Below are 72089 nucleotides of genomic sequence, written 5' to 3' on the forward strand. Positions count from 1 at the left end.
TCACCTGGTGGATCTATACACATGAGAAAGACAATAGAAGAAGCTCAAGAGCTTATTGATACAGTTGCCAGAAATCAGCATCTGTACCTAAGCAGTGAACCTTCCATTAACGAAGAGGCTAAAACAATAACTGTTGAACTCAGTCTTGCAGAACAAGCTACTGAATTCAATCAGCAATTAAATTTTCTAACAAAACAGCTAGCCGAATTCTAGGAAATATTGCAAGAAACAAGAATGGCTAATATGAATATGGAAGTGCAGTTAAAGCAAATAGAACAGCAGTTATCAAAACAAATAACAGAAGAATTCCAAGCAGTTCAATTAAGAAGTGGAAAAACATTAAATACCCCACTTCAAGGCAGCAGGAAGCCAACAAATGAATAGACTGCTACCCAAAATCCCTCTGAGGACAGTCAGAGCCAAGAGAGGAATAATTCTGGCCCTCAAACGCCAGATAATGGGTGGAAAGCTGGCGTTAAACGCCCAACCCATGCTCAGTCCTAGCGTCCAATGCCAGAAACCAGCAAGGAACTGGCGTTGAACGCCCAAAGGAAGCCCAGTTCTGGCGTTCAGACGCCAGAAACAGATAAGAAGTTGGCATCTAACGCCACTCCAGCTTCCACCCCTGGTATTCAAACACCAGTGGGGGATCAGACACATACAAGTGTTAATAGCAACTCCTCTGAAAAGGCTTCTCAACCCACGGCTGTAGGCAATAAACCTGCAGCAACTAAGGTTTATGAATACAAAGCCAAAATGCCTTATCCTCAAAAACTCCGTCAAGCAGAACAGGATAAGCAATTTGCTCGCTTTGCAGACTATCTCAGGACTCTTGAAATAAAGATTCCGTTTGCAGAAGCACTTGAGCAAATACCCTCTTATGCTAAGTTCATGAAAGAGATCTTAAGTCATAAGAAAGATTGGAGGGAAACTGAAAAAGTTTACCTCACTGAAGAATGCAGTGCAGTCATTCTGAAAAGCTTACCTGAGAAGCTTAAAAATCCCGGAAGCTTTATGATACCATGCACATTAGAAGGTACTTGTACCAAGTAAGCTTTATGTGATCTTGGGGCAAGTATCAACCTAATACCTGCATCTACTATCAAAAAACTTGGGTTGACTGATGAAGTCAAACCAACCCGGATATGTCTCCAACTTGCTAATGGTTCCATTAAACACCCATCAGGCGTGATTGAAGACATGATTGTCAAGGTTGGGCCATTTGCCTTTTCCATTGACCTTGTGGTGCTGGAAATGGAGGAGCACAAGAGTGCAACTCTTATTCTAGGAAGACCTTTCCGAGCAACTGGACGAACCCTCATTGACGTCCAAAAAGGGGAAGTTATGCTGAGAGTCAATGAGGACAAGTTTAAGTTGAATGTTGTCAAAGTTATGCAACATCTAGACACCCAAAATGGCTGCATGAGCATTGATATCATTGACTCTCTGGTAAAAGAGGTCAATATGACTGAGAGTCTCGAATCAGAGCTAGAGGATATCTTTAAAGATGCTCAGCCTGATCTGGAGGAACCAGAGAGAATAATAGAACCTCTGAAAATCCCTCAGGAAGAGGAGAAACCTCCCAAACCCGAGCTCAAATCATTACCACCATCCCTAAAATATACATTTATGGGAGAAGGTGATACCTTTCCTGTAATCATAAGCTCTATCTTAGAGCCACAGGAAGAGGAAGCACTAATTCAAGTGCTAAGGACACACAAGACAGCTCTTGGGTGGTCCATCAGTGATCTTAAGGGCATTAGCCCAGCTAGATGCATGCACAAGATCCTATTGGAGGGTGACGCTAAGCCAGTGGTTCAACCACAAAGGCGGCTGAATCCAGCCATGAAAGAGGTGGTGCAGAAGGAGGTCACTAAATTACTAGAGACTGGAATTATTTATCCTATTTCTGATAGCCTCTAGGTAAGCCCAGTCCAAGTCGTCCCTAAGAAGGGTGGCATGACAGTGGTTCATAATGAAAAAAATGAACTAGTTCCTATAAGAACAGTGACAGGGTGGCGTATGTGTATTGATTACAGAAGGCTCAATAAAGCTACCAGAAAGGATCATTTTCCTTTACCATTCATAGACCAAATGCTAGAAAGACTAGCAGGTCATGAATACTACTGCTTCCTGGATAGATATTCAGGTTTTAATCAAATTGCAGTAGATCCCCAGGATCAAGAGAAAACAGCATTCACATGTCCATCTGGTGTATTTGCATACAGAAGGATGCCATTTGGTCTGTGTAATGCACCTGTAACCTTTCAGAGGTGCATGCTCTCCATTTTCTCTTATATGGTGGAAAATTTTCTGGAAGTCTTCATGGATGACTTTTCAGTATTTGGAGACTCATTCAGCTCCTGTCTTGACCATCTAGCACTTGTTCTAAAGAGGTGCCAAGAGACTAACCTGGTTTTAAACTGGGAGACATGTCACATTATGGTGACTGAAGGAATTATCCTTGGGCATTTGAACAAGGGAATAGAGGTGGATCAAGCTAAGGTAGAGGTAATTGAAAAATTAACACCACCTGCCAATGTTAAGGCAATCAGAAGCTTTCTGGGGCATGCATGATTCTATAGGAGGTTTATAAAAGATTTTTTCAAAAACTGCCAAACCTCTGAGTAATCTGCTAGCTGCTGACACGCCATTTATCTTTGATAAAGAGTGTTTGCAGGCGTTTGAGACCCTAAAAGCTAAGCTGGTCACATCACCAGTCATCTCTGCACCAGACTGGACATTACCATTTGAACTGATGTGTGATGCCAGAGACCATGCCATTGGTGCAGTGTTGGGACAAAGGCATGACAAGCTTTTGCACGTCATTTACTATGTCAGTCATGTTTTAAATGACGCACAGAAGAACTACACATCCACAGAAAAAGAGTTACTTGCAGTGGTTTACGCGATTGTCAAGTTTATATCTTATTTAGTATAATCAAAAGCGATTGTGTACACTGACCATGCTGCTCTTAAATATCTACTCACAAAGCAGGATTCAAAACCCAGACTCATTAGATGGGTGTTGCTTCTGCAGGAGTTTGATATAGAAATAAGAGACAGAAAAGGGACAGAGAACTAAGTAGCAGATCATCTGTCCCGAATAGAACCAGTAGAAGGGGAATCTGATAAACCCCATTTGTAGGGTTTATCTTGTGCTTGATTTAGGGGATTTTATAACCTTTTACCCACATTTATCCATTGAAATAGCATGGTTTTATAACTTCTCCTTTAATTGTGCTTAAGAGTGAAAACATGCTTTTTAGGACTTAAAATAGCTAAATCTAATTCTCCTTGATTCCATTGGATGCCTTGATATGTTTGCTAAGTGATTTCAGATTTAGGAGGCAAGGATTGGACCAAGGGAATGAAGGAAAAGCATGTAAAAATGGAGAACTCATGAAGAAATGTAGGAATCGCAAAAGCTGTCAAGCCTACCTCTTTGCACTTAATCGATCATAACCTGAGCTACAGAGGTCCAAATGATGCGGTTCTAGTTAGGTTGGAAAGCTAACATCCGGGGCTTCGAAATGATATAAGATTTGCCATAGTTGCTACACGTATGGTGATGCGCACGTGCACTATACGCGCACGCATCGTTGCTGCCATATGATCCACTTAAAGCAATACGTGGCCAGCGATTTTAGAAGCCTTGTGGACCCAATCCAACTCATTTCTGATGCTATTTAAGCCAAGGATTGAAGAGGGATGAACAAGTTAGTTACCATTAGTCATAGTTTAGTTTTAGAAGTAGTTTCTAGAGAGAGAAGCTCTCACTTCTCTCTAGGATTAGGGTTAGGATTATGTTTAGTTCTTAGATCTAGATTTTAATTCATCTTCTTCTACTTCTATCTTCTCAATTTCTTGTTGTTACATTCATTCTTCTTTCATTCTTTTGTTGTAATTTCCTTTATGTTGTTCTTGTGTTTTGTTGTAGATCTACTTTTGTTTCTTCTACTCTCTTTCAATTCAATCAAGGTAATTCACAATAAATGTGTTTCTTTTGATTGTTGTTGTTAATTCCTTTCAATAATTGTTGTTAGATTTCATTCTTGTTGTCAATTTAATATGATTTTCTTTTGTGCCTTCCAAGTGTTTGAGAAAATGCTTGGTTGGATTCTAGAGTAGAGTTTTATGTTCTTGGCTTGGAAAGGTAACTTAGGAACTCTTGCGTTACTAATGTCCAAGTAATTGATGATTGAGATCCATTGACTCTAGTTCTCACTAATTGAATTAGTGGAGAGTTAGGACTTATGGACTAGGATTGATATAGCTCATTTGACTTTCCTTTACTACTAGTTAGAGGATGGTTTAATGAGATTAATCCTTGCCAATTCTCATATTGTGGTTAGTGATTAGGATAGAGATCCTTGACCACCAACCCTTGCCAAGACCTTTTTAGGCCTAAGTTTACTTTCTTGCCATTTATCTTTCATGTTTCTTATTAAAACCCCAAAAATAACTCACAACCAATAACAAAACACTTCATTACAATTCCTACGGAGAATGACCCGAGGTTTGAATACTTCGGTTATTAATTTTAGGGGTTTGTTACTTGTGACAAACAATCTTTTGTATGAAAGGATTATTGTTGGTTTAGAAACTATACTTGCAACGAGAATTCATTTATGAAATTCTAAACCGTCAAAAAGCCAATCATCAAAATGGCGCCGTTGCCAGGGAATTGCAATGGTGTTGTGTTATTGGTTATTGTATATATGTGAATATTGTGAATATGTTTGCTTTTTACTTCTTTGTTAGTTTTTAGTTTGTTCTTTTTATTTGTTACTATTTTTTGTTTTTGCCCTCTCTTATTATCATGAATTCTCACTTTGGCTATGAGTGTGATTACAACTATGTTGTAGGTGATGAGAACTATAATGATAATGTGTATCAAGGATGGGATAACCAAAGGTGGGAGGAGCCATATGCTTATGATCAATCCTCGTGGCAACAGCCCCCACCAATGCACTATGAAGAAGAGCCATTCTATGATGCATATCAATCCAATGGCTATGGTGAATCTCCTTGTGACTTTCAAGAACCACCACCATATGCCTATGATCCATATCCTCAACATAACTCTCAACCATACTCACAAGCCCCTTCTTACCAACCACCTTCATATGACCCTAATCCATATCCATCCTACCAACAACCATATGAGCCATATGAACCACATATAGAGCCACCACAATTCCAACATCAACATTTTCAAGAGCCACCTCCTCCATATTATTACCAAGATGAACCACCCCCAATATATGAAAATTTTCAACCACAAGATGAATTCTACCTTCCACCACAACCTCACATGGAAGAATATTCATGTCCATCGATCCAAGACCCATATGATCCCTATCATGATATCCAAGCGGAACAAGAGTCAAAGGATCGTCTCAAGGAAGCATTGGATCAATTTCAAGCAACCATGGAGTGTGTTGTGCAACAAGTGGAAAGAGTGGAGAATATTGAACCACCACAACTCTACCAAGAAGAACCATCTTCCTACTATGAACCCTTCCCCAAAATGATGAATCCTTCCATCCATCCCAACCTCCAATGGATGACATCCTTGGTGTTCTTGTTCAAGGGCAAGAAGAGATAAAAAGGGATGTGCAAAATTTCATGGCCGCCTTGGATACGGTAACAAATTAATTAGCCTCCCAATGCTCGAACACTCAAGGAACTCCCATGGCTACATGTGGAGAATCAAATGAAGAACATAGCATGAAGGAGAGATTAGAAACTTCGGTGGGAAATGAAGGAAGTTGCTTTGTATTGGAATAATTGGAGGAAGCTTTAATTGTTGAAGACAAGGAAGAAGTGGTAGAAGACTTGGGAGATGCGGAGCCTCCATGGGAACATAGATTTGAAGAAAACCCCTCCAAGATGATTGAAATTGATGCTAGGGAGGAAAGTGCACACCTTCCAAGGCATATTCCATATGAAGACTTGGATGGGATAGAGAAAGAATTGAGTTCCCTTGGTGATGAAGATCAAGCATCAAGTCTTAGTGGTGAAGAATCCTTTGAGCATGAAGAACCTTCTCCGGTTGGATTTGAAAGCGTTGAGGAGGTAAATTTTTCTCACCCTCCCTATTATGATTTGAGTAAAGGAAAAGGTTTAGATAAAATTGTTGAACAAAAGATTGAGATTAAGAGATCATGTGAAGAGGTGGAAGTCCCTAGAAATAGAAGAACGAGGGTTGGTTATGCTTTGTCAAGATCTTTGGAAGCATCTTTGCCTAGGTTGCCATCTACATCTTCATTTGAGTGGGTGAAATTCATTTCTATTAGCTTTATTATCCGACTTGAATATCGTTTGCTTGAAACGGATGGCCAACTTAGGGAAGTTTGTGGGATGAAGCATAAGCGAAAAAGGTTTTGTGGTGGGCATTGCAAATCAAGGCTCATTATGGTTGACGCATCAAACATGAGATATAAAGGTTGGAGTAGTGCTCAATTAGATGGGCCTAGGAGGATTGTTGGCCACTATATAGAGAATTCACCTTACTCACCACCCGGTTGGACTAATAATGATGATCAACCTCAAGACGGGTGTGAAAACAAAGTGTGGGATCCCGGATTACAAGAAGAGGACCAACTTTGGGAGCCCCAAGCTTGTGAAGAACTCCATCAACACTTGGCTCAATCCATAAGAAATCTTGGGGCACAATGGAGAACCAAGCATTGGTGGGAGTTCCAAGATGAGTACAAGCACAAGCCACCTTGATGAGGAGCTCCCCAAAAGTCCAACTTAAGGACAATAAACAAAAGTGTTAGGTGGGAGACACCCCACCATGGTAAAATCCTTTCATTTTCGCTTTTGTACATATTGGTAGAACTAGTTTAATTTCATGTTTAGATTAGTTGGTTGAGTTTAATTAGTATTTTATCATGTTAAATAAGGTTTTAAGGTGTTTTGGTAGCTGTTTGGAGGTTTAGAATGCCTGGATTGGTGCAAAAACAGAGAAAAATTTTGAAAAATAGAGCAGCATCCACGCGTATGCGCACTGCGTGCAGACGCGTGCATCTAGCGTTTTGGACCATCCACGCGCGCGCGCCATGCGTGCGTACGCGTGGATTAAGAAGTTCCACATTCCATACATTTTCCAGAGAGTTATGCCTACGCCATGCCAACGTTGTGCCTTTGGCACAACCCCACTCGTGCGCACGCGCACATGACGCGTACGCGCCACTCTCAAAATAAACCATCCGCGCGCGCGCAGCATGCGCGCGTACGCGCGGATTTCCTTCCTTCACCACATTTCTTTTCTTCTCCTCCTTCCATTTCTTTCCTTCTCCTTTCTTCTTCCCTTTCTCTACCCCTCATCCAACACTTCCAAATACCATTGATAACCATTTATTTTAGTTAGTTAATTAGTTAGTTAGTTAGTTTGTTAGATAGCTTTAGTTTAGTTTTTATTTTATTTTCTCCATTTTCATTATAAGTGTTGGCTTATTGATCTTGTTTACTACACATTGTTGCCTCTTATTGCGTAAATACTATTTTAGCATGAATGTTTTTAGATAATCTTTGTTGGATTCTATGTTTGAGGTTATATTTTGCTACTTGGTTTTGAGTTTTTTTATGCTTACCTTTTGAAAAATACCAAGTGATGAGAATTGCCTTCGAGCTTGTAACTCTTCTTGAATCACATGATTTGGCCACCATGTAATTTGAATCTTTTTCCTCGATTAGGCAACCTCTTGATGGATGATGTTATGCATTTACCTTAATGCATTATATTTTATGATCATATGCACCCATATGTGTTTGACTTGAATGCTTTCATGCTTCTTTAATGCTTGTTTTACCTTACAGGTTCACTTAAAGCATCTCAAGCACACTAGGATAAGTGATGTACATGCTTCTTTTGTGACATGACTTTTATGCTAATGTGTGTTCTAAACCACGCAATTTAGAATTCACACACCTACTTGTCATTAATGTCACACTAATTCACTCACTCATTTCTAGTGATTTACCTCATTCCAACAATGTATGCTTCCTTGCTTTTATATCTTCTCCTCTTATGGTGTTATATTTTTGTTTTTTATGATGAATGCACCACAAGCAAACATGGAAGCAAGACTAAGAACACGCAGCAATCCGGAGAGTCGCCGTACCCCCTTGCTCATCTTTGAGTGCACCGAGGACGGTGCAAACTTTTAAGTGTGGGGAGGTCGTCCGACCGGTCGGCAATTTTAGGTGACAAGTTTCTAATTCCAACACTTTTGCATTTCATTCTAAGATTTTAGGATTTTTACTTGCATTTTCTTAGTTTTGCATATATATACAAAATAAGCTTAGTCAAAATAATGAAATTTTTCAAGGATTTCTATCTATAGGGCACCAATTGATTTGAGTGAAAACTTTTCATAGAACTTGCTTGAATTATATATATTGTGAAACATGGTTTTTGAGCTAAGAACACAAGCAAGTGAGTTTTGAGCCTAATGGTGTGGTTACATCTTATAACCACTTATTTTCCTTCTTGTGTGCATTATTCTCTTTCTATGAATGTAATCTTTGATTTGTTTGATCCTTTATATCCATTATTTTGTGTATTTATGCATTTATATGATTGAGGCCATCATTTCATTTAGCTCACTTACCTAAAAAGCCATACCTTTTATCTTCCATTGTTAGCCAAATTTGAGCCTACGATTAACCCACTTGTTCTTAATTTTAGCACATTACAAGCCTAAAGCGGAAAACAATAAATGTCCTTAATTTGGATCTTTGATTAGCTTAGGCAAGTATGTGTGAGTATCATTCAAGTGTGGGAATCTTGGGACATTGGGTGAATAAAAGGGTAGTTTTGTATTTTTATTGAAAATATTGGGAATTGGGTACATGCTCATGTATTGATCAAATGTATAGACCTTATGCATTGATGTTCTTGTATATAGAAAGAAAAAAATGAGAAAAACAAAAGAAAAAAAGAAAAGAAAAAGAAAAATAATATGGAAAAGAAAAAGAAAAAATAGAAAAAGAAAGAAAAAGAAGAAAAAGAAAGAAATAAAAAGGGGACAAAATGCCCCAAAGCAAAGTGTAGCTCAATAAAATCAATGCATGAGTGTTGTGAAACAGAAAGGGATACATGAGTATGTGAAAGAGTGCAAAATGGGTAGTTAGGTTAGAGCTTAATTATATAGGATGTCATAGGTTAGGTGGGAAGTCTAAGCTTATCAAAGATTCAAACTTCAAACTCACTTGACCAAATATGCGTCCTACCTTGACCCTTACCCCATTACAACCTAAAGAAGAGACCTCATGATAATTGTATGCATGCATAAAGTAATTGTTGATTTTTAGAAGAAGAACAAATCTTGGAAAGCATGATTAGGGGAGAATTGAGAGAATCAACCCTAAACACTTGAGTGAATAGAGCGCAAACACATCCGGTGAGGGTTTGATGCTCAATTACATGTTTCCACCTATGAGTATCACGTTTCATGCAAGTTTGTAAAAATATTTAATAACTCAATTCAATTGTGGATTAGGTTTGTCAGCCCTTAGCTCTTGTGCATATATGCTTCTTGGGAATTGATTTATTTTGACCAAGCAATTGCATTCATTTAGATAGTTGCATATAAGTAGATTGCACTTAGTTAGTTCCATTGAATAAATGCCATGCCCTTTACTTCATTCTTGGTTTAAGCATGAGGACATGCTTGGTTTAAGTGTGGGGAGGTTGATAAACCCCATTTGTAGAGTTTATCTTGTGCTTGATTTAGGGGATTTTATAACCTTTTACCCACATTTATCCATTGAAATAGTATGGTTTTATAACTTCTCCTTTAATTGTGCTTAAGAGTGAAAACATGCTTTTTAGGACTTAAAATAGCTAAATCTAATTCTCCTTGATTCCATTAGATGCCTTGATATGTTTGCTAAGTGATTTCAGATTTAGGAGGCAAGAATTGGACCAAGGGAATGAAGGAAAAGCATGTAAAAATGGAGAACTCATGAAGAAATGTAGGAATCGCAAAAGCTGTCAAGCCGACCTCTTTGCACTTAATCGACCATAACTTGAGCTACAGAGGTCCAAATAATGCGGTTTCAGTTGGGTTGGAAAGCTAACATCCGGGGCTTCGAAACAATATAATATTTGCCATAGTTTCTACACGTATGGTGACACGCACGCGCACTGTACACGCACGCGTCGTTGCTGCCATATGATCCACTTAAAGCAATATGTGGCCAGCGATTTTAGAAGCCTTGTGGGCCCAATCCAACTCATTTCTGATGCTATTTAAGCCAAGGATTGAAGAGGGATGAATAAGTTAGTTACCATTAGTCATAGTTTAGTTTTTAGTTAGTTTCTAGAGAGAGAAGCTCTCTCTTCTCTCTAGAATTAGGATTAGGTTAGTTCTTAGATCTAGATGTATTTCTTCTTCTTCTCTCTTCCAATTTTCATTCCTCTCCTCTATTGTAGTTGTAGAATTCTTCTTCTAATGTACTTCCTTTGTTTGTAGTTTGTGAATTCTCTTTTGTAGATCTACATTTCTCCTTCAATGCAATTGGTAAGTTCTTTGTTGTTTTATGATTGATTTGGTTTTATATTGTGGACCTCTTGCCTTTGTAGTTAGATCTCTCCTTAATTCTTGCAAATTCATGTGTTTACTTGTATTGCACTCTATGTGTTTGATGAAATGTCTCTTATAGCTATTAGTTAGATTTTGTTCCTCTTGGCCAAGGTAGAGTAATTAGTGACACTTGAGTTATCTAATTCCTTTGTTGATTGGTAATTGGAAAGATTGCTAATTGGTTTGGAGTGCACTAAAGCTAGTCTTTCCTTGGGAGTTGGCTAGGACTTGTGGCTCAAGTCAATTCATCCACTTGACTTTCCTTTATTTAGTAAGGGTTAACTAAGTGGTAGCAATGAACAATTCTCATCACAATTGAGGAGGATAACTAGGATAGGACTTCTAATTTTCATACCTTGCCAAGAGCCTTTTTATAGTTGTTAGTTTATTTTCATTGCCATTTACTTTTCATGCTTCTTATCCAAAACCCCAAAACACATTTCTAACCAATAACAAGACACTTTATTGTAATTCCTAGGGAGAACGACCCGAGGTTTGAATACTTTGGTTTATAATTTTAGGGGTTTGTTTTAGTGACAAACAACTTTTTGTATGAGAAGATTATTGTTTGGTTTAGAAACTATACTTGCAACGAGAATTCATTTGTGAAATTCTAAACCATCAAAAATCCAATCATCAGAATCCCTCCCTCTTACTGAGATCTCTGAAAACTTTCTGGATAATCACCTCTTTGCCATCCAGGAAGTGTCATGGTTTGCAGATATTACAAACTACAAGGCAGTGAGATTCATACCTAAAGAGTACAGTAGGCAGCAAACAAAGAAATTAATCATGGATGCAAAGTACTATCTTTGGGATGAACTATATCTCTTCAAGAGATGTGCAGATGGAGTAATCCGTAGATGTGTGCCTAAAGAAGAAGCACAGAAGATCCTCTGGCACTGCCATGGATCACAGTATGGAGGACATTTTGGAAGTGAGCGAACAGCCACAAGAGTCCTCCAATGTGGCTTCTACTAGCCTACTCTTTATAAAGACTCCCGAGTGTTTGTACTTATTTGTGACAGTTGCCAAAGATCTGGCAATCTGCCTCACAGTTATGCCATGCCTCAACAAGGAATCTTGGAGATTGAGTTGTTTAATGTATGGGGTATTGACTTCATGGGATCTTTCCCACCATCATACTCAAACACTTATATTCTGGTAGCAGTGGATTATGTATCCAAATGGGTGGAAGCTATTGCAACACCTACTAACGATACTAAGACATTGTTGAAATTCCTCCAGAAACACATCTTCAGCAGATTTGGTATCCCTAGAGTACTAATCGGTGATGGGGGCACTCATTTATGCAATAAACAGCTTTACTCTACTTTGGTTCGATATGGAGTTAGCCACAGGGTAGATACACCATATCATCCACAGACAAATGGGCAAGCTGAAGTCTCTAATAGAGAACTTAAAAGAATCCTGGAACGGATTGTGATTAACCGTATAAAGGATTGGGCAAGAAGCTTGGATGATGCTCTGTGGGCATACAGAACAGCATTCAAGACACCTATAGGAACTTCTCCATACCAGCTGGTGTATGGAAAAGCCTGTCACTTGCCAGTGGAACTGGAACATAAGGCCTATTGGGCAACCAGATTCATAAACCTTGATGCCAAGTTAGCTGGAGAAAAACGATTGCTCCAGTTAAATGAGCTAGAGGAATTCAGACTCAATGCTTTCGAAAATGCAAAAATTTACAAAGAGAAAGCAAAAAGATGGCATGATAAGAAACTGTCATCCAGAGTCTTTGAGCCGGGGCAGAAAGTTCTGCTATTTAATTCTAGGCACAGATTATTCCCCGGGAAATTGAAATCCCAGTGGAGAGGTCCATATATGATTACAAGTGTGTCACCATATGGATATGTGGAGCTTCAGGATAATGATTCTAACAAAAAGTTCATTGTTAATGGACAGAGAGTCAAACATTATCTTGAAAGCAATTTTGAGCAAGAATGCTCAAAACTGAGACTTGATTAAAGCTCAATAATAGTCCAGCTAAAGACAATAAAGAAGAACTTGCTGGGAGGCAACCCAGCATTTTACAAAGCTTATTTGTTAATTAATTGATTTTTACAGGTTTATGTCAATTATCTTCAAGGTAAAATAGCGATTGCTTGAATTCACAGAGTTACAGAAGGATTCGTAGGATAAAACAGCAAAAAGGAAGCTCACTGGTGCGAAAAAGCCAGTAAGAGCTGTCTTGGGCGTTGAACGCCCAAAAGAAGCATCTACTGGGCGTTCAATGCCAGTAAGGATAGCCATCTGGGCGTTAAACGCCAGAAAGAAGCATCTTCTGGGCGTTGAACGCCAGAAAGAAGCACCTTCTGGGCATTTAACGCCAGATTTACAGTGTCCTGGGCGTTCAGAAAAATGCCCAGTGACAAAGGAGTTCCTGGCGTTCAACACCAGCTAGAAGCAACAGCTGGGCGTTGAACACCCAGGAGAAGCTGCAAATGGGCGTTAAACGCCCAAAACATGCAGCGTTTGGGCGTTTAACGCCAGGATTATGGGGAGGAGGTAAATTCATTTTTACTTCACAATTTTTTTCAATTTTCATATTTCAATTCATGATTTCTTGCATAAACATGTTACAAACTCTCATTCTTCAATTCCAAAAATTTTAATCCTAATTTCTAAAATCCCTTTTTCAAAAATATCAAATGTATCTTAATTCATAAACACAAATCCTTTTTCAAATCCCATCCAACTTCTTTTCAATTTTTTTTCAAAACTCAATTATCTTTTCAAATTAATCCCAAATCTTTTTTCTAAAATTCAGATTTATCTTTTTCAAATATCTTCTATATCTTTTCAATTTTCAATTATATCTTTTTTTCTATCATATTTATCTTTTACAAATCATATCTTCTATCTTATCTTTCTTCAAAATTTTCGAAAACCCACCCCCTCCCTTTAAATCCACATTCGGCCTCTCTCCTCTCCTCAACAATTCGAAAACAAGCTCTCCTTCTATCCCTCTCCTTTCTTTTCTTTTTCTTAAGGACAAGCAAACCTCTAAGTTTGGTGTGTTTATCCGTGATCACTAAACCATACCCACTAAGATCATGGCTCCTAAAGGAAAACAACCTACTCCAAGAGGCAAGAAAGAGAGTATTCCAAAACCATTTTGGAATCAAGGGAGGTTCTTAACCAAAGAATATTCAGACCATTACTACAAAATAATGGGTCAAAGGTCAGTGATCCCGGAAGTCAAATTCGATCTGAAAGAAGATGAATATCCGGATACCCAAGAGCAAATTCGAAACAGGAGCTGGGAAATCCTAGCTAATCCTGAGACAAAGGTGGGAAGAAACATGGTTCAGGAATTCTACGCTAATCTGTGGCAAACAGACAGGCAGAGAATATATGGAACTGCTATCTATGACTATCGAACCTTGGTCAGAGGAAAGATTGTTCACATCCACCCTGATAAAATCAGGGAGATCTTTAAGCTACCTCAGTTGAAAGATGACCCAGGCTCCTTTAATAGGAGAATGATGAGAACAAATAAAGGCCTGGACAAGATTCTAGAGGACATATGCCTCCCTGGAGCCAGGTGGACCACCAGCACCAAGGGCGTCCCAAATCAACTCAAGAGAGAAGATCTCAAACCAGTCGCCAGAGGCTGGCTGGACTTCATTGGGCATTCTATACTACCCACTAGCAACCGCTCTGAGGTTATCGTTAAAAGAGCAGTGATGATCCACTGCACTATGTTAGGAAGAGAAGTGGAAGTTCATCAGTTGATTTCATGTGAACTTTACATAATTGCAAACAAGAACTCCAAAGATGCCAAATTGGCTTATCCTAGCTTAATATCTATGCTATGTAAAGATGCTGGAGTAGAGATGGGAATAACTGAGTATATCTCAGTTGAGCGACCAATCACCAAAACATCAATGGAAAAACAACAAGTGCAGGATGACCCCATCAAGAGGAGAGCACAGGAATTCCTCCCAGAATTTCCTCAATTTGAATACTGGGAGCATCTTGAAGCATTGGTTACCAAGTTGCAAGAAGCTATGGACCAAATAAAGGAAGAACAAAATAATCAAAATAGCATGCTTTGCAAACTGCTTGGGGAACAAGAAGAGCAAAGGCTTGACTTGAAGGAACTGAAGCGTCAGAAATTATCTCTCGAAGGATCAAGCACCCTACAGACTAGAGGAACATCCACTTCCCAAAATAAAGGTTGTTGAGTCCTAATCTTAGCTTTACTCTGTGATAGTTATCTTATAGATTTACCTTAGAAGTTATATAGGAGTAGTAGTAATTAGTATATCTATTTTGATTTTATTTCCAATTAAGCTATAATTTATTTTTCTCATCATCATCAAACATGAATAAAATAGTAGATTTTTAGAATAAAGAGGTAATTTAATTTTGAGTTCTTATTAAGGAAAATTCTAATTATTTATATGTGGTGGCAATACTTTTTGTTTTCTGAATGAATGCCTGAACAGTGCATATTTTTTGATATTGAAATTCATGAATGTTAAAAGTATTGGCTCTTGAAAGAATGATGAACAAGAGAAATATTATTGACGATCTGAAAAAACATAAAATTGATTCTTGAACCAAGAAAAAGTAGTGAAAAAAAAAGAGAGGAATCATTGGATAAAGAAAAATAAAAAGTCTACAACCCTTAAAACCAAAAGGCAAGGGTGAAAAGGATCCAAGGCTTTGAGCATCAATGGATAGGAGGGCCCAAGGAAATAAATCCAGGCCTAAGCGGCTAAATCAAGCTATCCCTAACCATGTGCTTGTGGCATGCAGGTCCAAGTGAAAAGCTTGAGACTGAGTGGTTAAAGTCGTGATCCAAAGGAAAGGAGTGTGCTTAAGAACTCTGGAAACCTCTAATTGGGGACTCTAGCAAAGCTAAGTCACAATCTGAAAAGGTTCACCCAGTTATGTGTCTGTGGCAGTTATGTATCCGGTGGTAATACTGGAAAACAAAGTGCTTAGGGCCACGGCCAAGACTCATAAAGTAACTGTGTTCAAGAATCAACATACTAAACTAGGAGAATCAATAATACTATCTGAATTCTAAGTTCCTATGGATGCTAATCATTCTGGATTTCAAAGGATAAAGTGAGATGCCAAAACTATTCAGAGGCAAAAAGCTACTAGTCCCACTCATCTAATTAGAATCTGAGCTTCACTTGAAACTCTGAGATATTATTGCTTCTTAATTTCTTTTTTATCCTATTTTATTTATCTAGTTGCTTGAGGACAAGCAACAGTTTAAGTTTGGTGTTGTGATGAGCGGATATTTTATACGCTTTTTGGGGGTGATTTCATGTAGATTTTAGTATGTTTTAGTTAGTTTTTAGTATAATTTTATTAGTTTTTAGGCAAAATTTGTATTTCTGGACTTTAGTATGAGTTTGTGTGTTTTTCTGTAATTTCAGGTATTTTCTAGCTGAAATTGAGGGAGCTAAGCAAAAATCTGATTTAGGCTGAAAAAGGACTGCTATGTTGTTGGATTCTGACCTCCCTGCACTCGGAATGGATTTTTTAGAGCTACAGGAGTCCAATTGGTGCGCTCTCAATTGGGTTAAAAAGTAGACATTCAGGGCTATCCAGCAATATATAATAGTTTATACTTTGCTCGAAGATAAACGTGTAAACTGGCGTTCAACGCCAGTTCCATGTTGCAGTTTGGCGTTCAGCGCGAAAAACAGATTGCAAGATGGAGTTCAACGCCAGAAACAGGTTACAACCTGGTGTTTGATGAGCGGATAATTTATACGCTTTTTGGCATTGTTTTTAGGTAATTTTTAGTAAGATCATGCTACTTTTAGGGATGTTTTCATTAGTTTTTATGCTAAATTCACATTTTTGGACTTTACTATGAGTTTGTGTGTTTTTCTGTGATTTCAGGTAATTTCTGGCTGAAATTGAGGGACTTGAGCAAAATTCTGAAAAAGACTGGCAAAAGGACTGCTGATGCTGTTGGAATCTGACCTCCCTGCACTCAAAATAGATTTTCTGGAGCTACAGAACTTCAAATGGCGCGCTCTCAACGGCGTTGGAAAGTACACATCCAGAGCTTTCTAGCAATATATAATAGTCCATACTTTATTCGGGAATTGATGATGTAAAATGGCGCTCAACGCCAAGTACATGCTGCTGTCTAGAGTTAAACGCCAGAAACACGTCACGACCCGGAGTTGAACGCCCAAAACATGTTACAACTTGGCGTTCAACTCCAAGAAAAGCCTCAGCTCGTGGATAGATCAAGCTCAGCCCAAGCATACACCAAGTGGGCCCCGGAAGTGGATTTATGCATCAATTACTTACTCATGTAAACCCTAGTAGCTAGTCTAGTATAAATAGGATAAGTTACTATTGTATTAGACATCTTTTGACCATTCGGTCTTTTGATCACCTTCATGGGGGCTGGCCATTCGGCCATGCCTGAACCTTTCACTTATGTATTTTCAACGGTGGAGTTTCTGCACACCATAGATTAAGGGTGTGGAGCTCTGCTATACCTCAAGTTTCAATACAATTACTATTATTTTCTATTCAAATCTCTTTTATTCTTATTCCAAGATATGCGTTGCACTTCAACTTGATGAATGTGATGATCCGTGACACTCATCATCATTCTCACCTATGAACGCGCATGACTGACAACCACTTCCGTTCTACTTTAGGCCGGGCGCATATCTCTTAGATTCCCCAACAGAATCTTCGTGGTATAAGCTAGATAGATGGCGGCATTCATGGGAATCCAAAAAGTCTAACCTTGTCTGTGGTATTCCGAGTAGGATTCTGGGAATCTGGAAAGTCTAACCTTGTCTGTGGTATTCCGAGTAAGATTCCGGTATTGAATGACTGTGACGAGCTTCAAACTCCTGAAGGCTGGGCGTTAGTGATAGACGCAAAAGAATCAATGGATTCTATTCCAACCTGATTGAGAACCGACAGATGATTAGCCGTGCTGTGACAGAGCATTTGGACCATTTTCACTGAGAGGATGGGATGTAGCCATTGTCAAGGGTGATGCCTCCAGACGATTAGCCATGCAGTGACAGCGCATAGGATCATTTTCCCGAGAGGATGAAAAGTAGCCATTGATGACGGTGATGCCCTACATACAGCTTGCCATGGAAAGGAGTAAGAAGAATTGGATGAAAGCAATAGGAAAACAGAGATTCGAGAGGATTCTAGCATCTCCACATGCCTATCTGAAATCCCCACCATTAATTTACATAAGTATTTCTATCCTATTTTATTTTCTTTTTATTACAAATTTTCGAAATCCATAAACATTTAATCTGCCTAACTGAGATTTACAAGGTGACCATAGCTTGCTTCATACCAACAATCTCTGTGGGATCGACCCTTACTCACGTAAGGTATTACTTGGATGACCTAGTACACTTGCTGGTTAAGTTGAACGGAGTTGTGAGCTTCTCTAACAGTGCCTGTAACTCTTTTGGTCCAACAACAACACTAAGCTGCTGGTGGGTGCCATTACCAGGGATTATTAAGATCCCAATTCATCATACCATGATCTCTTTGGGGTATTTTTGATTTCATACAAATACAAAGAGACCAATTTTGAAGATCACAATTTCGTCCACCAAGTTTTTGGCGCCGTTGCCGGGGATTGTTCGAGTATGGACAACTGACGGTTCTTCTTGTTACTCAGATTAGGTAATTTTCTTTTCAAAAACTTTTTCAAAATTTTTCTTTTCTTTTTCGTTTTTTTTCAAACTTTATTTTCAAAAAATATAATAAAAATACAAAAAATCATAAAATCATAAAAATCAAAAATATTTTGTGTTTCTTGTTTGAATCTTGAGTCAATTTTTAAGTTTGGTGTCTGTTGCATGCTTTAAAAAATTTTCTTGCATTTTTCGAAAATTCCATGCATTCATAGTGTTCTTCCTGATCTTCAAGTTGTTCTTGATAAGTCCTCTTATTTGATCTTGATGTTTTCTTGTTTTGTGTTGTTTGTTGTTTTTCATGTGCATTTTTTGTTAAAGTCCATGCATTAAAGATTTCTAAGTTTGGTGTCTTGCATGTTTTCTTTGCATCAAAAATTTTTTCAAAAATTATGTTCTTGATGTTCATCATAATCTTCAAAGTGTTCTTGGTGTTCATCTTAACATTCATAGTGTTCTTACATGCATCTTGTGTTTTGATCCAAAATTTTCATGTTTTGGGTCATGTTTGTGTTCTTCTCTCTCATAATTAAAAATTCAAAAAAATCAAAAATAGATCTTTTCCTTTTTTCTCTCCAAATTTTTGAAATTTTGGGTTGACTTGGTCAAAAATTTTTAAAATTAGTTATTTCTTACAAGTCAAGTCAAAATTTCAATTTTAAAAATCTTATCTTTTTAAATTCTTTTTCAGACTATTTTCAAAATCTTTTTCAACAATCATATCTTTTCCAATTTTTCCTCTTTTTCGAAAATTTCAAAATATTTTTCAAAATATTTTCAGAATTTTTTTCTTATCTTTATATCATATTTTCAAAAATTCACTAACAATTAATGTGATTGATTCAAAAATTTGAAGTTTGTTACTTTCTTGTTAAGAAAGGTTCAATCTTTAAGTTCTAGAATCTTATCTTCTAGTTTCTTGTTAGTAATTAATTTTAAATTTAAAAATTAAATCTTTTTCAAAATTTTATCTTTTTCAAAAATTTGATTTTAAAATATCTTATCCAACTTCTTATCTTCTTATCTTTTCAAATTTGATTTTAATATCTTTTTCAACTAACTCTTTGACTTTGTGTTTGTTTCTTATCTTTTTCAAAACCACCTAACTACTTTTACCTCTCTAATTTTCGAAAATATCTCATCTCTTTTTCAAAAATTCTTTTTTTGTTTTAAATTTTAATTTTAATCTTATCTTATCTCTAATTTTCGAAAATTACTAACCCCTTTTTAAAATTATTTTCGAATTTTCTATCTCTTCTCTCTTATTTTATTTAATTATTTATTTACTAACACTTCTCTTCACCTCTCTTCATCTAAATATCCGAACCCACTCTTCTTCACTCTTCCCCCCTTTCTTTTTCTACTAACATAAAGGAATCTCTATACTGTGACATAGAGGATTCCTCTTTCTTTTCTTGTTTTCTTCTATTTCATATGAGCAGGAACAAGGAAAAAGGCACTCTTGTTGAAATTGATCCTGAACCTGAAAGGACTTTGAAGAGGAAACTAAGAGAAGCTAAAATTACAACAATCCAGAAGTAACCTTTCAGAAAATTTCGAACAAGAGAAGGAGATGGCAGCCGAACCCAATAATGATAATGCAAGAAGGATGCTTGGTGACTTTACCAAGCCCACGTCCAAATTTGATGGAAGAAGCATCTCCATTCCTGCCATTGGAGCCAATAATTTTGAGCTTAAGCCTCAATTAGTTGCCTTAATGCAACAAAACTGCAAGTTCTATGGACTTCCATCTGAAGATCCTTATCAGTTTTTAACTGAGTTCTTGCAGATTTGTGAGACTGTAAAGACGAATGGAGTAGATCCCGAAGTCTACAGACTCATGCTTTTCCCTTTTGCAGTAAGAGACAGAGCTAGAATATGGTTGGATTCACAACCTAAGGATAGCCTGGACTCATGGGATAAGCTGGTCACGGCTTTCTTGGATAAATTCTTTCCTCCTCAAAAGCTGAGCAAGCTTAGAGTGGATGTTCAAACCTTCAAACAAAAAGATGGTGAATCCCTCTATGAAGCTTGGGAAAGATACAAGCAGTTGACCAAAAGGTGTCCATCTGACATGTTTTCAGAATGGATCATATTAGATATATTCTATTATGGTCTATCTGAATTTTCAAAAATGTCATTGGACCATTCTGCAGGTGGATCCATTCACCTAAAGAAAACACCTGCAGAAGCTCAAGAACTAATTGACATGGTTGCAAATAACCAATTCATGTACACTTCTGAGAGGAATTGCGTGAATAATGGGACGCCTCAGAGGAAGGGAGTTCTTGAAATTGATGCTCTGAATGCCATATTGGCTCAGAACAAAATGTTGACTCAGCAAGTCAACATGATCTCTCAAAGTCTGAATGGATGGCAAAATGCATCCAATAGTACTAAAGAGGCAGCTTCCGAAGAAGCTTATGATCCTGAGAACCCTGCAATAGCAGAGGTAAATTACATGGGTGAACCTTATGGAAACACCTATAATTCATCATGGAGAAATCATCCAAATTTCTCATGGAAGGATCAACAAAAGCCTCAACAAGGCTTTAACAATGGTGGACGCAATAGGCTGAGCAATAGCAAGCCTTTTCCATCATCTTCTCAGCAACAGACAGAGAATTCTGAACAAAACACTTCTAATTTAGCCAATTTAGTCTCTGATCTGTCAAAGGCCACTTTCAGTTTCATGAGTGAAACAAGATCCTCCATCAGAAATCTGGAGGCACAAGTGGGCCAGCTGAGTAAGAAAGTCATTGAAACTCCTCCCAGTATTCTCCCAAGCAATACAGAAGAGAATCCAAAAGGAGAGTGCAAGGCCATTGATTTAATCAATATGGCTGAATGCACAAGGGAGGAGGAGGACGAAAATCCTAGTGAGGAGGACCTCCTAGGACGTCTCTCAAGCAAGAGGGAGTTTCCTATTAAGGATCCAAAGGAATCTAAGGCTCAAATAGAGACCATAGAGATTCCATTAAATCTCCTTCTGCCATTCATGAGCTCTGAACACTATTCTTCCTCTGAAGAGGATGAAGATGTGACTGGAGAGCAAGTTACTCAATATTTAGGAGCTATCATGAAGCTGAATGCCAAGTTGTTTGGTAATGAGACTTGGGAAAGTGAACCTCTCTTGCTCATTAGTGAACTAGATACCTGGATTCAGCAAATTTTACCTCAAAAGAAACAAGATCCTGGCAAATTCTTAATACCTTGTACCATAGGCACATTGACCTTTGAAAAAGCTCTATGTGATCTGGGGTTAGGGATAAATCTTATACCACTCTCTGTAATGGAGAAGCTGGGGATCATTGAGGTACAACCTGCCTTGTTCTCATTACAATTGGCAGACAAGTCATTGAGACAAGCTTATGGAATAGTAGAGGACGTGTTAGTAAAGGTTGAAGGCCTTTACATCCCTGCTGATTTCATAATCTTAGACACTAGGAAGGAAGAGGATGAGTGTATCATCCTTGGAAGACCTTTTCTAGCCACAGCAGGAGATGTGATAGATGTCAACAGAGGTGAATTAGTCCTTCAATTGAATGGGGACTACCTTGTGTTTAAGGCACATGGCCATCCCTCTGTGATAAAGGAGAGTAAGCATGAAGAGCTTCTCTCAGTTCAGAGTCAAGAAGAGCCCCCACAGTCAAACTATAAGTTTGGTGTTGGGAGGCCACAACCAACCACTAAGTTTGGTGTTGGGACTATACAACATTGACATGATCACCTTTGTGGCTCCATGAGAGCACAATGTCAAGCTATTGACATTAAAGAAGCGCTTGTTGGGAGGCAACCCAATTTTATTTATCTAATTTTTATTTTATTTTATTTTATTGTTATTTTGTGTTTTATTAGGTACATGATCATGAGGAGTCACGAAAAAATCATAAAAATTAAAAACAGAATCAAAAACAGCAAAAAAAATTTGCACCCTGGAGGAAGGACAGACTGGCGTTCAACGCCAGTAAAGAGCATCTGGCTGGCGTTCAACGCCAGAACAGAGCATGAATCTGGTGCTGAATGCCAGAAACAAGCAACATTCTGGCGTTTGAACGCCAGGAATGTGCCTTGAGAAAAGCTGGCGCTGAACGCCAGTAACAAGCATGGAACTGGCGTTCAACGCCAGAAACATGCTACATACGGGCGTTGAACACCTAGAACATGCTTTACATGGGCGTTGAACGCCCAGAACGTGCATCACCTCGGCGTTTAAACGCCAGAATGGTATGCAAAGGCATTTTTGCTTGCCTATTTGGTGCAGGGATGTAATTCCTTGGCACCTCAGGATCTGTGGACCCCACAGGATCCCCACCTAACATATTCCCACCTTACCTCCTAATCCTATTTCACTCTTCCCCATGTCACACTTCCCATCAACTTCAATCTCTCTTCCCAATTACCCACTTCACCACTCACATCCATCCACTCTTCCCCAAAAACCCCACCTACCTTCAAAATTCAAAAACACGTTCCCACCCAAACCCACCCTAAATGGCCGAACCTACCTCTCCCATTTTCCTATATAAACCCCTCCATTCCACTTCCTTTTCACACAACACAACCCCATCTTCTATACATTGGCCGAAACCCACACTCCACCTTCTCCTCAATATTTTCTTCTTCTTCTTCTTCTATTCTTTCTTCTCTTGCTCGAGGGCGAGCAATATTTTAAGTTTGGTGTGGTAAAAGCATAAGCTTTTTTTGTTTTTCCATTACCATCAATGGCACCTAAGGCCGGAGAATCCTCTAGAAAAGGAAAAGGGAAGACAAAAGCTTTCACCTGCGAGTCATGGGAGATGGAAAGATTCATCTCCAAAAGCCATCAAGACCACTTCTATGATGTTGTGGCAAAGAAGAAGGTGATCTCTGAGGTCCCTTTCAAGCTCAAGAAAAATGAGTATCCGGAGATCCGACATGAGATCCGAAGAAGAGGTTGGGAAGTCTTAACCAACCCCATGCAACAAGTCGGAATCTTAATGGTTCAAGAGTTCTATGCCAATGCATGGATCACTAGAAACCATGATCAAAGTATGAACCCAAATCTAAAGAATTATCTCACAATGGTTTGGGGGAAATACTTCGATTTTAGTCCAGAAAATGTGAGGTTGGCGTTTCACTTGCCCATGATGCAAGGAGATGAACGCCCCTACACTAGAAGGGTCAACTTTAATCAAAGGTTGGACCAAGTCCTAATGAACATATGTGTGGAAGGAGCTCAATGGAAAAGAGACTCCAAAGGCAAGCCAGTTCAACTAAGAAGACTGGACCTCAAGCCTGTGGCTAGAGGATGGCAGTTCATTTAACGCTCCATCATTCCCACTAGCAACCGATCTGAAGTTACTGTGGATCAGGCCATCATGATTCATAGCATCATGATTGGAGAGGAAGTAGAAGTTCATGAAGTCATCTCCAATGAATTCTACAAAATAGCCGAAAAGCCCTCTACCATGGCAAGGCTAGCTTTTCCTCACCTTATTTGCCATCTATGTTACTCAGCTGGAGTTATCATAGAAGGAGACATCCCCATTGAAGAGGATAAGCCCATCACCAAGAAGAGGATGGAGCAAGCAAGAGAGACCCTCCACGGATCTCAAGAGATGCATGAGGAAGCTCATCATCAAGAAATCCCTGAGATGCCTCAAGGGATGCACTTTCCTCCCAACAACTATTGGGAACAACTCAACACTTCCTTAGAAGATTTGAGCCACAATGTGGAACAATTAAGGGTGGAACATCATGAGCACTCCATCATTCTCCATGAAATAAGAGAAGATCAAAGAGCAATGAGAGAGGAGCAACAAAGGCAAGGAAGGGACATAGAAGAGCTTAAGGACATTGTTGGTCCTTCAAGAAGAACACGCCACTAAGGTGGATTCATTCCTAGTTCTTATTTCTTTCTGCTTTTCGGTTTTAATGTTGTGTTTATCTATGTTTTGTTTCTCTACTTCATGATCATTAGTAGTTAGTAACTATGTCTTAAAGCTATGAATAAATTCCATTAATCCTTCACCTTTCTTAAAAGAAAATGTTTTTAATTCAAAAGAACAAGAAGTACATAAATTTCGAATTTATCCTTAAATTTAATTTAATTATATTGATGTGGTGACAATACTTTTTATTTTCTGAATGAATGCTTAAACAGTGCATATTTTTGATCTTGTTGTTTATGAATGTTAAAATTGTTGGCTCTTGAAAGAATGATGAACAAAGAGAAATGTTATTGATGATCTGAAAAATCATAAAATTGATTCTTGAAGCAAGAAAAAGCAGTGAAAAAGCAAAAAGCTTGCGAAAAAATGGCGAAAAAAAATAGAAAGAAAAAGAAAAAGCAAGCAGAAAAAGCCAATAGCCCTTAAAACCAAAAGGCAAGGGTAAAAAGGATCCAAGGCTTTGAGCATCAATGGATAGGAGGGCCCAAGGAAATGAAATCCAGGCCTAAGCGGCTAAATCAAGCTGTCCCTAACCATGTGCTTGTGGCATGCAGGTCCAAGTGAAAAGCTTGAGACTAAGTGGTTAAAGTCATGATCCAAAGCAAAAAGAGTGTGCTTAAGAGCTCTGGACACCTCTAACTGGGGACTCTAGCAAAGCTGAGTCACAATCTGAAAAGGTTCACCCAGTCCTGTGTCTGTGGCATTTATGTATCCGGTGGTAATACTGGAAAACAAAGTGCTTAGGGCCACGGCCAAGACTCATAAGAAGCTGTGTTCAAGAATCAACATACTTAACTAGGAGAATCAATAACACTATCCGAAATTCTAAGTTCCTAGAGAAGCCAATCATTCTAAACTTCAAAGGAAAAAGTGAGATGCCAAAACTGTTCAGAAGCAAAAAGCTACAAGTCCCGCTCATCTAATTAGAATTAATATTCATTGATATTTTGGAATTTATAGTATATTCTCTTCTTTTTATCCTAATTGATTTTCAGTTGCTTGGGGACAAGCAACAATTTAAGTTTGGTGTTGTGATGAGCGGATAATTTATACGCTTTTTGGCATTGTTTTTAGGTAATTTTTAGTAAGTTCAAGCTACTTTTAGGGATGTTTTCATTATTTTTTATGCTAAATTCACATTTCTGGACTTTACTATGAGTTTGTGTGTTTTTCTGTGATTTCAAGTAATTTCTGGCTGAAATTGAGGGACTTGAGCAAAATTCTGAAAAAGGCTGGCAAAAGGACTGTTGATGCTGTTGGAATCTGACCTCCTTGCACTCAAAATGGATTTTCTAGAGCTACAAAACTCCAAATGGCGCGCTCTTAATGGCGTTGGAAAGTAGACATCCAGAGCTTTCCAGAAATATATAATAGTCTATACTTTATTCGGAAATTGATGACGTAAAATGGCGCTCAACGCCAAGTACATGCTGCTGTCTGGAGTTAAACGCCAGAAACACGTCACGACCCGGAGTTGAACGCCCAAAACACATTACAACTTGGTGTTCAACTCCAAGAAAAGCCTCAGCTCGTGGATAGATCAAGCTCAGCCCAAGCATACACCAAGTGGGCCCCGGAAGTGGATTTATGCATCAATTACTTACTCATGTAAACCCTAGTAGCTAGTCTAGTATAAATAGGATAAGTTACTATTGTATTAGACATCTTTTGACCATTCAGTCTTTTGATCACCTTCATGAGGGCTGGCCATTCGGCCATGCCTGAACCTTTCACTTATGTATTTTCAACGGTGGAGTTTCTGCACACCATAGATTAAGGGTGTGGAGCTCTGCTGTACCTCAAGTTTCAATACAATTACTATTATTTTCTATTCAAATCTCTTTTATTCTTATTCCAAGATATACGTTGCACTTCAACTTGATGAATGTGATGATCCGTGACACTCATCATCATTCTCACCTATGAACGCGCGTGACTGACAACCACTTCCGTTCTACTTTAGGCCGGGCGCATATCTCTTAGATTCCCCAACAGAATCTTCGTGGTATAAGCTAGATAGATGGCGACATTCATGGGAATCCGAAAAGTCTAACCTTGTCTGTGGTATTCCGAGTAGGATTCTGGGAATCTGGAAAGTCTAACCTTGTCTGTGGTATTCCGAGTAAGATTCCGGTATTGAATGACTGTGACGAGCTTCAAACTCCTGAAGGCTGGGCGTTAGTGACAGACGCAAAAGAATCAATGGATTCTATTCCAACCTGATTGAGAATCGACAGATGATTAGCCGTGCTGTGACAGAGCATTTGGACCATTTTCACTGAGAGGATGGGATGTAGCCATTGTCAAGGGTGATGCCTCCAGACGATTAGCCATGCAGTGACAGCGCATAGGACCATTTTCCCGAGAGGATGAAAAGTAGCCATTGATGACGGTGATGCCCTACATACAGCTTGCCATGGAAAGGAGTAAGAAGAATTGGATGAAAGCAATAGGAAAACAGAGATTCGAGAGGATTCTAGCATCTCCACATGCCTATCTGAAATCCCCACCATTAATTTACATAAGTATTTCTATCCTATTTTATTTTCTTTTTATTACAAATTTTCGAAATCCATAAACATTTAATCTGCCTAACTGAGATTTACAAGGTGACCATAACTTGCTTCATACCAACAATCTCTGTGGGATCGTCCCTTACTCACGTAAGGTATTACTTGGATGACCCAGTACACTTGCTGGTTAAGTTGAACGGAGTTGTGAGCTTCTCTAACAGTGCCTGTAACTCTTTTGGTCCAACAACAACACTAAGCTGTTGGTGGGTGCCATTACCAGGGATTATTAAGATCCCAATTCATCATACCATGATCTCTTTGGGGTATTTTTGATTTCATACAAATACAAAGAGACCAATTTTGAGGATCACAATTTCGTCCACCAGTGTTTAACTCCAGAAACAGCCCAGGCACGTGAGAAGCTTAAGTCTCAGCCCCAGCAAATACCAAGTGGGCCCCAGAAGTGGATTTCCGCATTATCCATCCTAGTTTACTCATTTTCTGTAAACATAAGTTACTAGTTTAATATTTAAACAACTTTTAGAGATTTATTTTGTATCTCATGACATTTTTTTAGATCTGAACTTTGTACTTTGTGACGGCATGAGTCTCTAAACTCCATTGTTGGGGGTGAGGAGCTCTGCAGCGTCTCGATGAATTAATGCAATTATTTCTGTTTTCCATTCAAACACGCTGTTCCTTTCTAAGATGTTCATTCGTGCTTCACTATGAAGAAGGTGATGATCTGTGATACTCATCACCTTCCTCAATCCATGAACGTGTGCTTGACAACCACCTCCGTTCTACATTAGATTGAATGAGTATCTCTTATATTCCTTAATCAGAATCTTCGTGGTATAAGCTAGAACATTTTGGCAGCTACTCTTGAGGATCTGGAAAGTCTAAACCTTGTCTGTGGTATTTCGAGTAGGATTCAAGGATTGAATGGCTGTGACGAGCTTCAAACTCGCGATTGTTGGGCGTGATGACAAACGCAAAAGAATCAATGGATTCTATTCCGACATGATCGAGAACCAACAGATGATTAGTCGTGCTGTGACAGAGCATTTGGACCATTTTCACTGAGAGGATGGGAAGTAGCCATTGACAACGGTGACGCCCTACATACAGCTTGCCGTGGAAGGAGCCTTGCGTGTGTGAAGAGGAGGACAAGGGAAAAGCTGAAATTCAGAGGACAAAGCATGTCCAAAACTCCAACATATTCTCTACTACTGCGTAACAATTACTCCTTTTACACCCTTTTATTTATCTTTTACAATCGTGGCTAAAGAATCCTATTGGTATCCTGACTAACATTAATAAGATAACCATAGCTTGCTTCAAGCCAACAATCTCCGTGGGATTCGACTCTTACTCACGTAAGGTATTACTTGGACGACCCAGTGCACTTGCTGATTAGTTGTGTGAAGTTGTGAGAAATAGTCCATTAATATTGGCATACACAATTTCGTGCACCAATCACCTAAGTAGGCTTGTGGTTCCTCTGGAATAATATTACTCTCTGTTAGCATATTCCACATCCTCTTCCTATTCTTAAAAACAGGATTACTATACAAAAAATTACAACTCCAACTATTGCCTTTATTATCACTAATTTGAGTTTTAATATAATTATCACACCACGAGTAAACATTAATTTTTACATTATCTTTCCAAAAAATACATAGACCATCAGGTAAGTCTCGAAGTTCTACACAAATATTTGTCAAAATGTAACCTTCTCCTAATCTTTTTTATCTTAATATCCTTAGCTCTGGTTTCCATCAAGAAGATAATGGACGACTTTTTCTGTTTACATAAATTTAAAAGTTCAGAAATTATCGAGGATGCCGTCACTCCACGACAATTTCAGCTAAGTATGATCATGGCTGAGGTTGGGGCATGTATAGGCCTGCCTCCTCAGTCATGATACAGTTACCTGATTTTCATGCTGTTGTCATCATAACCAAGTTCTCTTCCTTGTCTTCCATTGCTCCATTGCCTCCCACCTTCTTGGAATTCTTTTCCTGGTCCTTTCATTCACTTCCTGAATATCTTCTATTACAGTTAACCTCAAAGCATTAGCTTTCACAGAGTCTTCACCATCTTCCGTCCTTGATCACTTAAAGTCTTGAGCTTTCTCTTCCAATCTGTCTTCATTCCATTCAGTATTAGATATCATAAGAATTTTCTTATCTTTCCTCTTCCTTTTCAGACTTTTTTTTAAAAGAAAAGAGCTCAACACACTAAGGTGGAACATACAGAATCAAACCAAACTAGAAGACAGACCACTCTCGAAAGATCCTACCCCAAAGAACCAACATCCCCACGTTATCTTCCTTTTTAGAGTTAACTCAGTTTCAACTTTACGTACATATTGGAGTCCCCATCTTGTTTCTCCACCCCTTTTTCATTATTTAATTTTCCTACTTCTTTTTTCTTTCTACTAAAAGTTAGTTGTTTGTTTTTCTCTCTATATTCCTATTTTTCTCCTCCTCGATTCTGATTGTCTCCAACGTTGTCATGTTGTTCATTCTCTTTGAATAATATGCTCCTTCTTGATGTATTGTTCCTATATGCTGTTGAATGGGCTTCTGGGTTTCTCCACCATATTCAGAAGGGCATCCATTGTTTTTTTCTTTCTTTTTCTCTTTCGGCTCATGGATTCTTGGTTGCCTGGCTTGTTCTAACACCCGAGCCCCTATAAAGGAAGTCCCAAAAGCTTAGTCATAATACAATAACGGCACTATACCGGGCATAAGCCCATGACTAAGCAAAGTGCCGAATTAAAAAAAAGAAGACATTTCTTTGTTTTCATTAGTCTCCAAGAAATATTGCTTCAAGTCCGAAAAAAAAAATGTTTTAAACAAATACAAATTACAATAATGCTTATAAATATATGTAACAATTTTATCATGATTTAAAAATGCTACTGTTGAAAGAAATTCCTGAGTGAAGCGCGGGGAAGTAAAAGCGCGCGCTGGGAGATGTTGCTTAGTAACAGTCGCTGCATTCTTCTCAACTTGTACACTTTTTCTCCTGCGACTTTCTTCAAACACCTTACGCCCAACAACAAACCCACCACTCTCTGCCACCGCAAAACCACCGTCAAATCCCTCGCCACTCTTTCCCACTTCCGAACCCTATCCTCCCGCCAGAGACACCAGATCCATCTCTACGTTCACGCTATTCTCCAATGGAACAAGGTATACATAATACATACTTTCCAATTCTTTCAACTCTTCAACTACATTAACACTTAATTTCCGCGTTTTCAATTGCAGCGCATGAATCTCACCGCAGTCAAAGACGCCGATGAAGTCATGGAGAGGCACGTCGAGGACTCGCTCGCGATCCTCCCTCCTCTTAGGGATTGCTACCGCACGCGCTGCGGCGGCGCGCCGTCACATGAGAAGCTTAGCCTCGTGGACGTTGGAACAGGTGCTGGTCTTCCCGGAGTTGTTTTGGCCATAGCTTGTCCAGGTGAAATTTCGCTGCTTTTTTTTCCTTGTGTAATTAGATTCAATTCCTTTTTTGCGAGTTGTGATATTCTCTCAGTTTTTGCAATTGAAATGGAGTAGAATGGGAAGTTACGCTGATGGAGTCCATGAACAAGAGATGCGTATTCTTGGAGCATGTTGTTGGAATCATCGGTTCATCAAATATCCAGATAGTAAGAGGAAGAGCAGAGGTAACACACACGCTTCCATATTCTTGTATTATGAAACTGTAAATGTATATTTGTTGATCCTTTTTGAAATTTTAATTTCAGTTTCTTATGTAGTTAAGGTATTGGAATTTGAAACGCAATCTCCCTTACCATTTTTAATGCATGTGGTGTTATTTTGAATCCACTTGCTATTTGTTCTAGTGTGTGGCATGATAACATTCTTAATTTATGAATGTAGAAAGGAAAAAGAGAAATAAGAGAATAACAAGGTTTTTCCTGAATAACTGGGATGCTTTTCTTAAGCTGAACACTGCAAAAGAATCTCCACCATGCTTCATTTTGGTTTCTATTTTGCCTTTATACTCTTGAAAATCTGTCTTCTATTGTGCATAGGACAGAGTTTGGGGCAGAATCATTGCTTCAGAGAGAAATTCGACATAGCAGTGGCTAGGGCAGTTGCAGAAATGAGAGTGTTAGGTAGTCAATGGATGTCCTGATATAATTCTGTGCTACTTCATCACTTGGTGATTTCTTATTCCTGTATGGTTCATTGCTCTTATTACATTCCCAGCTGAGTATTGTCTTCCACTGGTTCGTGTTGGTGGATTGTTTATTGCTGCCAAGGGTCATGACCCTGAGGTATGTAACAAAATGAGAAATTTAGTTTGAAGCTTTTAATCAATACCTTCTGCCGATTAATGATTGGTTGCTTTCCTACAAGAAATATCAGAAAAATGTGGAGTTGATTTTATTTATTATCTTGCTTTTTTGTACCACCAGAGTTGTGCTTATTTGTTTATTAAGTCATATATTGTATTTTACTGGTGTTGATCATATTCTTATTGTGAGCAACAACTTTGCTCTTGCTCAGCAGATTGCTATTAATTACCTTGAAGTAGAACTAGTGCGCTTTGTTTTCCAAGTATAAAACACGTATTTTGTCCAGGCATCCTCTAGTTCAAGCTCTGATCAGAAAATGGCCTAAGAGTGTATTATCTGTATGCTAATTCCCTCCTTGTTCAGTTGTTACTCTTACATTTTATCTCCAACAATTGGTTTCCTGGGAAATACATCGAGTGTGATCTGTTAAAATTTCCAGATAAATTGCTATTTTCTTCTGATCCCTTACAAGGAAAAAGTGAATGTTGATTTCTTTCCCTGTGAATGAAAAGTTATTACTGCTATTTTTATTCCTTCTTTTTAATTATATATGCTCTTATTTTCTCGCTTTAAATATGATTCATTGCCATTCCAGGATTTTTAAGCTAACATCCAATTATGTGTTAGCATATGCACTTCATTAAAAAAATCCCTTAAGTTCGCAATTATAATAGTCTAACTTTTTCTAGATATTTGGCAATGTGTGGTTACATGATTGTGTAAAAATTAAAAAAGTTTAATTTAAATCCATATTTTCTTTTTATGTGTTTTGGGTTACTTGTACATCCCAAATCATGATGCATTATGTGTGGCATTTCTGTCTGTAGTTCATGGATATTTGAAAATTTTAACAATGCATTGCCATCCTATGTGATGAATCTGGATAGGATGAAGTTAAGAAAGCTGAAAGTGCCATCCAGAAGATGGGTGCTTCTCTATTGCAAGTGTGCTCAGGTACACAGCTTAAAACCTTTAAAACTTGCCCTTGCCATATAGACTTTTGCAATTAATTTCACTGGTATAAAATTTCAAAATTTTGATAATTTTCTGAGATGAGACTTGCATTTGTAAACCTGTGAATATAGGTTTCTAGTTTCTCTGTGAAATGGAAAGATTGATTGCTTGCCTTCTTTGATGGTGTTACCATCATATAAATTGATTCTTGTTTTGTAATTTTATTCTTGGTTGGACTCCGTGCTTGACATTCGCGGGTACTTTTCTCTGTTTTTTGGGGCATGTGCAACACTCCATGCGCATTGATGTGGAAAAATGTGGAAAAACAGTAGGTACTAGGGAGTTTAAAGTCTATGCCAGTCAGTGACTGGGTTATTAAAATAGTGATGCTCCAATGACTTGTGGAGGCTCTCAGTAAACTGTAAAACTTGGGCATGAATGTTCCATCCTACAAAGTTGGGTAACATGTTCTGTGTAGCATGGTGCATTTGTGTAGTGATAGCATCGAACTTTAAGATTTGTATTGAACTGATCACTGATGCTGAAAGACAGAAGAGTTAATCAAATAATGACAGGTAGAATGGAGAAATAACTTTTTTGCTTAGTTAATATAAGTTTGGTATTCAATTTCGGTACAAGTTCAAAATTTCGATATATCTTTAAGGAAAGTTACTCATCATCCTTAGCCTTACACTAATTTAACAAATCCTTACTTGTTAAATAAACCTTATATGCACAATTCATATGCCGCACCCTTAATTTTCACAAATTATTTATTTTCTTAGAGCATCAGCCATTGTTCCCTCCCGGCCCAACGCTTCTTATAGAGTCCTATGCTGCATAGTAAAAGACTTACCTATCTGGTTGACTCTTGATCACATATGGATGCCTAGTGGTTATCCCTGAGATTTTCTGAAACAGAATCTTTGCTATTTATTTCTATGATAGTTTTGTCAATGGATAAACGGACTAGCTTGTTGTGGAAGTAACTTTACATTAATTTTGTCATGTCTAGTTGATTCTCGAAGTCCATATGGTCAACGGACTGTTGTCATATGCTCAAAGGATCGTTCCACTCCGATGAAATATCCCCGTGATCCAGGTACACCTGCTAAAGAACCATTGTAATTGATGTGGTTGTTCAATCTTCATTTCTTTTCTTCCTTTTTTCTTTAATTAATTTCGCCTGCCTGGCTGCCCAATAGAACATGGAATTCTACCTTGGCTGAGAATGACACATTCTTTTGCTACCATAGAAGAGATTCTTTTATATATACATTTCAGCAATCAAATTTGATTCAGCGAGTGGTCAGGTTTTCACCCCACTAGTTTCTTTTTTTTTCTTTCCTAAATATGTTGCTGTTTTGACCGCTTTTTATGTATAATTTATGTAAAAAAAGTTTGCCAGCCAATTTCTTTTCCCACCAACATTCAGTTAATTTTGGCCGATTATATGTTGAAAAAAGGTTAGTTCTCTTGTTAGATGGATTTTGCATCTATTTATGTTAGTGTATTTGGATATAAAATTTATTGCACGTAGCTAAGTCGAGTTGACTCGTGAACTGATAACTCGAGCCTAGCTCATTACGATTTGATAAGCTGAATTTGTGATAAATTTAAGCATTCTTGTATTTCGAAACAACTTTATTTTCACGAGCTGAGTTATTAATTTATGGGATTATTAATTTGTCCAATCTAAAAAACAAGAACCGAATCGGTCAATAACCAGTAAGGTAACTAGTTCCCTGCTTCAATAGTTTAACCAGCATTCAATTGGAGTTTAACCGATTTATTTAAATATTAATTAAAGGTTAATATATAATTTTAAATATTTAAATTCAATAATTTTTAATTTTATAAAATTTAAAATTTTAAAATTTCGCATAATATTTTACCACAAAAAATATTAACCAAATTTTCAACCAATCAGTAATCTTCAGAAAATAAGCAATAAGTCAACAATATATCAGCAAGCAACAACATCATCATTTTAGAAAATGAACCATTTAGAATAAATAAATATCAACAAAACTAGTATTATTAACTCAGCAACTCACAATTAAACTCACTCACAATTAAACCCAATTCTAATTTAGAAAATCAGCAACAAGCCAATAACATATAACATCATCATTTCAAAAAATCATTCTAGAATTATAAATCAACCATCAACAAAAATTTTATTCTAGTTTCATAAAAATTAATAAGGCAAAAAAAAAATCAGCAATAATCAGAATCTATTCTATCCAACAACAAAATTAACCAATAGAATTAATCAAATTTTCACACAACAACCAAAATCTATTTTGTCTAGCGATTAGAATCCAGAATAAAAATTATAGCAACTCAAAATTATTATAATTAACAAAATAAAAAAATAATTGAAGAAAGAGAATAACCACGACGGCAGAAGAGAGACATTCACAGATAGAGAGGGGTTCGAAGCCAGAAATAGTCTTGACGATGAGGGTAGAGATGGCGACGCCATTAGTAGCTTTGAGCAGATCTAGCGACGGAGAAACCAAGCTGACGACAAAGGAGGAACGGCGAGACAGAAACGAGGATCAAGCTTCCACATGACAATGATAGAGCTTCTTAGGACGGCGATGGAGCTTCCACACGCGACATAACTTCCTACGACGGCGACAGAACTTTCACACGCAACGCCTATTCTTAGCAGAGAAGAGTTCGGTGATAACAATGAAAGGGGACAATGGCTGTGGGACTAAAATTCTTTACTTCTTTAGTTCTTTCAATTTCCAATTTTCAGAGAGAAAAGAGGAATGGAATTGGTGTAGGACTGCGTTAGGATTAATTCGATTAGGTCTTTTTTTCAAGGGTAAAACGGCTCCATTTTGAGGAATATACCGAATCGAAAACCCTTAAATAAACCGGTTGATTCTAATAGTTTATTAGTTAACTACTAGTTCGATCGATTTTTTATCAGACAATTTATGAGGTCAATCGAACTGATCAGATAATTAGTTTTTTATTAATCCAATTAAACCGATTAGTTTGGTTCGATTTTCAGGACTATGCTAAAAAGATCTTGTTAGAAGAAACCTTTGAAAATTTTTTGAAAAAATAAGTGCTTAATTTCTCCAAATGCAGTAGTGATCAATATCGGCCGGGATTGCAAGTAACTACGTATTACTGAGTTATGAGTTATTATTCTCATAAAAACAAACAAATATGATATATATGCATGCAATAATTATGCACCAATAAAAAAATTACCGGAAAAAGTAACTTTTTATATTATACGGGAAAGTGCCACCGCTTATACAATGTGACTTTCTCCATGTAATATATCTTTTGAATTAAAGATAATGAAAAGTAGAATAAATTAACCGATAGAAACAAACTTAAAATTCACTTTTTGATTTTATCCTCATTCAAAATCTCTTAATAATCTTGTCTTTTCTGTCTATTGACCGGTTAATTAGTTATGAAAGAGCCAAAATATCCTGTCCCCTTCTATTTGATAAACACGCCATACATGAAGAAAAAGACACAAGCTACAGAAGTAGCAGAAGCTAAGCAAAGGCACGAAGCATTGAAGCAGCAGCGATAGTGATGGCTCTGACGGAAAAGCACGATGATGGCTCAGGGTTAGGGACTCACAATGTTGGCTAATGTATCTTGGCTCGATCCGCATATTTTCTTCAAAAATATATAATTGGATGTCTATATACAATTTTTTACATCACCACTAAATAAAATTAAGTCATAAAATAAATTGATTAAATATAAAAAAGATGATCAAATAAATTTTCCTGATGAAAGGATGGAAGGCTCAGCAGATTCCTTTAATTTGTATCTATGGTGTTTATCGAGAGATAGACGGAAAGATGAAAAGAAAAAAAAAGGGAGGATTGGCAAATTAAGAAAAGTGAGGCACAAATTGCTGTTGAATTTATATTTTTTATCTGGGGACACAGAAAGAAAAGAAAATATATATAAATGCACATATTATTTTTTGAGTTTATAATGGTATATTGTATGGTGGTATATTGTAAAGTTTTGAATAAAATAAAAAAGAAATTGTAAAGCACATCCTATATAGAACTAAATTCAGGGAAGAGGAACAAAAACCTTCCAAACCTTAATGTCACAGTCCAAACTGCCACTATAGACAACCATCGATGCTTGGGAAGGATCATCATGGTTATGATCAACCATGGCGGTTAGGCTCTTAATTGGTCCTCTATGCCCTTCCAAAACCGCCACACAAGTATACTCTCTCCCGCCAAAACCCCTCCAAACACGAATCGTTTTGTCCTCTGAACCACTCACAACAAAATCCATCACCACCACTAAGCAAAGTATAGACTTACCATGCCCCCTAAGCGCACCCACCACCACCATTTTTCCATCACCACCTTCTCCTTCTTTGTCTTCTTCCTTCTTCGCCCATAACAGTATTGATCTATCACATGCCCCGGAATATAGTAACGAACCGTCGCCGTTAAGCGCCAAAGCGTTGATCCCAGACTTGTGTTTCTCCAACGTGTCCACAAGGTAGTGTTTGTTTTTGCTTTTGCTTTTCTCTCCCACTACTCCTTGGCCGCCGCCTTTCTTCTTCCAAACCTTGATTCTTTTGTCCGCCGATCCTGTGTAGACGCGTCCATCGTTGGAAACTGCAACTGCGTTGATGGCATCATCGTGTGCATTTATCACTGATTCCAAACACGCAAAGTCTCTGGTTCGCCAAATCTTGATCGTCCTGTCCCACGAGGCAGAGTATAACAAGGCTCCGTCATGGGATAGGGCAAGACAAGACACTGCATCCACGTGGTGAACCCACGTGGACTTTTTGTGCCTCCGGATTCTAACGTGGTTTTTGGGGAGTAATATCTTGGAGACGCGGTCGCTGAGCGTTGGAAGCGTGGCCAAACGCGTGTACTTCTGCTCATGGTCGTGGTGGTTGTTGATATTGTTGGTGATCTTCCAAACCCTAATTTTGTTATCTTGGTGAGCACTAAAGAGCTTGTCTGAGTGAACAACTAGAGACTTGACTGCACCTTTCCCAGCAAGGACTATATTATTAGTGGTAGTTAATAATGATTGTTTGGACCATGACCTAATTTCTCTGTCGGAGGAGCCACTGTAGAGGAATTTAGCGGAGAGGGTTAAGGAGGATGTGTAGTAGTTGTGTCCTTTTAGGGTTGCGATGCAGTTGTATGAGGCGGTTGAATAATTAGAACAAGAATAATGATAGTTCTTGTTAAGAGAGGGTACTGAAGCCAAGCTGGGTTGTGAGGATAAAGAGGTTTGGTTATGGTGGTTGGAGTAATCAGATGAAGAACCTGTGCTGCTGAACCTGTGGAGCTCCATCATGATTCACATGGCTTAATAAGTGGAGTGATGATGTTATAATATTATATATACAAATCAAATTAAATGGGTCAGTCATGGAGAAAAAGAAAAGAAAGGGGAAAATAATGGTTTAGCTGTATATGCAGTGAGATTGCTTTGTGGGGTCTTGATGTTTTTCATGGATAAGCAAGTTGTTGGTTCGGTTATTAAAGCAAACCAACCAACATACAATAAGAAAGCTCGCTAATATAAGGGAAAAGTATGATGAGCAAGAAAATATAATAAGATTAAAGACAAACCACATATATGGTTTTGATTTTAGATTATGATAATTGATATGACATACACAAACTAAGGGTGACAGTGTATGTGTCTATATCAAAATATCTAATATCTAATACAAATAATGGTGTTGTTAATTACTTCTCGCCTTCATATGTATTTACTCGATCAGATTATTCTCATCAATACAACTGCTCGTACGACATAAAAAACATGTGAGGCTGTGTCGGCCTCGGAGGCTTATTAAATCTTCACTTCCGTTTGATTGGATGCTATCATTCTAACTCGTTTTAATTACTTATTCGTTCAATACACCTATTTTTTTTGTGTTCAAACGTATGTTAATAAAAAATAATTTTTTTAATATTATTGATCACACTTAAATATTATCATATATTAATATATTTAATTTTATTCTTAGTATGTATTTTTTAAATGAGTTTAGAAATTATTAATTAATTACTATAATAAAAGATATTTTAAATATTTTAAATAACTAAAATTTTTTTAAAATAATTAAAAATTAATTTATATTTCAATATCAATAAAATATCAAAATATCATTATAATTTATCTAAAAATTACTTTATATTTTATAATATATCGTGTATCTGTGTCTTATAAAAATTTTAAATTTGTGTGTCCGTATATCCCGTATTGTATCGTGTTCTGTATCTATATTCATGCATTATAAGTTTGTAGCTTATTGCCTACAAATTTGCGTTATTCAACTATGAGAATATAATATAAAAGGAATAGAACAATTTATTATTTTTGGTTATTAGTTAATTATTAATATTAAAAAATATGAATTAAAATATATTATTAAATTATTAAACTAAAAAATATTAAATTAATAGTTAAAAATAATAAAAATAAATAAATTCTAATTATATTTTGATATTTCTCTATAATATATATGTCTATGCTAAATAGTAGAGAAAAAGAGAAAAATATCTGCATGATGAAAGTTAAACTTTGTTCTGAACAGTAAATTATTATAGAATGGAGCAGGCTAACATAGACCAGGAAAAGTTTCAAGTAATTCCGGTATTCCAATGGTTTGTCGTGTGTATTATATGTATAGTTTATGAGTCCAGTATAACGAATTTTATAATTATTTTAAGTTTTTGGTAACTAATAAATTTCTTTAGAATATTAATTAAATCATCATTAATAAACAAAATTTAAATATTTTCACTAATAAATACGGTATAAATATTTTAAAAATTTTAATTATTTAATTTTTTTTAAATTTAACTACTGTACTTATTTGCCATATCTTAATTTTAAAGTATCTTTTACTATGATGAAACACGAGAAAAGATTGATTTGAAGTTATTAAGGACTCTCTATATTGGGGTGGGTAGTGCGTAACTATCCTAATTAAAGCGAGGGTCACTCCCCTAATTGTCTTTTCTATTCACCATTAGTAAAGGTGTATGGCAGGGATCACGTTCCTTGTCCAAAGCAAAAAATATCATATTAACAAGTTTCATCCATGCAATATGCCATATATATAACAACAGTGCATGCTCTATGTGTTCATCTTTTGGGTGAAGACCGACATTAGAAGAGACTAGAGAGGAACAAAGAGGAAGCAAAATCAAAATCTGTAACACATAACAGGGTTCACAGCTTCACATACATAGGTCTAGTTATTTAAACTCCCATCTTAAATTCAATAATATTTTGACATAAGAAAAGAGGGAAAAAATGGTAGGATAATCCTAATTTTTTTCAACTCACATAATGTTCGTTGACTTAGTTAGGGTATATAACATCAAATTAAATTCTCGAGTATTATTTGATTTCTATCTTAGGGTGATAAAAAAGATATAAATAATAGATATATAATTGAAACACGTTCTTAAAATTCATTCTTTTTTAAGGTACACATATTAACGTAAACGGTTTTGCTTTTAAAAAGTGTCTTTTATATATTCTAATTTTAAAAATAAATTTTTTAAAATTATTTTCAATAGCTAGATAATTTTAACTTGTCTTTGTCCTTTTCCATATATGTTTTCATTCCTAGTAGCAGCATCTTTTTGTTTCAGAATAATTATCAAACTTTGGGTTCAAAATCAAATTCTACGAGCTAGTTTTGTTTCTACTTTAACCTACTCTCTCCTAGACTCCTACCCTATGGAAAGGCACGTTATTAGAGTTTCCACACATTATAACCCAGATACAACTTTTAGTAATAAATTAATACTCACTCAACAACATAAAAACCTTTTTAGACCTTATTCTCTTCAGATCAAGGTATATATACATACAAGGGTCCATCTACTGTACAGATGTACTTTTGTACAGATTTATAGATTTTTGTCTTTTATTGATTTAAAAGCGTGTCACTAAAAGTGTTATTTAGAGAGAAAGTATTACCCTTAATCGTTAACTTGGCTCTGATACCAATTTGTAATTTCATAATCAAAAGTATTGAGTATTTCTACTATTACTAATTCTAATTTCATTTTTATAGTTTTTTTAATCTTGTTTTAGTTTATAATATTCTTTTTTGCATTGATTATTGTATATAAAATCTTTTATCTGTTTGTCTTTTTCTTTAATATAATTTTTCAAATCCTCCAAGACTTCTTTTATTTCTACACTTTCTGTTGTTTCTAAATATCTTTTTAATTTTTCAACTTCATTCTCCATTTTTCCTTTCAACAGTTTTAATTCTTTTAAGTCATAATATGGTGTTCCAGGCATTTATAAATTTTTTAAGTTTAGCTCCAACTTGTTTATATTTGTTTTTATTTCTATCATTTTTATTATAAGGTCATTAATTTCGAACTGAAGATTATTTAATTCCCTTTTATACTCCTTTATTTTACTTTTTAATTTTTTCGCCCTTTTTCTTTTTATTTTATTTTCTGGTCTTTCAATCTTTGTATACTTCATTATTTATCTTAGAATTTCTGCAAATTCTATCATCGATTCATCACTATTTTCTAGAGATTCTATTAATTTTTCTAACTCTTCAACTTCTCCTTTCAATTTGTCATAGATTATTTTTAGAGCTTCAAATGCTCTTTGATTTATTTCAGAAAACTGTAAATAATTCAACCGATTTTCTCTTGCAAAGAGCTCTTGTTTCTTGTCTTGATAGGTTACATATATTTTTTCTTTATTTATTGTCATAACTTAGTGTTTAGGGTTTCATTTAATTTTTCGACCTTTTTTGTTAATTCTTTTATTTCAGAATTTTCTTCTTTAATCTTTAACTTAGATAAACTTAAAGGGCTATTAATTTTGGATTCTCTTATTTGAAAATTCGATGAAACTAATTTTCCTGATGGTTCTTTTAGTAAAAGAACTGGGTTTTCAATAGCTTTATATTTTGGTATTTCTGTTTTTACAATTTTCTGAAATAATTCATCGAAATAAATTCTTTCTCTATTTTTAAATATTATACTATGATGGCTATTTGTTAAGGCATAATTTATTGCATATGTAATTGAAAATGGTTCATCGTCTTGTTCCATTAGATTCTTTCTGTGAAATTTATAAGCCAAACTTATAGATCTTCCAAGATTTTCAGTTGATAAAGGTATAGCATATCCAAGATGGGCATTGAATTTAACATTTACGTTTGCCAAGTTTCCATGAACAATTCCAATTATTTGATCTATTGGGTCATCAGTAATTCTTTTGTCACAGATTGCTAAGCTTATTGGTGAATTAATTCCTTTCATATATGTAGATTTGATTAAGACTTGTATAGTACTAATATGAATCCATCCAATTTTAGATCTTTTTTGTTGATCCTTAATTTTCTCAATCTGTTTACTTAACTCTTCATCATTTATCAAAGCTATTTCAAGTTCTCCATTAGCAGATTTTATCTTTATAGGGGCTTCAAGTTGAATTTTTTCATAGTATATTATATTTTTTCTATTAAAAACTTCTTTTAAAAGATTTTGTTTATTAAAATTTTCATTTGATTTGAGATTTAATTCTGTTTTTAGAACAGCCTGTTTTTCATTATCTAATAAGGCAGATAATCTATAATAATCAGATTCTTCCGCTAATTCTAAACTTTCTAAATAATTCATAACTATGAGATTAAGATAAAGGCGTACCTTTCTGGAGAAAAACTTCCTTTATTTAGAATATTTTACATAAGATGTTTTTATCTCCAGAGGGGAGATTGTAGATACTAACTCCAGAGGGGAGTTTAGATTTGGTTTTTCCTAAGGGAATTCTTCTTCAAACTATAGAATCGCCTAGGCCGCTTCCTCCTTGCTCTCCTAGCATATGAGTACTCTTAGGCTTCTGCTTTCTATTGTTTGATGCCTTCTACAATTGTCTAAGCAACCTATTTATAATGGTTGGGTCTGATGGACAATTCCCATCCTTACCCTTCTTATGACGTCATTGCTTACGTCATTGTTTATTATCTTGCACCAGCTACATTGTTGGTGCTCTATGACCTAAGCGCTTACGTCACTATGCAATAATGTTGAGAGATGCTTCAGATGTGCTGTCCTCCTCTTTCATCATGTGACCTTCAGATGCGTTGTCTTCTTCCTTTATCATGTGGGTTGATTCCGTTTTATTATTGCTTTCTTCAGATAACTCTGAGACACATAGCTGGCACTTGTGGTCTTCTCTGTCTTTTATCAAATAGCAGAGATTCCTCTTTATCCCTTCGGGGAGCTTTTCTAAGAGTCCAGATAAGTTGTAGAATGCTGATTCAAATTCCACTAAGAGTCTCATCTCTCTTTCTTCAATTTCATTCTTTTTACTGGACACAAGCAAAGTATTTCTGCTTTTATAATTGATTCTTGTGTGAGATTCCCTTGTTATCTTTTGAGTTCTTTCGAAGACTCTTGCTAGTGTACTGGCTAGTCTTCCTTCATGACTGTAGATTGTTAAATCTTGAACTTGATCAATTGGTTGAAAATTTCCTGGGAAGACGGACATGAAGATTACTTGATGTGCTGGAACCAAGCATTCTTCTTCTTCATTAAAAATAGGTTGACTATTCGTAAATTTTAGGGATATATCCCTTGGATTTACGTTGTCAATCATATTTTTAAATCTCTTTACTGCATCAATAAATCCTGCAGGAAACTCACTAATAATTTTCAAATCATTAAAAATTAAAATTGTATCAATTAATCCATACTGGAAAAACTGATAGGTGTCAGATGGGGAAGCCTCTGGAAATATAACCAGCTTTGTTAGCTGTTCTTTGGCAATAGGATAATATCCCAAGATTGCCCTTTTTTCTTCAGTCCAATTTAGGACTATGTTAAGGGTTTCTCTGAGATTTGATCTACAGACCCTTTTCTTTTTCTTGATTTCGGCCCTTGTAGGAATGTTTCTTATTATTCCTATTCTCTGAGTTTGAATTGGAGCTTTATCTGCTCTTTTTAGGGTTTGCTCTGGATGAAGAGCTTCATATTCCTTGAAAGATTCCTTTGCTTCTTCCAGTGTTAAAAATCCTCCTTTATGAATTATCCTTAATTGATGTGTAAATGGCGCTGCTTTTTTCCAGGCATCATATACTCCTTTCATGGGGCCATTATAAATTACATAATATTTTTTATCTTGGGTGGATTTTTTGATAATTTCAGCAATTGTTTTATTTTCTGGAATTTTTTCTTCACCTGATTTGTCCACCACGCTTAGCTGGCTGAACTCTGATGGTTTTGGTTGTTGTGTTGATTTCATTGCTTCGATGGCCTTTTTGAGGGATTGGATCTGTATCCTTATTTGCTGACAATGCTTGCATTTTTCAAGTTCTTGTTCGTATTTCTGAATTTCTTGATCTAATGCGTTGTAGACGAACTCCATTCTCTTGTTAATGTATCTGCAATAACATTTTTGTCACCCTTAATATATTCAATTTTTATTGGATATTGTAACAAAAATAATTGCCATCTTACCAATCGTCCATGATTATAATCAACTTTTAAATTATATCGTATGAAACCTGTTAGATAACTTGAATCTGTCCTTAATGTAAATTCTCTGGGTAGTAACTCAATTTTCCATTTCTTAAGAGATTTAATTGCTGCTAGAGTTTCCTTTTCATGAGTGGTATATCTCCGTTCTGTTGGAGTAAAAGTCCCTGAAATATACCTGCAAAGTAATTCCTGTGGGGAATATTTAGAATCTAGTGATTCTTTTTCTGGTTCCAAACTTTTTATAGCTTTCTTAGCTTTTAGACATCCTGACCAGGTTATGTCTGAAGCATCTGTTTCTACTATTAAGTAGTCATTTTCTTCTGGAATATAAAGTTCTGGAAGTTTTTCACATAATTGTTTAATCTTTTGAATTTGCATACTGTCTTTTTCATCCCATTTCCATTCTTTTTTAGTACTTATTTTTGGAAATAAGCTTTTAGTGTATTCTGTTATATTCTTTAAAAATCCTTGATCAGAAATATAATTTATACATCCTAAAAATCTTTGTAATTGTTTTCTATCTTCTATTTTATTAGGAAATAAATTTACCTTTTCTAGGACATTTGGCTGAAGTTTTAGCTTTCCTTGAGTGGATAGAATTAATCCAAGAAACTCTATTTCTTGTTTTGCTATTCTTGCTTTCTTTTTGCTAAGAACTAGTCCTTTTTCTTTACATCTTTCTAAAACTATTAATAATTTTTGAAGATGATCTTCTTTATCCTGTTTTGTAAAAATTAGTATATCATCAATGTACACTAAAACAAATTCATTTAACTCTTTTAGATTTTCTTCCATAAATCTTTGATAAATACCTGGAGCTTGTTTTAATCCGAATGGTAATACATTCCATTCATAGAGTAACACACTTGTTGATTCTTTTGTTGGGCAAGTAAAAGCAGTTAATTTCTTTGTTTCTTCGTCTAACCGAAGTTGCCAATATCCTGATTTTGCATCAAGAGATGAAAACCAAGTCGCTCCTTTTATTTTTTCTAAAATAGAATCTTTTCTTGGAAGTTTATGAGCATCACCAATAGTTGCTTCATTCATCTTCTTATAGTTAATAACCATTCTTCGTTTTCCCCTTTTAATTTCATTATTGTTTTCGACATAAAAGGCTGGAGCTGCATGAGGACTTTTACTTAATCTTATAATTCCTTTTTCCAAAAGATCTCTACATTCTAAAGAGAACTCTTCTCTATCTCTTGCATAATAAGGAATTTTATTTGGAACATTTATCTCTTTTATAGGATCTTTTAATTTAATGCTTATTAATTCGTTATTTGTATTTTTAATATCTAAAGGATTTTCAGCACAAATTTCATCCAAAAGTTCCTCTATCTTTATTTCAAGATTATTTTTTGGAATGTTTATCTGAAAGTATAAATTTAAATAACATGTTTCTAATATAGAAAATATTTTAAATTTTAAGATCTTATCTATAGTGGTAGTTGGTATTTTTATACGTTTTGATTTTTGATTTATTGAAGAATCATGTGGAGCTTTTAAAACTATATATGTTAATTCTTGAATGAATGGATGATATAGTTTTAAAAAGTTATTTCCTATGATAAAATCCATTCCAGAATCTAACATATATATAGATGGAACAATGAACCTATAATTTTGAATAAAAATTTCAGTCATCTCTGTTTTTTGGTCGATTTTATGTATTGATTTGTCAGCTATTCTAACTCTTAATGGTTTCTTTAATTTTTTCCAATCAAGTTTTATGTTTGAACTAGCAAAGCATTGTGTTGCTCCAGAATCTATAAAAGCATTTATAAATTTTTCTGTTATTTTTATAGTAATAAATGTGGCATTATTACTCAATCTCTGAGTCTGTTTCTGAGACATATTCAAAAATATAGTCTAGGTTATCATCAGATTCCTCTAAAGGTTCCATAAAACAAGACTTAGCAATTTCTATTTGTTTAGTAAGATCTTTTTTATCCTTCTTTTTCGGACATTCATTTGCATAATGTCCTTCTTCTTGGCAATACCAGCACTTACAGTTTTCTTTTTTATTTGGGCAATAGTCACTTTTTTGCCTTTTGTTTTTATTGTTATTTCTTGTTCTAAAATACCTTTTTTTTTCTCCAGTTTGGATAGTATTTTCTTTTTCTAAATTGATATTTTCTCTTTCTCTGAAAATTTTTATTAAGCCCATATTTTTGGGGTATCTCTTCATTATCCTGACAGCAGATTCTAATTATATTTATAAATCTTTTTTGAGTTGCTTCTTGCATACAACGCTCTTTTATTTCCTCTCTTATTGCAGCGGTTGCTCCACCAAAATTATTTTCAATTGTTCCTCTATTTATTTCTCTTATAAATCTTCCCATTATAAATTCATTAGCAGGATATGGAAGTTTTGTTATATACATACTAAGATAATGATTTTTATCTTCTTCTTTTAATTTGTAATAATGTATTCTATATTCACATATATAAGATTCCACATTACATAGATCATATATCTGGATGTTAGCTAAATGGTTTTTTGCTTCTTGATATTCTTTATTATAGACTTCTTGTTTATGATCTATAATATTTTTACCAAAAAATTCTTTATATAGAATCATCATTATATATAATATCTTATCATAAGCTGTTATTTTTGTTGCTAAATCTTCTATTATTTGGTTTTCTATTGATGTCATATAATCTCTTATAGTTCCTTTAGTATGAAATCCTATGTAATTCCAAATATCTCTTCCAGACAATTCACTAAGCTTTGGATTAATAAAAGCTTCTAATAAAAAGGAATTCAACCAATTTTCGAAAATTTCTTTTTCATTCTTTTTACAGTCTAAATCAAGCATTCTTTCTCCTTCCATTTCCTGGATTTTAGGAACGTACTTTGATGGTATTTTTGTATATTTTGAATCTTTATTTATAAACACTTTTTTAAAAGCATAATTATCAAAACCTGTTTCCCATTTATATTGAGATTGGTTATCTTTAGATGTTCCAGCTTCATTTTTTACTTGTATTGGAATTGCTGGTTCTTCGTCACTTGAATAATCTAGGATGTGTTCTTCATTTTCTATATTTTCAGAATTTACTAATTCTTCTTCTATTTGAAATCCTTGTTCCATAATATTATTTTCTTGAGCCATTTTTAATTGTTTAAAAGCATTGTAACTTCTTCTAATTTTTCTTCAATATTCATAATTTTAGTGGTGGTTTTACTTTTAGATCTGTTATGTTGATTATATTTTGAAATTTTATGGATACTAATATTTCTTCAAGCATATCTACTATAGAATTTAATTGTGGGTTAAAAGTATGATAAAGATGTGGGGAATCATTTCCATGGTAACATTTCTTAGCAATTCCGTGTGAAAAATAAGTTTTTTCAGGTTTTTGAAGTCCTTCAATAAAACTTATAGTAAAATAAAGATTTTGAGAAAAATCATTTTGTATTGATTTTAAGAATTCGGTGTCATTACAGTTAACATTAGTTAAAATCATTAATTTTTGGTCTATTAATTTTGATAACTTGATTATTTCTTCTCTTAAATCTTCTAATTTATTTTTTTCCATTAGGTGACGCTTTTTTTTTTGAGTTACGGTTTAAAGTGTGGCTTTAGAAAGTGTGGTGTAGACAAATCTTTAAATCTGTACCACTTTTGCTCTATATACTAAAATTCTCCTACATACAAATACAAAAGGTAACTACTCAGATAAAGACGCTTATTTCATTTGTTGTTAAAGATGTTTTTATGTTGTGTTTTAATTGATTTTTGTATATTTATTCGGTGTTCTTCATCACATATTATTAAATTACTCAAAAAATTTTCTTTCCAAAAATAATAAAAAACATTTAATTTGAACTAAACCAAAAAAATAATAGATTAACTATTAATTTTTTTAAATTATTTATATAAAAAAATATATCACATTCATCAATATATATATATATATATATATATATATATATATATATATATATATATATATATATATATATATATATATATAACACTCAAACCTCTTAAAATTTTTACCAATAAAAAAATAATTAATTTATATTCGTACAATATATAAAAAAATCATTATATTATAGATTAAAATTCACTAATTTAAATTTTCTTTTCATTTTAATATAAGCATTAGAAATAAATAAAATTTTTATAACTACATGTAAAACAAAATATATATAATATTAATTAGTTCTTAAAAAATTTTAAAAAAATAGTTTCTTTCATTTTAGTAAAATAACTATTTATTAAAGTAGACAAATTAATTATTTTCTTCTCTTATATATTTTTTTAAGATATAAAAATAATTAATTAGGATATTGGTTAAGATAATTAAAGTCACTATTTCATTAGATTTTTAATTTAAAGAGAAATCCTAGTTAATTTTGGTATAGAAATTTCGAATTTGAAAACATTGATAAAAATTATGTTGAATTTTTATTTATTTTATTCTCATTGAAATTAATCACTACATAAGTTAAAGTTCTGTTTTGAAGTTATATTCGAGCTTTAATCTGATTTTTAAAGTTTCAATTTACTTAGTTTGATTTTTTAACTTAGGTATCCGTGACTCATATTACGGTTTTAAGTGTTTAGTTGAAAAAAAAATTAAGGTAAAAAAATTTCAATTATCACATCAAATAGTCGCTAAAACATATAATATAGCAGTTGTTAGTCCATCTTAGTATATCATTAACGATTTTGTGAGAATGTGACAAAAATGAGATCAGAAACCAATGTGAGTCATAACTATTAAGTTGGGAGACTAAATTGAGTAAATCAAAATTTTTGAAATTAGATTGAAATACAAACATAATTTCAGAGATCAATAAGTATTATCTCTTTGTTGACAATTAAGTTGTTTTAATGCTAATTAAGATCTAATAATGGTTTATAATAAAAAAGCATTCTTTTGCAACAATGAACCTATAGTAGTAGTTAGGCGTGTTCATAGATTAGATCATATCCATAAATCCACAGTATTTATCTGTATTTGATCTGTAATTTGTGGATATGATCTGATATGTAAGATGATCGGATTTGATCGAATTGGATCCACACTCTAATCAGATAGAAGTAAACATGTTTAAAAAAGTAAAAAAAAAATTATTGACTTTTTTATAAAAATAAAATTTTCTAATATTTTTTATTTTATGGATATATTTGATATCTGATCCAAACATAAAAAGTGCGAACATCGAATTTGATCTAATGAGTTTAGTGTGGATTGGGTCGAAATTTCAGCCATATCCGATCTGTGAACATCCCTAACAATAATAAATAAAAAATTATAATGATTATATTTTTAACTAAGAGGAAGTGCTAAAAAAAATCTGATCTGTGAACATCCCTAACAATAATAACTAAAAAATTATAATGATTATATTTTTAACTAAGAGAAAGTGCCGAAAAAAAATACTAAATACAAGAACATTTAATCAAATATTAAAAAATTTTTTACTTTAAAACAGTTATGCTTTTTTTGCTCATATATATATATATATATTGTAATAATAATAATATGATAATTATTTTATATATCACACAAATATAAATATTTTTTCTGTGAGTCAAAGAAAGGTTTTGTAAGTTCTTAACGTTGTTATCAATTTTTGTAGTGTTAGCCTTCATATTACCAATTTGATTCATATATAATTTTTTCTGTGAGTCAAAGAAAGGTTTTGTAAGTCCTTAACGTTGTTATCAATTTTTGTAGTGTTAGCCTTCATATTACCAATTTGATTTATATATGATTTCGATGATAAATTATTTGGTGACGTGTGCTTTTTTTTACTGTGACATACTTGTTTTATTATTATTATTATTATTATTATTATTATTATTATTATTATTATTATTATTATTATTATTATTATTATTTTGTACATTAAAAAATAAGAGGCCCAATTATTGCCATAACATAAGAGAAGTATGGAAGTTTATCATTCTCCTCTAATAGAGGAAACAAAATTATTTTCAATAATTTATTTAACGTTTAGTAGAATAAAAATAAATTTTATTAAAATAAATTTTAGTACGAGTTTAATATTTTTATTCATCATAAAATATTTATAGAATTACTCGTAGATAAATTTTAGAAAAAATAAAAAAAGCATGATTTTTAATTTTATTTTTAGTTTTACAATAAATTTTAATTTTATCTTTTAATAATATTAATTTTTTACCGTATATAATTATTCAATTATTTTTTAATCATATATAAGTAAATTACTCTTAAATAATATTTTTTTGTGTTATTCAATTATCTTTTTAAAAAATAATTGATTATTAAAATAATTAAACTTTTCACAACAAAAATAATAAAAAATTATGAACGAAAAAATTAATCATCATGATAATTATTTTTTATATTTTTATTTATATTTTAATTATAAACATAAATATAATTTAATTATATTATTTATGAAATGTGACTACAAATGTAGATAAAATTTAGTTATATTACTTATATATAGTTTCATTGTATTGTATAGTTTATAAAGTTAAATTATAATGATGACAATAGAATTGTTTGGTATTTTTATATGTGTGACTAATCGGTGGTATTAAAATATTATTCTTAATTATAAATAATGTTTATAATTTAAAAAATCAAAGACTCAATTAAAAATATACGAAAAAGATGATATTAAAATATTCTAACTCTTTAAAATAAAAATATTCGAAATTCAATTAACAATTATTTAAAATTTAAACTCAATAAAAATTTATATTCAATGTGTTTTGTATTAAATATATTTAATAACTTGTTATATCATATTGGTTGAAATTAGCTTTTATAATATTAATTTTCTAATAACACTTTATTAGAAAAAACTATTTTTTCAGAATTTTTTAAAAATTAATTATTATTATATATATTTTGTTACACTACATCTTGTTATAAAAAAATTATTTATTTCTAATTAGTGAATTTTAATCTATAATATAATAATAATAATAATATAGTAATTGTTTTATATATTGTACAAATATAAATTAATTATTTTTTTATTTATAAAAATTTTAAGAGCTTGTTTTATATATATATTGATGAATGTGATATATTTTTTTATTTAAATAATTTTTAAAAAAATTTAATAGTTAATCTATTACTTTTTTAGTTTTAGTCTAAATTAAATATTTTTTATTATTTTTGAAAAAAAAATTTAAAAAATTTAATAATATGTGATAAAAAAAATACTAAATAAATTATATAAAAATTAATTAAAATACAATATAAAAATATCTTTAATAAAAGATGAAATATGCGTCTATACAAAAACCTTCTCTAGAAAAAATTTTTGATGTTAGTAGAGGCTGAGGGAGGGGGGCGGGGAAAGGGTTATATTCTATAGTATTTATTATCATGTAAGTTGTAAGCACATTGTTTGGACTTTGGAGGAAGATGATGACGATAAATTAAATAGGGGGCTTCAACTTCAAACGATGAGACACGTAATTAAAAGATAACTACTACATTTATACAAATTAATCATCAATTGCCCTTTCTAGCGAGCTATCAACAGTACAGACTATAATTCATTAGTCAAAATATAAAAGGCAGTACTATACATAAGAGCAATTTTAATATTAACTTTCATTTTAATCTTATTTTAGATTTTACAAAATATCGCATTTATGAGACTATAAGTTATAAATAGTAATTTGAGATTAAATATAAAATTTATAATTTTAATACTTAGTCTCAATTTAATTTTAATTTTATATATTTTTAATTATTTTATCAAAATAATTATATAAATAATAAAATTTTATTAATTTTTTATTAAAAAATATTAATTCTTTAAAGTGAGATTAATTTTATTTTATCTATTAATTAATTTTAATATAAATTTAAATTTTAAATTAATTTATTTTTTATAAATATAAAAATAATATTTTAAAAATATTTTATTAAAATTGATCTAAATATCTCATATTATCGTAGTGTTCGAAAAAGAGTCACACTTACAAAATACAATACAAACGGTTTAATTAAGAGTTATGTTACATATATATTAAAATTAATCATTAAAATTAGTTATCAGTATAAAATATATGTTAAAATATAAATATATATTAAAAAAATTAAATTACACCTATATTTATACACAAACATATTAGTGACTGATTTTAGTATATAAATAATATTTTTATTTAATTTAATAATTGCATTAGTAGTAGTTTGATAGATTTTACTGTTTGAATTTATGACTTTGAAGTCATATGTTGACAACCGCTCAATTAAAAAAAAAAATTACTTTTCATTAGTTAAAAAATAAATGAATAAAAAATTAAGGTACGTTTTTCAAGTGAGTTTAGAGGTAAAGACTCCAACTTCTTATAAAAGAGAGTTTTCTTGTTAGAGAATGATCTATCCTCTATGGATGAGTGCTTCCAAAAGATAGAGCATCACAAAGAGGCCCTCGAAATTCATGTGTTGAGAGAATTAGATGCTTTCAAGGAAAGCATGCTCCAAATAGAAGAAAAATTTGAGAATATCTTAAAGCTATTTAAAGACGCTCGAGTTTGATTTGAGATGGCGAAGTCTTGACTTACTATTATAAGGGAGACGGCAAATATTGATCTTCCAAAGCCAAAGGAGTTCAAGGGCATAAGGAACACTCGAGAAGTAGAGAATTTCCTATGGCAAACGAAGAGATACTTCAAAGGCCATGGGGTGGTCGAAGAAGCAATAAAGGTACGCACTACACCTTTCTACCTTTCTAATAATGCTCCTTTAGGGTGGAGGAGGAAGGGCATAGATATGGAAAAAGGATACCTACAACATAATGGTGCGGTGATTTAACAACCCACAAACTAACCGGCAAGTGCACTGGGTCGTACCAAGTAATACCTCAGGTGAGTGAGGGTCGATCCCACGAGGATTGATGGATCAAGCAACAATAATTGAGTGATAGACGTAGTCAGGCAAACAGAAAGTAATGTTTGGGCAATATAAAAGACATTAAACAATATAAAGAATATTGAAGGAAGGCAAGTAAATAAATTGGGAAGAAAATATGGGGAAAATAGTTAAGGTTTCAGAGTTATCTATTTTTCCGGATTAACTTTTCTTACTAACTATTTTAATCATGTAGGATTTAATTTATGGCAAACTATATGTGACTAGACCCTAATTCCTTAGACCTTTCTAGTTTCCTCTAAAATTCATTAACTGCCAATTCCTTGGTCAATTAATTCCAATTAGAAGCTGCATGATAAAATTCCAGTTTATATGCCACAAAAACTCTAATTACCAAAAAATAAAAGGATTATATGTCACGTATCCCGTTAAATCCAGATAATTAAAATTTAGGAGATTATGTTTTCAAGCTGTTGTTCAAGTAAAGAGCTTTTCCAAGTTTTACAAGAACTCAAATAGAAAGAGGGTCATACTTCCGTTCCAGCCAAATTCATAAGATGAAGAGCGAAAACAATTCTTAAATTATAAATCCATACATGAATTAAAATAGAAAAAAGCTATAAAATCAATCCATACAAATAGATAAAGCTCCTAACCTTAACAATGGAGGTTTAGTTGCTCATGGAATGCGGAATGTAAATTTTGTATAGAATGGGATAATGTTGTGTTGGAATCACCCTGTTGGCATTCCTTTTATATCTAATCCTAATAATTTAAAATCTAATATCTAATACTAAAATCATATCTTTTCCTCAAAAATAATATTTGAATTTAAAATTTGAATTAATTAACAAGTCTTCAGCTGATGGGTGGGGACCACTTGATTTGTTCATTCTGCAGCTTCTAATATGTGTTTTATGGGCTGGAAACTGGGTCAAAATAGCCCAGAAATCGCCCCGAGCGTTTTTCTGCACGTGGCGCATGTCACGCGTACGTGTCGATAGTCTTTTTTACGAGTCCCGCGGATGCGTCGCTGTTCAAATCTTTAAATCACGCGTACGCATCAGTCACGCACATACGTCGCCATAGATATCTCCAAATCACGCGCACGCGTCATTCACGGGTGTGCGTCACTCCTCACTACCATCTCCTTTGCTTCTTATGCTGCAGAGACTCCATCAAATCCAGCCGAATGCTACCTAAAATAAACAAAATTGCAAAAGACTCAAAGTAGCATCTATATTGGCAAAAAGATAATTAATTCCTTATTAATTTCAACAATTTAGACGCAAATTCACTAGGAAATAATAGGAAAGATGCTCACGCGCACGCGTGGATGGCCATTCATGCAAATGATGTGCTCACATCAAAGACGCGTACGCGTGGATAAGTTTTGTGCTTCTAGCACACTTCTAGCCCCAAGCCAGCACATCTCTCTGACCAAACACATAATTTACGCCATTTTTCAAAGTCACGCATACGCGTCGATGACGCGCGGGCGTAGAATGCAAAAATCACCAATGACGCACACGTGTGGGCTTGTTTGTGCGAAAGGAATTATTCCTGCGCCACTCCCACGCAACTCTCTGTTAAATTTTATTTTTCACACACATCCCTCTGACGCGTACGTGTCAACGACGCTTGCACGTCGGGTGGTCTTCTCATTCTCTTCTTTTTTTTTTGTTGAAGTGTCTGATTTCTGTTCTAAAATAGCTACATGATCAGAAAATTAGTAAGAACTCAATAAAAATCAAATAAGTTAGAAAACTACTACTACAAAAAAAAATAGCTAAGGATATGAAATTATCGGCTTGCCTCCCGACAAGCGCTTCTTTACCGCCACTAGCTTGACGGTCAGCTCCTCTAAGGAGGAGGATCATAGGGGCTCAGCTCTTCATCCCTTACTTTGAAATTCTTTCCTGTGTCTCCATAATGTAGCTCAATATGCTCCAGAGAGAAGATTCTGATTACTGTATAAACCCATGCTGGATTGCTGGTCCACACCACCTTCATTCCTGGGGAGAAACCTTCAGTGGGGATCTTTTTGTTTCTCCATCCTATGGGTACTTTCTTCTTTTTGGGAACCTCCTCCTTGGTAGATGATGCATTCCCAACACCAAACTTAGGTTTGATGTCAGGAGGAATTTTATTGATTGTTGCCAAGGGAGGTTTGAGCTGCAGATTCTGTTGTGTATCATCAGGGGGTTTTTGAAGGGTTGGATCAATAAGCTCAGTCTGCATGCACCTCTCTTCTTCACCTGATGAATGTACATCTTTGAAAACATGAAAGACCAGTTGCTCATTATGCACTCTGAGCACTAATTCACCCACTTCTACATCAATCAGAGCTCTTCCAGTGGCTAGGAATGGTCTTCCTAGAATTATAGAGGCATTCTCATCCTCCCCCGTGTCAAGAATCACAAAGTCTGTTGGGAGGAAGAACTTACCCACTTTGACCAAGATATTCTCCACTAATCCGTATGCAGGCTTCATAGATTTGTCTGCCATCTGTAATGCTATCTTTGTGGGTTGTGCCTCTTGGATTTGCAGCTTCTTCATCACAGATAAGAGCATTAGATTTATGCTTGCCCCCAGATCACATAGGGCTTTCTCAAAGGTTGTGCTCCCAATGGTGCATGGAATTTGAAAGTTCCCTGGATCTGACATCTTCCTTGACAAGTTATTCTGTATTACAGCACTACATTCTTTAGTCAGGACTACTGTCTCATCTCCCTTTAAATGCTTCTTCTTTGACAACAGCTCTTTCATGAACTTGACATACATAGGCATTTGTTCAAAAACCTCAGCAAAAGGAATATTGATTTGCAACTTTCGGAAGACTTCCAAGAACTTTGAAAACTACTTGTCCTTGGTCTCCTTTTGAAGTTTCTGAGGATATGGTATCTTAGGCTTGTACTCAGGAGCCTTTGGCAATGTAGGATGAGTGTCAAGAGAGTCTGGGAATGGGTTGTCTGCACGCTTTGGAGGGGCATGCTCTACTTCTTCCTTCTTCTCCTTTGGAGCTTATTTTTCAACTAACTCTTCATTGACTTTGGTCTCAGAGCCAGCTACTTTACCACTTCTCAGTTGAATAACCTTGCAATCTTTTTCAACTGGCTCCTCGGCAACTTGTGCTTCCATACTTGCCACTTATCCACTTATCAAGGTGATAGCCTTGCATTCCTCTCTTGGATTCACCACTGTATTACCAGGAAGGCTATTAGTGGTCATTTGATCAATTTCATTAACTTTTGTGGCTAATTGACCCATCTGAATCTCTAAGTTATTGATTGATGGTCTGGTTTCCTGTCTAAAACTTATCTTTATTGCTTCCAAATCATTATTCTGTTGGGGCTGAGAAGTTACTTGCTGAGATGACTGAAAATGGTGGTTATTAAAATTATTCTGATGAAAACCACCCTGAGAATTATGATTAAAATTTTGTGGCCTCTGAGGTTGCTCTCTCCACCTAAAATTTGGGTGATTTCTCCACCCCTGATTGTAGGTCTTAGAATAGGAATCATTGTTGGGATTTCTAGTAGCACTCCCCATGTAATTGACCTGTTCAGAAGAAAATTGAGCATAATCATAATTATCATTTTGCACAAAATTACCTGTCATGTCATAAGAGGCTTCTTGAGGTGGTTTTTGGGTGTTGATAGTTGAGACTTGCATGCCACCCATCTGTTGAGTAAGTAGACTTATTTGTTGAGACATAAACTTGTTCTGAGCAAGAAGAGCATTAAGAGTTTCTACTTCCAACACGCCTCTCTTCTGAGAGGTCTCAGAGTTCACAGGATTCCTGTTAGATGAATACAAGTATTGGTTGCTAGCAACCAATTCAATATGCTCAATAGTCTCCTCTGGTGTCTTCTTCTTGTGCAATGAACCTCCTGCAGAATTATCTAAGCACATCTTGGACATTTCACCAAACCTTCATAAAAGATGTCTAGTTGTGTCCATTTGGAGAACATGTCTGAAGGGTATTGCCTAGTCAGTAGCTTGTATCTCTCCCAAGCTTCATACAGAGTTTCACCATCCTTCTGTCTGAAGGTATGAACCTCCACCCTAAGCTTAATCAGCTTCTTTGGTGGGAAAAATTTAGTAAGAAACTCAGTAACAACCTTGTCCCAAGTATCCAAACTCTCCTTGGGTCAGGAATCTAGCCATAGCTTTGCTCCATCCCTCAGGGCAAACGGGAAGAGCATGAGTTTGTATACCTCTAGGTTCACTCCATTTGTCTTCACAGTATCACAAATATGTAGAAAACTAAAGATAAACTGATTTGGGTCTTCGTGGGGAAGACCATGATACTGACAGTTTTGTTGCACCAGTGTGACCAGTTGTGGCTTCAAACCAAAGTTGTTCGCAGCTATAGGAGGCACCACAATGCTTTTTCCATAAAGATCTGCAGTAGGAGCAGAATAAGAGCCAAGCACTCTTCTTTGTTGCTCATCCCCATTTGGATTTGCCACATTGGTATTATCAGCATTATTAGGATCCATAGTGGGTTCTGCAGCCTTGTAAAGTCTTGCGTGTTGTAAACGTCGCCTGAAAGTCCTTTCAGGTTCAGGATCAAAGTCTAAGAGATGTTCTTTGTCTCTGTTCCTGCGCATAAACAAACAAAAAACAAGAGAAGATGGGAATCTCTACGTCAGAGTGTAGAGAATTCCCATTGAGATAACTTGTGTAAAGAGAAAAAATATTTATTTAAATTTTTTATTTTTATTTTTTTCGAAAATATATAAAAAAATTGGATTTAAATAAAATTAAAAATAAAACGCCTAATCTAAGCAATCAAACAACTAATAGTTGTTAATTACTATCAATTCCTGGCAACAGCGCCAAAAACTTGGTGCGGTGATTTAACAACCCACAAACTAACTGGCAAGTGCACCGGGTCGTACCAAGTAATACCTCAGGTGAGTGAGGGTCGATCCCACGAGGATTGATGGATCAAGCAACAATAATTGAGTGATAGACTTAGTCAGGCAAACAGAAAGTAATGTTTGGGCAATATAAAAGACATTAAACAATATAAAGAATATTGAAGGAAGGCAAGTAAATAAATTGGGAAGAAAATATGGAGAAAATAGTTAAGGTTTCAGAGTTATCTATTTTTCCGGATTAACTTTTTTTACTAACTATTTTAATCATGCAAGATTTAATTTATGGCAAACTATATGTGACTAGACCCTAATTCCTTAGACCTTTCTAGTCTCCTCTAAAATTTATTAACTGCCAATTCCTTGGTCAATTAATTCCAATTAGAAGCTGCATGATCAAAAACTCTAATTACCCAAAAATAAAAGGATTATATGTCACGTATCCCGTTAAATCCAGATAATTAAAATTTAGAAGATTATGTTTTCAAGCTGTTGTTCAAGTAAAGGGCTTTTCCAAGTTTTACAAAAACTCAAATAGAAAGAGGGTCATACTTCCGTTCTACCCAAATTCATAAGATGAAGAGTGAAAACAATTCTTAAATTATAAATCCATACATGAATTAAAATAGAAAAAGCAATAAAATCAATCCATACAAATAGACAGAGCTCCTAACCTTAACAATGGAGGTTTAGTTGCTCATGGAATGCGGAATGTAAATTTTGTATAGAATGGGATAATGTTGTGTTGGAATCACCCTGTTGGCATTCCTTTTATATCTAATCCTAATAATTTAAAATCTAATATCTAAAACTAAAATCATATCTTTTCCTAAAAAATAATATTTGAATTTAAAATTTGAATTAATTAACAAGTCTTCAGCTGATGGGTGGAGACCACTTGATTTGTCCATTCTGCAGCTTCTAATCTGTGTTTTATGGGCTGGAAACTAGGTCAAAACAGCCCAAAAATTGCCCCCAGAATTTTTCTACATTTTTTTTTGCACGTGGCGCATGTCACGCGTATGCATCAGTCATGCGTACGCGTCGATGGTCTTTTTCCCGAGTCACGCGGACGCGTCAGTCATGCGCACGCGTTGCTGTTCAAATCTTTAAATCACGCGTACGCGTCAGTCTCGCGCACGCGTCGCCATGGATATCTCCAAATCACGTGAACGCGTCAGTCACGCATGCGCATCACTCCTCGCTGCCATCTCCTTTGCTTTTTGTGCTGCTGAGACTCCATCAAATCCAGTCGAATACTACCTAAAATAAACAAAATTGCAAAAGACTCAAAGTAGCATCTTTATTGGCTAAAAGATAATTAATTCCTTATTAAATTCAATAATTTATACACAAATTCACTAGGAAATGATAGGAAAGATGCTTACGCATCACATAACCACTTGGAAAGATTTCAAATGAGAGCTGAAAAGACAATTCTTACTTGAGAATGTAGTCTAAAAAGCAAGGAAGAAGTTGAGAGAGTTTAAGCACAAGAGTATAATTAGCGATTACGTAAAGGAGTTCACTGGTGTGGAATTTATAATCCACAAACTGACCGGCAAGTGCACCGGGTCGTACCAAGTAGTACCTCAAGTGAATGAGGGCCGATCCCACAAGGATTGATGGACTAATCACAATGGTTGATTAATTTACTTAGTTGGACAAACAGGAAAGAGTGTTGAGAGTTCAAATGCATCAAACAGTAATTCAGAAAGTCAGAAAACAAACAGTAAATTGTGGTGAAGTATATATGAAGAAAACAGTTAAGGTTTTAGAGATATCTATCTTCCAGATTGACTTTTCTTACTAACTATTTTAATCATGCAAGATTCAATTCATGGCAAACTATATGTGACTAAACCTTAATTTCTTAGACCTTTTTAGTCTCCTCTAACCTTCATCAATCGCCAATTCCTTGGTCACTTGATTTCAATTAGAGGGTGAAGTTTAATTCTAGTTTATATACCACAGATACCCTAATTACCCAATATAAGAGAATTATATGTCATGTATCCCGTTAAGTCCAGATAATTAGAAATTTAGGAGAAATTATTTTCAAACTGTTGTTTAAGTAAAGAGCTTTTCCAAATTATACAAGAACTCAATTAGAACAAGGGTCATACTTCCGTTCCACCCAAATTCATAAGATAAAAAACGAAAATAATTCTTGAAATATAAATCAGTAGATGAATTAAGATAGAAAAGTAATAGTATCAATCCATACAATAGACAGAGCTTCTAACCTTAACAGTGGAGATTTAGTTGCTCATGGTTCAGAGAAAAAACTAGGATTTCGAAAAACTGTAAATTGCGAAATGAGGTAAAAGAGAAGAGAAGATCCCAAAAGGGTGTTCTTTTCCCTTTTATATCTAATCCTAATTAATGTGAATTATACCTCCTAAAACTAAATAATATCTTTTCCTATTTTTAAATAAAATACAGTTTAATCAGAATTAAAAGTAAACAACCCGTGTGAGCCTTGAGAATGAATGGGGATCACTTGTCTCATTAATATTGGTGCCTAACTTGGCAAAAGGCTGCTCCTAACTTGAAGGGTGCAGTGAGGAATGGCATGGAATGCTTGAGTGCTGCGCCTAACTTAGATGTGGAGTGCGCCTAACTTAAAGACATCAAATCCAATTTGCGTGTTGATATTGTGTCTGATGCCTAACTTGAGATTTCTCAAGTTAGGCGCAGCCTTGGCAGTGTGTCTTGGATGCCTTTCTCTTATCCTGTCACCTAACTTGAGATCGCAGCCTTGGCTGCCTTGGTTTCATGTCTGTAGTTGATCTTGGCGCCTAACTTGAGAAACCTCAAGTTAGGCGCCACCCTTGCAGAGTTGATGGAAAAGAAGTATAAACTATTATACATCGTTGGAAAGCTCTGAAAGTTAGCTTTCCAACGCCACTGAAAGCATGTCAATTGGACCTCTTTAGCTCGAGTTATTTAGGTTAGAGTGCAGAGAGGTCAGGGTTGACAGCATCATTCGCTTCCTTCTCTTTTTCTGCAAAAACTCCATCAAATCCATCCAAACACTACCTAAAATAAACAGAATTGTGCACGACTCAAAGTAGCATCCATGGTGGCTAAAATATAATTAATTCTTGATTAAACTCAACAAATTGAATGCAAATTCACTAGGAAAAGATAGGAAAGATGCTCACGCATCATTCACTACTCTTAAGCTTCAAATTCTCATTTTAGCATTAGAAGATAAATTGTTCTTTTTTATTGATGGACTCCAACCTTGGACAAAGCAAGAATTACAAAGAAGGAATGTTAAGGATGTTGATAAAGCCATTAAGGTGGCTGAATTACTCATCGAGTATTATCGAAGAGACTCTAAACCCAGTTATCTTCTAAGCCTAGTTCTACTAAAGGTGGAAGAGATAAGAAAAAAATTTCACAAATAAAGAAGAAGGAAAGTACTTTGAAAAAAAAAGTACGAGAAAAAGAAGATATATTTCATGTCCAAAGTAGGATACTTCGTGTGGAAGAGATCACACCAAATGAAGGACTGTCCCAAGTTAGAAATTTTGGCATCTATTGCTGATGAACGAGAGGCTCAGTCATAGGTGACTAAATGTGTTCTATCTGTCCAACTTATGAATACTGTGAAGGGCAATAAGGTAGGCCCTATAAAATAGAAATGCTTGATGTATGTCAAGGCGCTGATCAATGAAAAACCCGTTATGGCTATGATCGACACTGGTGCTACACATAACTTTATCATGCTTGATGAAGCAAAGAGGCTTGGGGTAAATATTATTGAAAAAATGGATGGTTCCATAATACCAAGGGTAAACTTCTTAAGGGAGTAGCAAAAAAGGGGTTGAGATGACTCTTGGTTTTTAGAAGAGTCTTATGGATTTTTTAGTAGCACCCATGGATGATTTTAAGATAACCATCATGCTTAATTTGCAAAGAAAGACAAATATAATTCCTATGCTATACTACGACATACTGTGTATCATGGAGAAAGGGTCTCCATGCATGGTCCTTGCAGTCTCTAAATTTGAAAGACCACCGATACTTTTCGCTATGCAACTCAAGAAAGAGTTCAAAAAGAGAGAGATGACATATTTGACTCTATTACAAGAGGAGTTAATATCCAACAACAACAGCAACAAAGCCTTGACCCACTAGGATGAGACCGTTTACATGTAGTTCTCATTTGACCACCTCATGGATGATCTTCTTAGGTCTTCCCCTACCTTTTGCCCCTTGTCCATCTTCCATCTCATCCACCCTCCTGACTGGGTATTCTATTGGTCTTCTTCTCACATGTCCAAACCACCTGAGACGCGATTCAACCATCTTTTCCACAATGGGTGCTACTCCAACTCTTTCCCTTATATATTCGTTCCTTATTTTATCCAATCGCATATAACCACTCATCCATCTCAACATCTTCATCTCTGACACACTTAGCTTATGTTCGTGCTCCCCTTTAGCCGCCCAACACTCCGTACCATAAAGCATAGCCGGTCTTATAGCGGTGCGATAGAATTTACCTTTAAGTTTTAAAGGCACTTTTTTATCGCATATAAAACTAGATGCACTCTGCTATTTTGACCAACCTGCTTGGATCCTATGATTTACATCATGTTCAATCTCTCCATTATCCTGTATGATGTACCGAAGATACTTAAAACTTTTAACTTTTCGTAGGATGTTTTCTCCAAACTTCACCTCTATATTAGGGTTTTCTCTTCTCAGGTTAAACTTGCATTCCATATATTCTGTCTTGCTACGGCTTATGCACAGACCATACACTTCTAGACCTTCTCTCCATAAGTCCAACTTCTTATTTAGGTCTTCCCTTGACTCTCCCATAAGGACGATATCATCGACAAAAAGCATGCACCATGGTATAGGCTCTTGGATGTGCAATGTGAGTACTTCCAAGACTAATGTGAAAAGGTATGGACTTAAGGATGATCCTTGGTGTAATCCTATACCAATAGGAAATTCTTCTGTTACACCACCTTGAGTCTTCACACTAGTTGTGGCACTATCATTCATGTCTTTAATTGTATGAATATATGCGATCCTTACCCTCCTCTTTTCTAAAACCTTCCATAAGACCTCCCTTGGCACCCTATCATACGCTTTTTCCAAATCAATAAACACCATATGTAGATTCCTTTTATTACTACGATACCTCTCCATCATCCTTCATAATAGAAGATAAAATTGTGATATCTCCCGAGTTGTCAAAACAACAACCACATAGGAGAAAGGTGGATCAAAGATTGAGTTAGACTCAAGAACAATGCCGCCTACCTCAGCACCTTATAGGATGGCACTCCTAGAATTTTACGAGCTAAAGAAACAACACAAGGATCTATGCCTCGACTATTGAGCACTAAAAAGATAACCCATCAAGAACAAATACTCCATTCCTTTGATAGTCAATTTATTTGATTAACTTGTAGAGCCAAATGGTTTTCAAAGCTGGATTTGAAGTCAGGATATCACCAAGTGAGGATTGCCAATGGTGATGAGCCTAAGACCACGTGTGTCATCAGATATGGATCGTACCTAGTGCCTTTTACCTTAAATAATGCTCCTGTGACCTTTTATACATTGATAAATGAGATCTTTCGACCTTACTTTTAAGTGATCTACTTGGATGACATTATTATGTATAGCAATACTTTGGAAAAACATGTAGAACACATATAAACTGTATTTAAGATCTTGCAAAAGAATAACCTATATGTAAAGAAAGAAAAGTGTTCCTTCATAAAGGACAATGCCCACTTCTTGGGACTCATCATAAGAGATAAAACTCTCTGCAAAGATCAAGAAATGTTGAAGGCTATCAAAAAATGGGAGCCACCAAACAAGGTATCTAAATTGAGGTCATTCCTTGGGTTGACTAATTACTATCGAAAGTTTATCAAAGCATACTCTGCCAAGGCTTCACTGTTAACCGATCTTCTCAAGAAGAATTAATCTTGAGAATGGTTAGAGGAGTGTTAGAAAGTCTTTGATGAATCGAAGCCTGCTATCACTGAAGGACCAATATTGGCATTGCTCGACTACTTAAAGGTTTTTAAAGTCCACACTGATGCTTCTAACTATGCTATTGGAGGGGTTCTAATGCAAGAAAGACATTTTTTTGGTTTATTTGAGAAAGGAGATGATTGCAGTGGTGCTTTATTTGAGAACTTGGCGCCACTACTTATTTGGTTCACACTTCATCGTCAAGACAAATAATGTGGCTACAAGCTACTTCCAAACTCAGAAGAAGTTAAGCCCCATACAAACTACGTAACAAGATTTCTTAGCTGAGTTTGATTTATAATTTTAGTACAAGCTAGGCAAGACTAAAGTGATAGCAGATGCATTAAGCTGCAAGGCTAAGTTGATAACTATTTCCATAGTCAAAAGAGATATTGTGCGTATCATCAAAGATGGTTGCACATGACCTATTAGTCAAGAAATTGTTAGATTTGTCTAGAAAAGATAAGACCAAAAGATTTTTGCTAGAGGATAACCTTCTCTATAAAAAATAAAGATGATTATACATTCTTAAGTAAAAAAATATGAGGAGAAAATTGGTGAAGAAATGTCACGACACCAAGTGGGATGGTCACTAAGACCAACGATAAAAATTGGTACTCATTGAGTCTTCCTATTATTGGTCTCAAATTCTACATGAAGTGGAGATTTATGTGAAGATTTGTTTTGTGTGTCAATAAGAAAAGATTGAAAACAAGGCACCAAGTGGGTTGTTGGAACCTCTACCTCCGCTTGAGCGACTGTCAGAAAGTGTCTCTCTAGATTTCATCTCTATCTTACCAAAGTTCGACGGGTTTGGATCTATCCTTGTCATAGTGCATCGATTATCGAAGTATGATACTTTTATACTAGCCCTTATTGATTGTACTATAGAGGAAGCCGTATGACTATTCTTTAAGATTTTTGTGAAATATTTAGGATTACCTAAGAGCATCATCAATGATCGAGATTTATGCTTCACAAGACGATTATGGATAAAGATATTCAAACTTCTTAGATCAAAGCTTCACTTCTTAACTAGTTTTCATCCTCAAACTGATGGGTAAACTGAGAGAGTGAATGCCTTACTCGAGTGTTACTTAAGACATTTTGTTAGCGCTAATCAGAAGGATTGGACAAAATTTTTGGACATTGCTCAGTTCTCATATAATCTACAAAAGAGCGAATCCACAGGAAAAAGTCCAATCAAGATTGTGACTGGACAACAACTGCTTACACAACACTCTCTTTCTTCCTCTTACTTAGAGAAGATCCCTGGAGCTTATCACATGGTTAAGTCTTGGGAAGAACAAGCAGATGTTATACGTTCTTAATTATCTTAACAAAGCCGCTAAGAGGATGAAGAAATGGGTAGATAAAAAGAGGAGGCATGCTAGTTATCCATTGGGAAATAAGGTAATCATTAAACTTCTTCCACAATAATTCAAAACCTTTTGTAAAGTTCATAAGGCTTAATATGCAAATATGAAAGGTCATTTGAGATCATTGGACATGTTGGCAAGGTATCTTATAAAGTACAATTCACTCCCTCTATGAAGATTCATTCAGTCTTTCATGTGAGTATGCTTAAGTCATATCATGAGGACCAAGATGAACTGAGTAGAGATGACTCAAGTCGTGCTCCACCTGTGGTGATTAGACCATTTAATAAAGAGATCAAAAAAATCCTAACTAATCGGGTTTTGATTCAAAGAGGAGTACTACAAAAATATTTAATACTTGATCAAATAGAAATGAATCCTAATAATAGAGGTTAGTTGGAAAACTCTGAAGATTTGTGGCAATTTTAAGAATACCTAGAGCACTAGAACAAAACGCAACGAGAACTTCTGCACAATAGGTGAGGAAGAATATCACGGTAAATTTTAGGATATTACATTTAACAATATTTGTACTGTATTATGGAGTTTTTGAGAATACTTTGGATGAGTCTAGAATGTCCTGGAAGGTCTTTAAATATCCTAGAAAGTTTTAGAAGACTCTGGAAGGTCATAGAGTTTTCTAGAAAAATTTGGATATATACAGAAGTATGAAGAGTAGTGAAGAATAATTTAGAAGTATTTAGAGAAATCTTATATGTTAAATATTTATAATAAAAGTTCTAGATACTCTATCTAAACCATTGATTAGATTAAATCATAGTCGTTCATTGAAGAGATAAATGGCTGTATACAGGAACAACAATTTAAATTGTAAATATATAAGTCATTTATAACAAATACTTGAGTAATAAAATATTATTTTTATCAAAAACTTTCTTTTCTTGTATTATTATAGCTTTCTTATTAAATATTAAGTGTTAAACTGACTTGATCATAATTAAAGAAATTAAATAAATTTAAATGTCAATACAGTAGAATTAAAGTGTGTCTAAGGCCAATAACATTGACATCTTACTCATATTAGGTCTTAACTAATAACTTAATAAGAGTTTAGTGTTGTTTAATGTTTAGGATTAGGGATAGTACAGCGGTGTATAACATAGTATAAGAATTAGAGAATTCGGTCCTCTTAATTAGTTATTTTTGTGTCTCTTCTAATATGTATAACGTTTTATTTTTTTTATCATTATTATTGTTGGACAGGATATATGATTTTCTGTAAGATATCCTTTTCAAAACCAAATCTGATCTCCACAATCCAAACTTAAATAATTGAATATATATTAAAGTATAGCAGGCTAATGTATCCGTCTATCCGACTAATGTTTTTTCTTTGTTTTTGTTGCTATTCTTTTATGTCTGTTAAGTTGTTATTTGACATTACGGTAGAGACATTGTTAGAGTTGACTTTGAAAATTAACTTCACTAACTATATGCCACTGCACTATTTTCAAATAAAATTGAAAAACATTTATTATAGACACCATATAACAACTTCATATATATATATATATATATATATATATATATATATATATATATATATATATATATATATATATATATATATAATATAATATAAGTACATCTAAAATAGCTCAATAATTTTGTAAGTGTTGTGATTAGGATAGGATAAGAATGGATGTTTATTTATGGGCAATTCATTTTCTATGTTGAAAGGAACAAATTCTTAAGATGAAGCAAAATAAACGTGGTTTGAAAAATAAACCTATGTATGCCTATAAAAATATGATCTGAGACAAAAAAATACAAAAAGTAATAAAACACTCTTCTCTCTCTTTCTCTAATTATATTTATTTTATTTTATTTGTTACCTCTTCCTTGTTTATTTATTTAGTTATTTTATAATACGTTATCAGCATGAAGCTCTAACAAAATTTTAGGAAGACTCCAGGTAACAAATTTTCATTATGTTGAAACTCTCTCATCTTGAATATAATGCTTTTGATATATTTGGAAACAATTATATATCATGGACGTTAGATGCTAAAATCCATCTTGATTCAATGGATCTTGGAGATACCATTAAGGCTGAAAATAATACATCCTAGAAGGATATAGTCAAAGCCATGATTTTCCTTCGACATCATCTTGACGTATGATTGAAAAATGAATATATGACATTAAAGGATCCTGCAGATCTGTGGAAAGACCTTGAAAAAAGGTATAATCATAAAAAGACGGTGATATTTCCTCAAGCCTGATATGTTAGAGAAAATTTTCTTGACCTTCCATGCCTCGAATGTGCTCCTGCAGCAGCATTATCGAGAAAAAGAATTTCAAAATATTCTGAGTTAATTTCTTGCCTTCTTGTTGCTGAACGCAACAATGAGTTACTTTTGAGAAATCATGAAGCGCGCCCAGTTGCTGCCGCCCATTTCCTGAAGAAAATGCGAAAAATCATTACCTTAGAAGAGGTAAATGGTAAAGTTTTAATAACGAGAAAAATTATGGAAGAAAAAGGAATTATGTTCACAAAGGATCTCACCAGAAGTGGGATAAAGAAAGAAACAATGGGCAAAGTAAATCAAATGAAGATAAATACTTTCGTTGTAGTGGAAAGAGCCATTGGTCACGTGCCTATCGTACCCTAAGGCACCTAGTTGATCTTTATCAAGTGATGAGCGGATAATTTATACGCTTTTTGGCATTGTTTTTAGATAGTTTCTAGTAGGATCCAGCTACTTTTAGGGATGTTTTCATTAGTTTTTATGCTAAATTTACATTTCTAGACTTTACTATGAGTTTGTGTGTTTTTCTGTGATTTCAGATATTTTCTGGCTGAAATTGAGGGACCTGAGCAAAACTCTGATAAGAAGACTGACAAAGGACTGCTGATGCTGTTGGAATCTGACCTCCCTGCACTCGAAATGGATTTTCTGGAGCTACATAACTCCAAATGGCGCGCTCTTAACGGTGTTGGAAAGTAGACATCTAGAGCTTTCCAGCAATATATAATAGTCCATACTTTATTCGAGATTAAATGACGTAAACTGGCACTCAACGCTAGTTCCATGCTGCATTCTGGAGTCAAACGCCAGAAACACGTCACGAACCAGAGTTAAACGCTAAAAACACGTTACAACTTGGCGTTCAACTCCAAAAGAAGCCTCTGCATGTGTAAAGCTCAAGCTCAGCCCAAGCACACACCAAGTGGGTCCCGGAAGTGGATTTCTGCATCAATTACGTATTTCTGTAAACCCTAGTAGTTAGTCTAGTATAAATAGGATATTTTACTATTTGTATTAGACATCTTTGGATTATTTTTGGATTACCTTATGATCCTTTGATCACGTTCATGGGGGCTGGCCATTCGGCCATGCCTGGACCATCACTTATGTATTTTCAACGGTGGAGTTTCTACACACCATAGATTAAGGGTGTGGAGCTCTGATGTACCTCGAGTTTCAATGCAATTACTACTATTTTCTATTCAATTCAGTTTATTCCTGTTCTAAGATATTCGTTGCACTTCACCATGATGAATGTGATGATCCGTGACACTCATCATCATTCTCACTTATGAACGTGTGACTGACAACCACTTCCGTTCTACCTTAGACCGAACGCATATCTCTTGGATTCCTTAATCAGAATCTTCGTGGTATAAGCTAGAATTGATGGCGGCATTCATGAGAATCCGGAAAGTCTAAACCTTGTCTGTGGTATTCCGAGTAGGATTCAGGGATTGAATGACTGTGACGAGCTTCAAACTCGCGATTGTTGGGCGTGATGACAAACGCAAAAGAATCAATGGATTCTATTCCAACATGATTGAGAATCAACAGATGATTAGCCGTGCTGTGATAAGAGCATTTGGACCGTTTTCACTGAGAGGATGGGATGTAGCCATTGACAACAGTGATGCCCTACATACAGCTTGCCATGGAAAGGAGTAAGAAGGATTGAAGGAAGGCAGTAGGAAAGCAGAGATCCAACTGGGACAAAGCATCTCTATACACTTATTTGAAATTCTCACCAATAATTTACATAAGTATTTATATCTTTATTTTCTATTTATTTATTATTATTATTCGAAATCTCCATAACCATTTATTATCCGCCTAACTGAGATTTACAAGATGACCATAGCTTGCTTAATACCAACAATCTCCGTGGGATCGACCCTTACTCACGTAAGGTTTATTACTTGGACGACCCAGTGCACTTGCTGGTTAGTTGTGCGAAGTTGTGAAGAAAGTGCTGAGTTAGTAGATGCGCACACCAAGTTGAATGCCATTATTAGAGATCACAATTTCGTGCACCATCAAGCATCCTTGAAAAGGGATGGCAAAGAAAAGAAAACAAATTTTGTTTCAAATTATGAAAATTCCACCACTCATTATGATGTATCTAATTTCTTTGAGGATCTTGAAGGAAATATTGGCCATTTGATCAATGACGAAATAGTTTAATATGTGTGTTTGTTAAGTATTCATGTGAATAATTTTACTATGCATGTACTTTTACTTATTTTATTATTATTTTTATTATTTGTTTTTGAAAAAAATAGCAAGGACATATTGTGAAGATATTTTCCTTGCGGATAGTGCAAGTTCACACACTATTCTTAAAAGTAATATATATTTTATCCATCTTGTACCAAAAGAAGAGTATGTTAATACTATTATTGGCTCGGACAATGTGATAGAAGGCTCCAGAAGAGCTATAAATTTGTTTTCTGGAGGAACCAAATTTGTATTAAAAAATGCACTATTATCTACCAAGTCTCTGAGGAACTTGTTGAGTTTTAAAGATATTCGCCGAAATGGATATCATATTGAAACAATGAATGAGGGAAATCATGAGTATTTATGTATCACAACTCATGATTTAAATAAAAAGGTTATATTAGAAAAATTATCCTTACTTTCATCTAGGTTATATTATACCAAGATTACTACAATTGAATCACATGCCACTGTAAACCAGAAGTTTACCAGCCCAAATGAATTCATTACTTGGTACGACCGATTAGGTCATCTGGGAACAACCATGATGCGGAGAATTATTGAAAACTCCCATGGACATTCACTAAAGAACCAGAAGATTCTTAAATCTAGTGAATTTTGTTGTGCTGCATGTTCTCAAGGGAAGTTAATTTTAAGGCCATCACTAATAAAGATTGGATTTGAGTCCCCTGAATTCCTAGAAAGGATTCAAGGCGATATATGTGGACCTATTCATCCACCATGTGGATCTTTTAGATATTTTATGGTCCTAATAAGACGCATCTTCGAGATGGTCACACGTGTGCTTATTGTCTTCTCGCAACCTGGCGTTTGTGAGATTACTGGCTCAAATTATTCGATTAAAAGCACAATTTTTAGAAAATCCAATCAAAGCAATTTGTCTTGATAATGTTGGTGAATTTACTTCCCACGCTTTTGATGCTTATTGTATGCCTAATGGAATAAGTGTTAAACATCCAATAGCTCATGTTCACACACAAAATGGGTTAACAGAATCACTTATTAAATGCCTCTAATTGATTGCTAGACCCTTACTTATGAGAACAAATCTCCCAACCTCGATTTGGGGCATGCTATTTTAAATGCTGCAGCACTTATTCGTTTAAGGCCAACGAGTTACCATCAGCTCTCTCATATGAAATTAGCATTTGCCCAGTAGCCAAATATTTCCCATTTCAGAATATTTGGGTGTGCAATATGGTAGCGTTTGTTTTTGGAGACAGGACACAGAGATATGGACAGCACATCTTTAAAAAGCGTTTGGAAGCAAAGACATGGACACTGAACATATTATCTTTGGGACAGTTTTATATACTTTTGTGTCCACTCTTTTACGAAGGACAATGATGGACACGGGATTTGGAAGAGGGACACAGACTGTTTTTATGAATTTTTTTCTTTTTTGTCCATGGTGCTATTTTTTATTATTCCACTGTTACCCCTTCTTATTTTTTCTATTTTGCGTTGTTCTCAGAAAGTACTTTTTTTTTTCTCCATGCTCTTTTTCTATTTCTACGTTTTCCTTCTTTCTCTTTTTTTCTTTAGGTACTTTCTCTTTTTTATAGAAATTTTTATTGGACTGACTAATTTCTTTTTTCTTATCATTCTTACTTCAACATCATTTTAACCTTATATTATATTATTTGATTTGTAATAAAAATAATAACAAAAATAATTAGTCTTGAGACTTTTAAAAGATAAATATTATAAAAATAAAATTGATATTTTAAAATGCTAAAAAATAATTTATAAATTGTTATTGATTTTATATAATTTAAAGAAAAATTAATTTTTTGAAAAGAAAAATAAAATTTTAGATAAAAAAAAATAGTTTTCTAAATAAAAATAGATTTTTATATGAAAAATTAATTTTTTTCCATGTAAAAATGGATTTTTTTGTAAAAGTGATTTTGTATTTAAAATTAATTTGGCTTATTAACCTAAACGAAATTTTTTATTAATCAAACTCAGATTTATTTTTTTTGTTAATATTAACCATATGTATTTCTACATATTAATAATAAATTTAAAAAGAAAATAATTATATTTATAAATTTTATTTTAATATAAATACTATTATATAATTTTTTATTAAAATTTTTGACTGCTTCAAATATTTTTTTCAAGTTCCTACTGTCTGTACTCCTATGTACTCTCATTCTTTATTAAACTAGTTTATACTAGAAATTTTGGAATCACATGGCTATTTTAGTCATTTCATATAATATTTTAGTCTTGTCCATGTGTATCCAAACATAATACTGGACATTACATTAGTGTCATATCCATCGTATCCAAACACGATACACAAAACATAATTTTTAATGTCTCTGTCCTATTGTCTTTGTCTTAGTGTCCTGTTCCGTCGTGTCTCTACAAACAAACGCTACCTATATGTTTCTATTGCACCACTTAATCGCACCAAAATGGGACCCCAAAGAAAATTGGAAATATATGTTGGATATGATTCTCCCTCTATAGTGAGGTATCTTGAGATACAAATTGGAGATGTATTCAAATCCTGGCTTGCGTATTGTCATTTTGATGAATCAAAATTTTCAACATTATGGGGAGAGAATAATCTTCCTAAAAAGGAACTTAATTGGAATGCATCATCCTTGATGCATTTAGATCCTCAATCAGGGCAATGTGAACTAGAAGTTCAAAAGATTATACATTTACAAAGAATAATAAATGAATTGCCTGATGCATTTTCTGATACAAAGAGGATAACCAAGTCATATATACCAGCGGAAAATGCCCCAGAAAATGCCCTAATTCGAATTGATGTCCCAGTAGGACAAGTAGCCACTGAAGCAAATTCACACCAGAAGCGTGGCAGGCCTATCGATTCCTGTTGAAAAAGATAAAAATCATTGAAAAAGAAAAGAG

At 34.7% G+C, this 72089-nt stretch overlaps 2 protein-coding genes and 1 non-coding gene across 4 annotated transcripts; 1 reads left to right on the plus strand and 2 right to left on the minus strand.

Annotated features, from left to right (window-relative positions):
• Positions 1-20264: 20264 nt before the first annotated feature.
• Positions 20265-20368, minus strand: LOC112716823 (small nucleolar RNA R71). Its single transcript, XR_003160485.1, has one exon. It is a non-coding gene; the product is annotated as a small nucleolar RNA R71 (small nucleolar RNA).
• Positions 20369-29619: 9251 nt separating this feature from the next.
• On the plus strand, positions 29620-33434 carry LOC112695889 (uncharacterized). 2 transcript variants are annotated; one of them, XM_025748420.3, is made up of 7 exons: positions 29620-29944; positions 30023-30221; positions 30320-30429; positions 30807-30885; positions 30980-31047; positions 31956-32022; positions 33038-33434. In XM_025748420.3, exons 1-7 carry the CDS (start codon positions 29726-29728, stop codon positions 33148-33150), a joined length of 855 nt encoding a protein of 284 aa, XP_025604205.1. In that variant the 5' UTR covers positions 29620-29725; the 3' UTR covers positions 33151-33434. The 2 variants fall into 2 exon arrangements, with proteins under 2 accessions (XP_025604205.1, XP_025604212.1); XM_025748427.3 differs by lacking the exon at positions 30807-30885.
• Positions 33435-35976: 2542 nt separating this feature from the next.
• On the minus strand, positions 35977-37682 carry LOC112695903 (protein JINGUBANG-like). The gene has a single exon (XM_025748439.3). It carries the CDS (start codon positions 37360-37362, stop codon positions 36097-36099), a length of 1266 nt encoding a protein of 421 aa, XP_025604224.1. The 5' UTR covers positions 37363-37682; the 3' UTR covers positions 35977-36096.
• Between the last annotated feature and the right edge of the window lie 34407 nt (positions 37683-72089).

Source organism: Arachis hypogaea, chromosome 1 (assembly GCF_003086295.3).
Source record: "Arachis hypogaea cultivar Tifrunner chromosome 1, arahy.Tifrunner.gnm2.J5K5, whole genome shotgun sequence".
Lineage (NCBI taxonomy): Eukaryota > Viridiplantae > Streptophyta > Magnoliopsida > Fabales > Fabaceae > Arachis > Arachis hypogaea.

Coding starts and splice junctions, on each gene's coding strand:
- LOC112695889 (XM_025748420.3), top strand. CDS start 29,726: ATGTTGCTTAGTAACAGTCGCTGCATTCTTCTCAACTTGTACACTTTT. Junction 31,048..31,955: donor CCAAGGGTCATGACCCTGAG/GTATGTAACAAA, acceptor GAATCTGGATAG/GATGAAGTTAAGAAAGCTGA. Junction 32,023..33,037: donor TCTATTGCAAGTGTGCTCAG/GTACACAGCTTA, acceptor TGTCATGTCTAG/TTGATTCTCGAAGTCCATAT.
- LOC112695903 (XM_025748439.3), bottom strand. CDS start 37,362: ATGATGGAGCTCCACAGGTTCAGCAGCACAGGTTCTTCATCTGATTAC.